Here is a 72089-nt window from a genome sequence, read left to right as displayed (position 1 = left end):
CATCCCAGTCATAGACTGCCTGGCTCTCGATATCTCATTATATGAGAAATTTAAAAATTTAGTCAGATTTTTATAACTAGAAGTTCAACACAATTTTTTACAGGCCAAGAAATTATGGAGGAAACAGCCTACCATGGCATCCAATATGTACTGAGTAAGTGGATGAAATAATCAATTAGTGAGTAAGCTAGGGAGGGAGGGGGAAGGAAGGAAGGAAAGGAAAGGAGGAAAGAAGGGGAACAAAGGAAGGAAGGAGAAAAAGGGGAAGGAAGAGAGAGAGGGGAACAAAGGGGCAATCTGTGATGGCCCAAGAGAGTGGCTGTGATCCAGAAGTCCGTTGAGGGTTTGAAATGAGGAATCTTTTTGGCAAATTCAAGTCCAGACCCTCTCCATGCCTCCCCCTTAGATCACCCTCTTGGGAGAAGGTAGGGGTATCATTTTGTCAGTGCGACCCCCCCCCCCAGGTTCTGGTGGCTGACTCCCTCAGACTCAGGTAAACATGGAGCTGGACTCAGACCAGAAAGGCCTGGCCCCCAGGTTTATATCTGCTGCAGAGAGAACCTCAGAGGTCTCCTTCCCTGTCTGAGCTAGTTTCTCCACCTGGACCCTCTAAGGCAGACCCTCTGAAGGGTCTACACAGCTGTGACTCACCCAGTAAGATGTGTTCAAACTTGCCCCAGAGACTTTCCTGTGATAACTGTAACCGCTATGTTCTGGGTAGGCACGTCTTCTCCTTTATTCCTCAGGATGGCACAGAAAGCTTAATGTTACCAATATTATAACAGACACAGTAATGGAGGCTCATACACAGACTACACCTTCCCGGGGCCGCACAGCCAAAGGAGGGCAGAGCCAGCCTTTGGACCCTCGTGGGTCTGACACCAAAGCTGCACTGTCAACATCTGCACTTCATTCCCCTTCCAGACCTTTCTTTCTCTTCACCGCCCCCCCCCCGAGTTGAGACCCCAACAAGTGGAAGAAGCTGGGGGAAATTGAGGGTGCTCTGTTCCCCATCACACCTCCGGCCCCTGTCCTCAGCCTCTTCCCATCTCTGGCTCCAGCGCAGCAGAGAAGTAGCCAGCCAGATGCACAGCCCAACCCGGTGCCTCTAGGGGAAGACAAAAACAAAACGATAGGGCTTCCCTGGTGGCGCAGTGGTTGAGAGCCCGCCTGCCGATGCAGGGGACACGGGTTCGTGCCCCGGTCCGGGAAGATCCCACATGCCGTGGAGCGGCTGGGCCCGTGAGCCATGGCCGCTGAGCCTGCGCGTCCGGAGCCTGTGCTCCGCAACGGGAGAGGCCACAGCAGTGAGAGGCCCGCGTACCACAAAAGAAAAAAAAAACGATAATAACTGGGATCCCAGTGAATGCATGGGCAACAATTTTAGCCAATTAACATTCCTTTGGGGTTTGGGGCATCCCCTGCTTCAGCAGCACCTCGTAAATGTCAGGAGGGGCTTGGGAGCCACCTGGGTTTCTCTGAGGCCTGGCTGAGGCTGGCACCTTGAGCCAGGCCTGCCCAAGTGGCTTCTCCCTGGGAGGAGAGGGGTGAGCACAGCCTTCCAGGGACTGCAGGGAAACCAGAGTGAGTGCCCTGCCGGGGAGTGCTAATCACCCTCACAGGGGCAGGAGAGATTTATGGCAATAACAGGAGAGCCTGTCTAATCACGGCCTGGATTGTGTTAAACCACCCCCCCAACTTCCCTCCCTGGACATAAGCCCACTGGGACAATGGGCCAGTCCTGGCCTAGCTCAGACTGCAATGACAAGTCCAAGGATGAACCACGGTTGCTTCCAGATATGATCATTTAGGTGAGAGGTGACTTAGGAGTGTGAAAGCTTGATGAGATCTCTAAGGGAGGTGGAGACAGAGGTCCAGGTAGGGGCCAGACCAAAGCGAGGTCCCACAGCAAGGAACCGCCAAGCTGGGGTCTGAAGCAACCTGAAGGCTCCCTGTGCAGTGCTTTTCCCACTCCTCCAGGAAACCCCACAGATGACTTGCTACCGCTCTCTGTCCCCATACTGGGGGATGCTGGGATTATGGTCAGCCAGGCCTGGGATCAGAGGGCAGAGAAGCTAGCCACCTGCTCCACTTCTCAGAAGGGCAGATATTCTAGCCTGGGGGTGAGGGAGGGAGTGGAGGAGAACAAACAGTCAATATAAAAGCTGTTGAGGACCAGAAGCCGCTAGAGGACAGAGGTAGAGTCTGATCTTACGTTGTACTCCCCACTCCACCCCACCCCGCCTCCGACACACACCCATAGACTCAGCACGGAGCTGGGCACATGGGAAATGTGGAAAATAAACGCATGCTGACATGTCTGTTCTCTCTGGCTAAGAGAGACGACGCCCCACCATGCCTGGGGGGGTGGAGTTCGGTGTCTCTGCTGTCCCTGCACATCTCCTTTGGAGAATCTTGGGAAGTGGAGGGATTTCTCCGAGCCGGTGTGTTTGAGGCGCCAGGATCGCTGTGACCTCCGTCGCTCTTGGGGCTGACGGCACCTGCTGCACCAGCTCTGGAGCGCGCGCGGGTGTGACCGGGCCGCGCTAATAAATCCCGCCAGGAGGGGGCGTTAAACACCAAGACCCAGTGCTGGGGCCAGGATCCTTGAGATTCGCTCACCTTTGGGCATCTAACCCGCCACGAGCGGACCTTGGCTCGCGCATCTGCTGACGGTCCCACGGCTCTTCCGTCTGCGCTACCCGGGGTCAGTGGGTGTGACTGTGGGTGTGGGCTCCCCAGAGTTTGTGTATGTGGGTGAACAAGGTGAACGCACCCCGAAGACTCCTAGTCCCGAGCCTTGAGAAAGAGATGACGCATGTGAAAAGGTGGTGTGGTGGGAGGAGGGCTGGTAGAGAGTGATGGAATACCCGGGAAGGCTGCTGTCTACTTGATGAACCTCCCATCGATAACCGTGCAATGGTACACTTCTCGTCCGTGTTTCTCTGTCTCCCCCTAGTGGAAATCAAGGGAGCTTTACAACCTTTTTAACAAGGAAGATATTCCTTTTTTGTTTTCCTTTTCTGTCCCTCCCTCCTTCCCTTCCTTCCTCATCATTGCTTTATTTTTAAGTTTTATATGTCTGTCTTTTTTCCCCCTCCTTGACTTTTATTTAAAAATTTTTAAAATTAATTAATTTATTTTTTTTGCTGTGTTTGGTCTTCGTGTCTGTGCAAGGGCTTTCCCTGGTTGTGGGGAGCGGGGGCCACTCTTGATCGTGGTGCGCGGGCCTCTCACTATCTCGGCCTCTCTTGTTGCGGAGCACAGGCTCCAGACGCGCAGGCTCAGTAGTTGTGGCTCACGGGCCCAGTTGCTCCGCGGCATGTGGGATCTTCCCAGACCACGGCTCGAACCCGTGTCCCCTGCATTGGCAGGCCGATTTTCAACCACTGCGCCACCAGAGAAGCCCCCCTCCTTTACTTTTAAAAGAAATAGAGTATGAGACAACGAATAAAATACTAAAATTTGTCTGGTTCCTGGCAGAGTTCCAAGTCATAATAAAACCGAGCTACTGAAAAATATAAACTCATAACTCCATATGTGTACATGCACATATATATGAATGTAAATGGCCCGAAAAGTTTGGGGAAAGATCTGAAAGGATGCACACCCAACACGATGACTTCTGGGGAGAGAGAGAGGCAAAGAGATTTTAGCTTTACCTACAGTGTTTGCATTATTAGATGTGAATGCACTATGTGAAATTAAAAATTAATAAAAGTCGCTTTTTTAGTATACTAATTTATGCTGCTTGAAAAAATTACAGTATTCACTCTGGTTAAGTAAAGTGCTAGTTATGAAGTAATATATATGGTATAATTCCATTTCTTAAAATAATGTGTGTGCACACACAAAAAAGGGCTGGGAAAATAAAAATAGTTACTTCTGAGTGATAGGGTTAAGTCAATCTTTATTATTTATTCAATAACTATGTCAATACTATAGGTCTATATTATCATTTTTAATAGTCTATGGACATGTAATTTATTTAAGCAATTCCTTATTGATGGACATATAAGCAGCTTCCAATATCTTCCTATTACAAATGATGTTGTGATAAACATCTTTCATTACATAAGGATAAATTCTGGAAGGGCAAGCTCTGGGTCAGAGCATGGCACGTGACATTTTGATATATATCTCACCAAACTGCTGCCCCCAAAAGTTTGACTCATTCTCAATTCCTACACCACAAGCCCCACACGCTTAGCAGTGTAGACAATGTGTGTTTTCCCACTTAACCTCCAGCACTGAAAATTGTCATTCCAAATATTTCCAGCCTGGTAGGTATAAAAGGCTCTCTCATTTTATTTTAAAATTTATTTTATTTATTTATTTTTGGCTGCATTGGGTCTTCGTTGCTGTGCTTGGACTTTCTCTAGTTGTGGTGAGCGGGGGCTACTCTTCCTTGCGGTACGTGGGCTTCTCATTGTGGTGGCTTCTCTTTGTTGTGGAGCACGGGCTCTAGGCACATGGGCTTCAATAGTTGTGGCACACGGGCTCAGTAGTTGTGGCTTGCAGGCTCTAGAGCACAGGCTCAGTAGTTGTGGCGCACCGGCTTACTTGCCCCGAGGCATGTGGGATCTTCCTGGACCAGGGCTCGAACCTGTGTCCCCTGCATTGGCAGGCGGATTCTTAGCCACTGTACCACTAGGGAAGCCCGGCTGTCTCATTTTAAATTGTGTTTTTTTCATGACTTAAGTGGTGAAATAGGAAGACACGTTTTCCTTATGCTTTGCCTTCTCTTAATATGCGTTCCAGGGATGGTACTGTCTTAATTATATATAGTGTTTATACTGAGTGTTGCTATTTGATAGAAGTGTCCCTTCTAGATCTTCCAGTTTCATTAGTTTATTGACTATTGTTTACACTTCCATGTAACTCTAGAATAAGTGTATTTGGCTGCCTCGTGTGAAACAACAGGAATAATAAGTCCTACCCTGCCCACCCTCTCAATGCTATTGTGAGAACCCAATCGAACAATGTATGCAAAAGTGTTTGTTTTATAGGCTGTAAGAATAATTAACAGCAACAACAGCTTATTTTCAGCTTTTGCTGGAAGCCAGGCTCAGCGCTAAGCGCACATATGCATTACCTCACTCAGGTCACACCACAGCCCTACGAGGTCTGTACTGGTGCTAGTCCCATTTTACAGGTGAGGAAACTGAGCCTGAAGGAGGCTGAGTGACCTGCCCAGTGTCCCAGACCTGGAATGACAGTCGGGGTCCCAAACCAGGCTGACTGACTCTAGAGTTCACTTCCTCTACCCACAGCACAAGGCAAGGGCTGCAAAGACAACAACCACAAAACAAGCGTTGAAAACCAGGACCTTGACTCCTAATAGATGAAGTAGCCACGTGCGTCTGTGCACAGCTCTACAGGCAGCTGAGTGTTCTATGACGAGGGCCAGCTGCAGGCTCCATCCTGACAAGCTTGGGCAGGTCCCTTGACCTCGCTAAGCTTTAGTTTCTCGAGGACAAAGTGGGGTTAATGGTATTGGCCACCGTGTGCTGGAGATGAAGTGAGATAATGCCTGTAAAAGTGTTAACACAATGCTTGGCATGCAGGAAGAAGGATTTCCTTTAAAAAAAATCTGTCACCATCTTAACCATATTTATTTGTTTGTTTTTATTCATTTTTAAAAATTGGGGTAACATTGGTTAAAAATAGGAAATGCTTCACACTTTTGCACAGGGGCCGGCCGTGCTGCTCTTCTTGGTATCATTCCAATTTTAGTGTATGTGCCACCCAAGCAAGCACAGGAGCAAGGATGGTAAAATGTGGCCTTTTCTCCTTCCAGCTGTGACACCACAGACTATCGCTGCGTGACTTGGCCCTATCGGCCAACCTTTCGGTTGCTGGGTTTGCTTTTTTTGTAAGCAGGGATGATGGCAGCGCCGACCTTGCGATTTTGTGTGTGGGTTTATGGAGAGTGGGTCCTCCTGGATGTGGGAAATGCTGGACAATGTGGCCATGCCATACCCAGTGATGTCACTGGTCAGGTGCTCTGCTGGAGGCTGCAGAGGGAAACCCCGAGGGGTTCCTCAGGAAGAGAAGGCATAAATAAGGGGGTATGTACGCTGTTCAAAGGGCCAGCTGGGAAAGCAGCAGCCCTTGCTGCAGAGGGACCACCCCCGGGGTGGGGTTGCTGAGCTGTGGAGGGCTGGCAATGAACCAAGCAGGTTTGGCCAAGCAGAGGGGAGGGAAGAAGCTCTGAGGCTGACCTGGCTGCTCTCTCTAGGGTCCCCTGCCTCCCCCGACCCGGCCCGTCTGGCTCAGGTAGGTAACCCTGACTGCCGCCTGCTGCAATGCCACCTCCACCCCTCTTGGGAGGGATGGGGATGGCTGGTGGCCTCGGCTGAGTAACAAAGAGCACCAGCTTCAGAATCGCATCCCCCTCCTCAGGATTGACTCCTGGTCTGGGAGCCTGGCCAAATGACCCCAGGCCAGACGCTCCCGGCTTGGTGACCCCTTGCTGCTTTCCCTTTGAACCTCCCTGGGCCTCGTCTGGGTCCATTTCCCCACAGCCACACTGCGGCGCTCCTTGCATGTTGCTTAACCTCTCTGGATCTGTTTACTCAGTGCGAAAATGGGAAATGGAACCTTTTTACTCCTGCCGGGGACTGTGGAGACTATGGGTTTAGCTGTTAGATGTGGAAGGGATTAATGTCAAAGAAACCACCCTGCGGATATTAACCTCCTTTCTTTTTTTTTTTTTTTTTTTTTTTTTTTTTTTTTTTTTTTTTTTTTTTGCGGTACGCGGGCCTCTCACTGCTGTGGCCTCTCCCGTTGCGGAGCGCAGGCTCCGGACGCGCAGGCTCAGCGGCCATGGCTCACAGGCCCAGCCGCTCCGCGGCACGTGGGATCCTCCTGGACCGGGGCACGAACCCGTGTCCCCTGCATCGGCAGGCAGGTTCTCAACCACTGCGCCACCAGGGAAGCCCTAACCTCCTTTCTTGCCATGCAGCCTTAGACCCACCTGTTCCTTAGCCTTACAGAGCGCTGCTTCTTCTCTGAGACTTTGGGGGCACTTCTGCATGAGGTGTTTCATTGCCGTGTTCATTCATTCGGCCAGTGTATTTTGGGGTGCTGGGTGCTTTGGGAGCCCAGCCGTGCTCAGGCAGACCCCATCTCCTCCTCTCTGCTTCCCCCAAGCTGGCGGGCAGTCCCTCTCCAGGCGGGAGGTTCCCAGTGCTAAGCCAAGCACCAGAGCACCGCAGAGTGAGAAAACTCAGGACCAGGTAGCACATTTCTCACAGAGCTACATTTATCTAACCACAAGCAAATTGTAAAAAGTTCTTTTTTTCAAAAAAATTTTTAATGGGATGGTAACCAGAGGGTGTAGTTGATTTTCTAAATGTTCTTCGTTGGCGAAATGAAAAGCTGGCAACTCTGATGTGGCAGGAAGGTTCTAGAATGGCTCCCTGGGATCCCCTCTTCCTACTATGTAAGCCCTTGTATCATCTCCTGCCTTGGAGGATAGGCTGGGCCAGGTGACTCACTTCTAAGACGAGAATACAGCAACAGTTCACTTCCATGATTAGGTGGCACAAGACGGTGACTTCCATCTGGCTGGGTGACTCTGCTCATGTCTTCTTGCCTTGTATGCACACTTTGATGAAGCAAACTGCAACTTCGGAGAGACTGACAGTGTGGCCAGGAACTGCGGGTGGCCTCTGGCCAGCAGCTAAAAGGAAGTCAGTCTAGCAGTTACTGAGGAGGAGCCCTGCCAGCAGCCACATGGGCGTGGAAGCAGACAGCTCACCAGTGGAGCCTTGAGATTACTACAGCCCGGCTGCAGGGCCCGGACTAGGGTGAGACAACTGGGGCATGTAGGGGCAAATGGGTTTTAGGGCACTTCCTGATGAAGCAATAGATAACCAATACAGCTGAGTATTTTTTTAATGTTGCTGACCTGTGGGGTCCAAACTTCAGGTGCCTCTGGTGGTAAAAACAGGTCCTTACAACCTCTTCTCAGATAAGCATGTAAGATGGTATCTTAAGGGTGGTGAGGCAGCCCCAGGGCAGACCTGGATTCTAACTCAGCCCTTTCTTGCTTAGCTAAGCAGCTTTAGGCAAGTTACTTTGACTCCTCTAGGCCTCCAGATCCTCAGCCATGAAATGGGTATAATATTGCTTTCCTGGGACTTCCCTCGTGGTACAGTGGTTAAGAATCTGCCTGCCAAGGCAGGGGACACAGGTTCGAACCCTAGTCTGGGAAGATCACACATGCCGCGGAGCAACTAAGCCCATGTGCCACAACTACTGGAGCCTGCGCGCTTAGAGCCCATGCTCCACAACAAGAGAAGCCACCACAATGAGAAGCACGAGTACCGCGCAGAAGAGTAGCCCCCGCTCGTCGCAACTAGAGAAAGCCCACGTGCAGCAATGAAGACCCAACGCAGCCAAAAATAAATAAGTTAATTTTTAAAAATACTGCTTTCCTAAATAAGATAATGGGCGTAAATACCAATAATTACCATTTCCAGAACTTTCTTTGGTGTCAGGGCCAGTGTTAAATACTTTACATGCATTGTAGCATTTTATCCGCACAAACATATAAGGTAAGTTGTTATTACCAGCGTTCTTGAGATGAGAAAACTGAGACTCATAGAGGCCTGGGACACTCCAAGGCACAGGACTTGTGTGTTTCTTTTTTTTTTTTTTTTGACTTGTGTGTTTCTGACGCTTTGTAGACCCTGGGTAAATTGTGACTTGAATGAAAGGGAGGAAGAGAGAAGGCAAGCATTCCAATGGCTGCTTTCTCACTTGTGACCACTAGGTGGCAGCAAAGACAGGCAGACCGAGCATCCACCACTTAAGGCTTATGTGAAAATTTGATTCCTGAAAACAAATTTGTTTAGCTGAAAATTGACTCCTACCTTATTTCCCTAACTATGTATGGAATGCTTGTTATGTGCTAAATGATTTACAGTAATTAGTTGTATCAATGCTCGTCACAGCCCTATGAGGTCTGTTATTACTAACTTACAAAATAGGAAACTGAGGCTGAGTTAAGTCACTTCCCAAGGTCACACAGATAGAAAATGGCAAGAGTTAAGTTAGTCATTTGGTGTGACTCCTGCCAGAACTTTCCCATGCCAGTATACCTGAGTTGCTATTTACCTTTATCAAGAAGGAGAGAATAGTTTTGTTTATGTGTGTGTTTTCAGAATTCTGTTCATACCTATTATTCTTCAACATCCTTTTTCATCTGTGAAAAACAATGAATCTTGGAAACATTTCCAAGGGAGTCCCGAGCCTTCTGACATCTGTATTGTATTCCATAGTGTGGCTGGATCACAAAATGTCTAGGTAATCAACCCTCTGTGGATAGTCATTTGAAATCTTCCAGTATTGCTATGCTCCTACCAAAAAAGAAAAAGAGCTTCTGCAAACATCTGTGAACAGATGCCTCTGTGGTAGGATTTGTGTCCCGCCGATTCCCAGGAGTATGACCCTGGGTTGTGAGTTGTGTATGTGGCTGTGTGTGGATAGAGACGCTAATTACCCACAGGCAAGCTGTGCCTGTTTCATTCCCGCCTGCAGAGAATGTGAATGCCATCCTTGGGGTGATCAGTGTTCATGCTTCTGCCAGTTTAAAATAAGAAACTTCTGCTAATGATTTTGGTAACAGAAGCAGCTACCTTCACCTTCCCCCTTCCTTGCAGGTGAGTGGTCAGAGGTTGGGTGACCAAGAGTGTCCTGGTGGGGAGAGATAAGAGAAGAAAAGGGCTTCAGTCCCCTCCCAGGCAGAGGCTCCAGCTGAGTGGACACCCCCTGTGTATGCACAGGGCACATTGACAAGGTGCCACTTTTTAGGTTTCAATGTACAAGTCCCATCACAACCGGACTAGAAAGCCCTAGGCTTTTGTTGACACCATAGGGCAGCAGGGAGGGAAGGAGGTAGGATTTGAGAACAGCTGGAAAATACCTCAAGGGAGGAAGGGGACAGGCAGGACTTGTAGGCCCCACCCTGTGATTTCGAGACTCTCAGAGGGACGGTCTCTTCAGCCTCCTTACAGTAGAGGGGGGGCTTCCAGAACATGGCGCTATTGCTCAAATGAGACTTCTGTGTCAAGTCCCCGCCCCTCCCCTGACAGCATCAGCTTCCTCCTTCCTCTCCGCACCCTATCAGCTAAGAGCAGTGATTTCCCCCATTTTACAGATGAGGAAACTGAGGCTCGGGGAGGTGGATGCACCCCGTGGCATACATGGGGTGGTGGGCAGTACAGGGCGGTCCTAGCCTCAGGAACACCGGGCTCAGTGGCCGTGAGGGTGCTCCTGGACCAGCAGCAGAACTGGCAGGGACTCTCCCAGGGAGGGAGAGCTGAGTGTCATTCTCCCTCCACCCTCTCCTGGGGCTGCCCGCCCCTCCCCGGTGCACACGTTATCTGTGTCCTGGGCGCACAGCTGCATACTCTCACCAGCTGAGCCCCTCCCTGGAAGGCAGTATCTGACCTTTTGACATGTAAACAAGCCTTGGCCTGGCCCGGGGTGACCCGGCCTGTCCCTGGGGCCTGCAGACGTGGGCATGACCAGGCAGGCATGTGCACATGGGCTCAGGGTCACGTGGCCTTTGGGCTTCCCCTTATCACTCAGAGTTGATCCTGGGGGCCCAAGGGCATTGTGTCCCTCCTGATGTGGCCAATACATTGGGGGCTTTCAAGGATGTTTTCAGGGCCCAGGTTACTTCCTGAAAGAGGACCAGCTTGGAACCAAAGAATCCCAAGGAAACTCGAGGCTCAGAGAGGGGATGATGTGTATCGAGGGCCACACAGCAGACCAAGTCAGGGCCACAGACATAGACCAGGCTGGTCACACCTTCTCTGGGTCTTAGCAGCCTTGTTCTGTCTAGTGGGGAGAGGTCCATCAACATCCCTGGCTCACACCCCACCTCCCTGCTGCAGACCCAGGCCCAAATGGGTCTCATCACCCACCCCTCGCAGCTCCTGTTATCTCCAGGGCCCTGGAGGCTGCTGATTCCTGGGTCTGGGCCCACCCTCCCTGGCTGCACCAGATGGGTGGGACTGTAGGGGCTGCTCGGGCCTGATATGGGCTCGCTCCGTGGGCCCTGGCTTTATCAGTGGGGCCTTGGGGCTCTGGGCAGGCATGTGGCCCGTCTGGAGGAGCAAGCAGTGAGGAGGGGATGCCCAGGTGAGATACAGGACAGGGACTTTTTTTAGTAATTAAAAAAAAAAAATCTATATCGCTTTCTCTTCAGATATGTGACAACAAATTTAGCAGAGCAGAAGTAGATGGTATTGAAAGCGAAAGTGCCTATAAATCTGTTTCCTACACATAATCCCAGGCCGTGTTTGGGGTTGTCTCTCCAGATTTTTTTGTACACACAGACTAACCTTGGCAATTATTTACAGCATTGGAGTCAATCCTGTAAATAGGTTCCAACCGTGTGGCTTCTTGGCTTCATACGTGTTACTTCATCTCTGTGAACCTCAGTTTTCTTCTCATCTGTAAAACCTTGCATGGATGTTGTCAATATTACACAAAGTAATGCCCGTGAGGCGTGCAGCCCGGGCCCAGCCCCCAGAGAGCTCTCAGCAACCATCAGTGTCACCTGAATTGCTACATAACTGCCTTTATTTTTCATTTGACAACACAACATGGACATCTTCCCATACTGGTGCCAAAGATGTAGCCCACGCCTTTTGACAAATTCAAAGTCTCCTTGTCTGTGTGAGTCATTTATTTTTTAACCGATTTTATTGTGGTATAATTTACATACAGTAAAATGCACCCATTTTAAGAGTACAGTCCAATGAGTTTCAAAAATTATACCATCATCAAGATCTAGAACATTTCTTTAAAAAAAAGAAAAAAAAAGGGACTCCCCTGGCGATCCAGTGGTTAAGACTCTGCACTTCCAATGCAGGGGGTGCAGGGAACTAAGACCCCGCATGCCGCGTGGTACAGCCAAAAAAAAAAAAAAAAAACATTTCTATCACCCCCAGAATTCCCTCATGCTCCTTTGCAACCAACCTCTTGTCCCCATATCCAGCCCCAGATAACCACTAAACTAGTTCCTGTCCCTACAGTTAGATTTCCCTTTTCCAGAATTTCATTTGAATGGATTATACAGCAGGCACTTTTTGGGCCAAGGCTTCCTCACTGAGATTCACCTGTGTTGTTGTGTTCTGAGCTCACTGCTTTTCATTGCAGCAGTGTTCCACCACTTGGATGTGCCGGTTTGGGTTTCCCTTCACCTGTTAATGGATATTTGGATTATTTCCCTTTGAGGCTATTAATCTCTTATTTTTAAAGCTGCAATGAGGAAGGACATTAAGATTGTTTCCAGGTGTTTACTGTTACCTTATAAATGATACCGCAAGGAGCAGCCATACACGTCTCTATGGTCATTATTGCCAGGGGAACGTCATGAAGCTAGAGGTTTAATACGTAGAAAAATTTTTTTTAAATAGACCTCTTTGTTCCAGCTGGAGACCCAGAGGCCCAGACACGGCAGACAATGTGCCTAAAATCAACCTGTGGATCAATTTCTATGCAGAGGCCAGAACCTACCTCTGCCTTTACCCACCACTCCCCAGGACTTTGCACAAAGCAGGGTGGGCACTCTATAAGGAACAGCCCCAGAGTATCCCCTCATGGTGTTCAGGACCTCAACGATGACAATGATGATGGTGGTGATGGCATCACAGTGTTAACTGCCGGTACTGAATGCTAGGCAGTGTCCTAAGTGCTTTGCATGGGTCAGCTCATTTTAATCCACACAATACCCAATTGAAGGAGGTGAAATTATTATTCCCGTTCTATAGATAAAGACACTGAGGCACAGAGAGGTTAAGCATCTTGCATGAGGTCACATTCCGGAAAGCGGCAGAGTTGAGACTTGGCACCAGGCAGGGGAGCTCCAGAGCCACGACCCTCAAAGGCACATTGGTTTTGAGTCCCTGCTGAGCAAGGAAGGTGACATATGTCACCATGGTACAACCTGAGTCAGGCGCCAGGCGGCCTGGGCCTTCTGTCCCCCACTTGCAGTATGATGTGGGTGGTCCCTTTCCGTCTCTGGGACTCAGGTTCTTCCTCTACAAAAAGGGAAAGGGGGCAGTTGGGCAAGATGGCTCTCAGGATCCTTTGGCAATGTGGTTCTAGACTATTTTCTAGAGTTGGGAGGACAGACGAGGGAGCTAGAGCTCGTGGCTTCACTCCCTGAAGGAGGTCAGGAGAAGCAGGTGGTACGGGGGCTTTTCTGGGCTGGAAACTGGAGGCCTGATTCCAGTCCCCAGTGGCCAGGATGGTGAACTGAGCAAGAGATTTGGCCCCTGTCCCCTGGGGCAGGCAAGGGTGGCCCTCCTGTCACAGCATATTTCACTGCTGGCTTGGGCACCTGAAATCCATGGAGTCAGCATCAGGGGATGCCCAGCACTTGAGAGCACCACATTCCTAGTCTCGAGCCCCTCCTTCGTGCCCCAGGCCACCCATCTCAGTCCCCTGGCCCCTGCCTTCAGGACCCATGCTATAGGTGGGTCCTAAAGGCAGGCACCTTTAGCCCTCTCTCCAGCTTCAGTGAAACTGTGTGTACAACCCTGTTCTCAAATTTATAGCAACTGAAAGATGTATACACTATATGTAACATTTATTGAGTACTGTAATAATTTATGTGACTTAATATTTAATCTTCCGAATGACCCTATGATGTAAATATCTACTATCACATTTTACAGAAGGAGTATCTGATACTCAGAGAAGTTGAGTGCTTTGCCACAAGTCACACAGCATGTACAGGGCAGAGCCAGGACATGGGTCCAGGCAGACCATTCCTGAGCACATGCTCTTAACCACCACACTACATCTCCCTCCCCACTTAATGGCATCCCAGAACCTCTGGCTTCTTCCTGATACCATCCCTCCTACAACATCTGTCTGTCAGCCAGGGTCTGGAGTACAGTTTTGCTGTTAAAGACACAGTTCCCCAGAATTGATGGTCTTGGGTTCAAATTCTGACACTACTGTTCACCGGCTAGGTGTCTTTTTTTTTTTTTTGCGGTACGTGGGCCTCTCACTGTTGTGGCCTCTCCCGTTGCGGAGCACAGGCTCCGGACGCGCAGGCTCAGCAGCCATGGCTCATGGGCCCAGCCTCTCCGCGGCATGTGGAGTCTTCCAGGACCGGGGCACGAACCCGCGTCTTCTGCATCGGCAGGCGGACTCTCAACCACTGCACCACCTGACAACCTCACTGAGCCTCACCTTGGGCCTCTATAAAATAGGAATGACAACCAGATCCACCTCATAGAGTTGTTGTGAAGATTAAATCAAGCGTGCAGAGCAGTGGTTCACAAAGTATGGTCTAGGGACCCCTGAAGACCCTTGCAGAGGATCCATGAGGTGAAAACTGTTTTCATTGTAAGACTAAGACCTTTTTGACTCTCTTTCTCTCATGAGTGTACCGTGGAGTTTTCCAGAGGCTATGTGTCATGTTATTTCATAGCAGATTGAACACAGATGCAGATGGGAGAATCCAGCTGCCCTCTGTTAAGCCAGACATTAAAGAGATTTGGAAAAATGTAAAACAGTGCTACTCTTCACCCTAATTATTTTCTAAAATATGATTATTTCTCATAATATAGATTTATGTTAGAGTGCTTATCATTATTTTTACATCATTTAATATTTATTACATGTCTCAATTTCTATTTCTGATACAGTAAACGTTGATAGACATAACCACCACAAACAAAAATCTTTGGGGTTCAGTAATTTTTAAGAGTATAAAGAGGGTCTTGATACCAAAAAGTTTGAGAACGACTATGTGACTGCAAGGCACTGGCTGTGTTTGTGGAAGGAGGCGCCCTTGACCTTGGACGCACTAACATGCATCATTTTCTGTCTCCAGGGCCGAGTGTCCGCTCCTCTGCCTGCCCTGCTGGAGATCATTGCTGAACTGCAGGTGTCTGAACACTGGCCAAGAGAGACATGGTTCCACAAAGGTTGGTTGCTCTGTGACCCTGGACTAGACCTTGAGACACTTTCAGCTTCTCCTTTCTCCACATGAAGGACAGGCATGGTCAGCCAAGCAAGTTTCTCAGGTACCTTAAACTGGTGGATCAAGTGTGAACAGTAAGTCCTAAACCTGCCAGCCTCGAGGATGGAGCTTGAGAACACCAGTGGGAACGCACCATCTGCCCTCAGCTTGGAGAGGTGAGATTCCCTATAGCAGGGTCAAGAGACAGGATGTGACTGTGGAGAAAGCTCTGCACGGGGGTCACCTGGTTGCAGTTTCCAACCCCTGCAAACTCTGGTGCAGGACCTGCAGCCTCACGGCACCTCAGTGATGGCATCTGTGAAATGGGAAGGTTGAACCCTTGCAGCTGATGTTCCCTTGGAAAGCCCTAGGCATGCAGGCCTCCTTTCCCTTGGTCTCCTCACGTAGAAGGCAGCAGGGTGCAGAGGTGAGGACACGAACAGGAGGAAGAGCTGAATTGGGAGCTGCATGGCCTAATCCAGGCTCTGCCAACTTCCCGGGTGACCTCAGGCAAGTCCCTGCCTCTCTCTGAGCCTCGACTCCCAGGCATTTAAAATAGGCACAGCCTGGGGCTTCCCTGGTGGCGCAGTGGTTGAGAATCCGCCTGCCGATGCAGGAGACACGGGTTCGTGCCCTGGTCCGGGAAGATCCCACATGCCGCGGAGCAACTAAGCCCGTGAGCCATGGCCGCTGAGCCTGCGTGTCCGGAGCCTGTGCTCCGCAACGGGAGAGGCCACAACAGTGAGAGCCCCGCATACCGCAAAAAAAATAATAATAATAATAAAAATAGGCACAGCCTGATCGAGCTCAGAGTTGGCTTCTTCTACCCTGTAAATCTGATGGCTGGTTGGAGATTTGGCAGACACTGGACTCTCAAGGCCTCAATCCCAGCTGAAATGACCTCCCCCAACATCCTTGTCCTTCTCCAGAGGGCCAGGCTGTTCCCCAGTCACTCAACAAACCTTTATTCAGCACCCACTGTCACCAAGCCACAGGGCTGACTGGAGCCCAGATATTTTCACTTCTTTGTATTCCATTCTACTTAATCAGTATTCCAGGAACATTCACTTGGGGCCCAGGGCTGGGCTAGAGATAAGAGAAATGAAAAGTGTGGTCTTTGTCTTATAATGAGCCTGGGACCTCACTAGGAGAGGCATTGTTCACATTCATTCATTCAATAAATATTTATTGAGCACCTACTCTGCACCAGGTCCTGTGCTATGAAGAAAGCAGACACAGGCCCTGCCCTCATGGAAATTATAGTTTAGCAGAGGAAGCAGACACTAAATAGCTAAACACACAAGTAAGGTATTATTATACATTCTGATGATTTCCATTAAAAAAAATGGAATTAGATGGAATAGTAGGAAAGATATTTCAGGGAGATTATGAACAGCTGTTATTAACACAGACCTTGAGGACAGTGGCATCAGCATGTAAGTTTATTTTCTTCTCATAATGAGAAGTCTGGAGGTAGGGGCTGCCGGTGTTGGTTCAGCAGTTCAGGAATGGGGGCCTTGGTTGTACCTCATGTTCCCAAGATGGTTACTGGAGTGTCAGCCTTCATGTGTGTATTCCAGACAGAAAGCAGGAAGGATGGAAGAGCAAAAGGGCACACCTAGGTTCTCTATCCCCTTTTAAGAAGCCTTCTCAGAAATCCACACAACCTCTGCTTATATCTCATTGGCCAGAATATGGTCACATAGCACACCTGGCTGGAAAGGAGGCTGGTAAATGAAGAATTGAGCTGGGCATCCTGAATGAATTAAGAATTCTGTAAGAATTAAAGAGAGACAGGATACTGAGTGGGTCTATTAGTTTCCTGTTGTCACTGTAACAGAGGACCCCAGGCTTGGTGGCTGAAAACAAATGACATTTATTCTTTCACAGTTCTGGAGGCCAGAAGTCCAAAATCAGTATCACTGAAATTAAGATATTAGCAGGGCTGCACTCCCCCTGGAGGTTCTAGAGGAGAATCCATTCCTTGCTTCTCCCAGCTTCTGGTGGCTTGTAGCCACATCACTCCAGTCTTCAAGGCCAGCATCTTCAAATTTCTCTCTGCTTCATCTTTGCATCACCTTCTCTTTGTATGCGTGTCAAATCTCCCCTCTGCGTCTCTCTTATAAGGATATATAGGATCGCATTTAGGGCTCTCCCCGATAATCCAGAATAATCTCCCCATCTCGAAGTCCTTAATTTAATCAATCTGCAACTGTTACCCTTTTTCTGAATAAGATAATATTCATAAGTTCCAGGGATTAGGCCCTGATTTCTTTGGTGGCCGTTTCTTAGCCTACCATATAGTAGGTGACATCAGTTTCTATTCCCAGGGACTACATTTAAACTAAGGAGTCAGAGAAGTCCTCTCCAAAGAAGAGATATTGCACCTGAGATAGAAAGGATGCATGGGAGTTAGCCTGGGAAAATGTGGGGGAAGAATGTCTTAGAGAGAGAGGGAAAAGCATGTGCGAAGCCTGAGGTGATAAAGCGTTTGCCATATGGCAGTGGAGCCGGAGGGCAGCAGAGAGACATGACCCGGGGCCCAGGAGCCCGGCAGCCGTCACAGGGATTTTTGTCTCTATTCTACTTTTAAGAGATCACTCAAGCAGCTGTATGGAGACTAAGGCTGTTGCCATAATCCAGGTGAGAAAGGGTGGCAGCTTGGCCAGGGCCATAGCTGGGAGTTGGGTCAGAGAGGGCAAAGGGCTTGGTGAGAGATTGTATAGGATGGAGCTGCAGCCTTGATACTGGACCAGAAGGATCCAAGGCTTTCTCAAAAAAAAAAAAAAAAAAAAATTCCTGAGTTTCTATAGTTGAAAGAGACCTTAGAAACCATTTTCCAGTTGGGGAAACTGTATCCCAGAGAGGGACCTAGACTCTCCCCCGCCACGGGGAAAGAAGAGCAAAGCAGGGACATAAATTCATTCAACCATGCAAAGAGGAAGAGGCCAGAGAGTGGGCCCATGAAGCCCTGAGAGTTTTCCTGCAGGAGGTGGAAGTTTGATCAGATCTGGATAGAAAGAGGGAAGGGACAAGGGGGCCTTGTGATAGAGCTTCATTTCTTCTGGGTTTCAAGTCTTGCCTTTTCCTTCCAGCTTGGGAGCACTTTGGGCAGGGGATGTATTTGAGTCTATTTACCAAACCCAGGGGTTGTATGCAGGACAGGGTAGTGTGCAGGTCACAGTGGAGAGCCGGTGACCTTGGACAAACCATTCTGTTTCTGAGCCTGTTGCCCCATCCATGAAATGGGGTAACAACAGAGCCTACAAGACAGGATTGTTCTGAGGATTTGGTGAGGTAAAGAATTAAATCTAGGGCCTCCCTGGTGGCCCAGTGGTTGAGAGTCCGCCTGCCGATGCAGGGGACACGGGTTTGTGCCCCGGTCCGGGAAGATCCCACATGCCGCGGAGCGGCTGGGCCCGTGAGCCATGGCCGCTGAGCCTGCGCATCTAGAGCCTGTGCTCCGCAACGGGAGAGGCCACAACAGTGAAAGGCCCGCGTACCGCAAAAAGAAAAAAAGAGAGAGAGAAGAAAAAAAAAGAATTAAATCTAGGGGTGGATTTACAGAGAAGCTAATGAAGCTTAAACTTCAGGGCCCCTCACTTGCCCTGCCACTTCCCCTGGAAGGGGCCCTGGAAATGTGTCCACACGATGATCAAAGGATGTATGGCCAAAAACATAAGACAAAATATAAGAGAGCTGTGTCAAACAGTTAATTCATAAAGTGTTACTTTATTTCTCTGAATTTTGTGATGTTTATGGAATTGGTAGTTGTTTTTTTTTTCAGACGTGCTTTGCTGCTTGAGGGATCTTACTTCCCCGACCAGGGATTGAACCCGGGCCAATCGGCAGCGAAAGCACCAAGTTCTAACCACTGGGCCACCAGATAACTCCTAGTAGTTTTTTACAATTTGCTATTTGCTGTGCTTTCTTTTCACGTGCTAAGTAAACATTTGTGTTGTGCTAATTTTGTATTTATAATTTTGGATTCTGTACTCTTTTTCCTAAAGAAGCCTGCTAAGATCATGTGAGCTTCACCAAACCTGTGCCTGTTGGCTCGGTGGCACTCACTGTCCTAATCTGCCCATTGGTGGGCTGAGTAGGGCATGTTGCTAGCAGACCCGCCTGGTTTGGAGCATGTAGGTGAGCAAAGAGCAGGTGCCAGGGACCCTTTCTCTCACCACCTTCAGACCCTCTCCCCAAGAGTGAGCTCCATGAAGGCAGGGATCTCTTCTTACCCCTCACAAGACCTGCTCCATTCACCACAGCACCTGGCACGTGGCAGGCCTTCGGTCCAAAGGAGGTGAACGAGCGAACACATGACAGATGAATGAAGGGTGCTGCTGCGCGGCTCCTGGGCGGGGCTGACCCTGGACCAAGGACCAGGGGGCTGATTCAGAGGGATGAGGGGATGAGACAGCTGTGGCCTTGGCCTTGGCTAAGGAGAAGAAAAAGTTCTACCCCCATCACCAAGCCACAAAAACGCCTCTCCAAGAAGGGTCACTACCCTCCTGACCACATGCCACTGGGACCTGAGCAAGAGCTCCTTTGTGCCCTGACCTTGGGCTGAACTTCAAACTCTGAGCAGGCCATCCGCTGGTTCTCAGGGCACAGGGTGCGCAGAGAGCAAATTGCTCGGGAACTGATGCGGGAACTGACATAGATTATTTAACCTTTCTGGACATCAGGTTCTAGGAGATGTGTAACTCTGAGCAAGTTACTTTACCTTTCTGAACCTCAGCTTCCACATCTGTGAAAGGGAGCAGTAAACATATGTACCTCATAGGGTTGTGGTGAGGATTAAGTGGGATAGCCCTGTAAAGCATTTAGCACAAGTACATAGTAAGGGCTCAATAAATATCATTTAGTATTATTATTCTTTCTACTTATTATTCCCAAATGCCAGTCTGAGAAGTTTTCTTTGATTCAGGGTGAAATGAGAAAAATAAATTATGGATGCAAAGCTCAATTTATTAATATCTCAATTTTCTTCTATTTATATTTTTTCTAAATCCCCATTAATATATTAATTTTACAATAAGAAAAAAGGGGCAAAAGTCATATATAACTTAGAAATACCATACACACGATAAACATATATATATATATACATATATATATATATATGACAGCAATTTTTTCTCTGGGTGGTGAAAATAGGGGTGAGTAGCTTATTCTGTTCATGATAAATTTTCCAAATGTTTTGTAATGGGTATGTGTTTCTTTTACTAGATAAGTTATTGGAAAACGAGAAGAAAATTTTATTCAGCTCTCTATTCTGAGAGTGTGTCCTTCCCACTAATTTCACGTTAAAAATGTTCCTTCTTTTTATGAAATTGTGGTCAGAATAAATAATTCCATTTTCTTAAAATCCATTGTGGGCAAAATTTAAAATGGACATCCCTATCCCCCATTTTTTTTCCTGAAATTTGACTGGTCTGTGATAACCACCCACTATTCTAGATCAATGACCTTATTTGAAAGATGAGGAAACTGAGACCTAAAGCAAGCTTTTCCCTTTTTTATTCTAAAAACGTAAGAAATGCAAACAATAATATCACAGGCATCCAAGTCTTCCTACTCAGAATTGACAGCTATTAAAAGTTTATTATATGTGTTTATCCTGTGTGTTTATTTTAAATTACAAATAGAGTTGAAGCCCCACTTGTCTCCTTCATTCTCTGGCTCAGCCCCTCCCCCCCGCTCCCCAACCCCCAAACCCCACGACCACTATCATATGCAGCACATGCATCAAAGACCAATATGTGTAGTAGTGTTCAGTGTATGTGTTTCAAAGTTACATAAATGGTACCAGGCTGCACATATCATTCTGCCACTTGCTTTTTTTTCCCACTCAACATCATGTTTTCAAGGTACATCTGTACAAATATAAACACTCTTTATCATTTCTCTTTAGTATTTATATAAATACTAAAGTTCTATATACCTGTCTGGTATGACCATTTCACTTTGAAGTACATTTAGGTTGTTTCCAGATGACTTTCCAAGGTCACACAGGAGTCAAATGCCCTTTCCACTGCCGAAGAGCACAGACGCACAGTCACTCCATGGCTGATACAGTTCAGACTACAGAGCTCCACCCGTAGTCACCCCGGTCCATCTCCCTGGACCCACACTTCACTGTTCTCCTTATCTCCTGGAGCCCCAGAGATTCAGGGCCAACTTAGCTTCACAGTGTGAGTAAAGAGGGTTGCGAAGTAAGGGTCTTTCTTCCAGGACAGAAGGCCAAAGACACACTTGGGTGCTTCTGGCCTGGACTCAGTTGTTCCAAAACATGGTTCTGATCATCAGACTCCTTCTAAATGGTCAGCAGAAGAAAAGGCCTGTGGTGGTCGTCAGTGCTGTTCACCAAATATTCTCGTTCTCCCTGCTCAGGGCACACAGTAGAGTGTACATCTCTGCAGAGTTATGCATGCCTATGTGACGTGCTTTGTCAAAAAAAAAAAAAGTGAGAGGAAGTAAGCAGTCATTTCCAGGTGGAAGCTTTAAGAGCCAGTGTGCAAATGACTGCATTCTCTCTTGCCTCCTGGAATGGCTAGTGGCAGTATTCAGGTTGGTGGCTGCTCTATCAGCTTAGGGCCTGGAGTAAGGACAACACAAAACAGAGCCCCTGGGCTTCCCTGGTGGTGCAGTGGTTAAGAATCCACCTGCCAACGCAGGGGGCATGGGTTCGAGCCCTGGTCCGGGAAGATCCCACGTGCCGCAGAGCAACTAAGCCTGTGCGCCACAACTACTGAGCCCGCGTGCCTAGAGCCCGTGCTCTGCAACAAGAGAAGCCTGTATGTCTACCACCCCAGTGAGAAGCCCGTGCACTGCAATGAAGAGTAGCCCCCGATAGCCGGCAACTAGAGAAAGCCCACGCACAGCATCAAAGACCCAACACAGCCAAAAATAAATAAAAATAAATAAATTGAAAAAAAAACAAACAGAGCCCGTCACAGCCCCACAATGGGTGTCTTAAGCCGCTGTCTTGGGGTTGTTTGCCACTGCAGCATATAACGTGGCCAATCCTGTCTGTTACAGGGCCGCGTCTGGGGAGCCCCTGTTGCTGTGAGCCTGTCCTTTTGTTAAACGTGTGTTTGCAGACTCCAAGCCCTCTGATTTCCCAGGAACGTGCTGCAGAGGAAACACAGGTACTCCTTGGGGGCCCTATTGGAATAAGGAACTTCAGCAGTGAGAAAGCAAGGGATTCTCAATCCTTATAAAAGGCACTCTGTTAGACAACAGAATGATAGCCTGAAAGTGTCATTTCCTAGCTGACGTCCTTGGGCTGGTGGAGGATTGAACAAGGTACATACGTCAGATACCTGACACAGCCCCTGGTACGTGCTGAGCTCTGGGCAAATGCCTGGGCAGCAGAGATGCTCAGTGAAGCCTCATTGTTAATAGCAAAAAATTAGAAACTAAGTATCTAACAATAGGGAAATAGTTTAATTATGCAGTGTCCATGTACTACTAAGCAGCCAAAAAGAGGGGAAAGGGGAAGGAGATAAAACCGTGTATTGTCCATAATTACAGACTATCAGGTGAAAAACACAAGTTATCCAACAGTTTGGTTGGAGACAGACAGACTTGGGTTTGAGTCTCAGCTCTCATAGCTGTGTGTCTTAACTGCTCTAAGCTTCAGACACTGACAATATTAGGAGCTCCATAAATGTGAGCTATTATCAGTACTTTACTGTTATCACTATTAGTAACAGACCTACGGGTGAACATTGGCAGAGTACCTGACTCCTTTTATCATCGCTCTGTCATCCAGTCTTTCATCGCCCCAATGACCCTGTGAAGTTGATCTTAATCCATTTTATACGTAAAGACACGGAGGCTCAGAGAAGTTAAGCCAACTGCCCAGTCCCCAAATCATTAATAGGGGAGTCAGGATCTGAATCCAGTTCTGCCCGGTTACAAGGTTCATACTCCTTAAACACTGCACCCTGCTGGCATCCGGAGCAGATAACAAACTTTCAGTGTCATGGGATCATAGCTCTTTATTTCTGATGGAGTCAACCTGGGACACTGCTGGAGCCACACCCCCAAGGGGACCCCACAGGCAGGTCCAGAGAAAATGAAGCCATTGGATGAACAGCTCTCAACTTTTTGGTGTTCGCAGCCCAGTTTGAATACTGGATTTGATTTGAAATCCGGAGTCTTCCATACTGTAGGAAACAAATGGGCCATGATGACCACTATGATAGCCTGCCTCCAAGATGGCCCCATGATCTTCACCTCCTGGTATTCACGTCCTTGTGTAGTGCCCTCCCACACTGAGAAGGGCTGACCTGTGTAAGCAACAGGTTATTCAGGAAACAATGTTGTGTGACTTCTGAAGCTAGGTATAAAAGAACATTGCTTCCATCTTTCTGTCCCTTGCTCTGGGAAAAGCCTACCTCCATGGTGTGAGGACACTCAAGCAGCCCTATGGAGAGGTCCACATGGCAAAGAACTGAGGCCTCCCGCCAACAGCCATGTGAATGCACCATCTTGGAAGCAGATCCCCCAGTTCCAGTCAAGCCTTCAGATGACTTCAGACCTGGCTGACATCTAGACTGCAACTTCATGAGAGACTCCAAGCCACAGCCTACACAGCTAAATCATTCCTGCATTCCTGATCCACAGGAACTACAAAATAAGTATTTGTTTTAAGCCACTCAGCTTTGGGGTAATTTGCTACATAGCAATAAATACACCATCATAGTACAATGAAAAACAATGCCTTGAATATCTTGAAAAGAAAACAAAACAGTTACCAGATGACTCTGTCCCCTTTGGCACATGTGTCAGAAGAACTAACCCTTCCACAAAGGCCATCCTGTCTTATATACTCACCTGGCCTAGTTCTCACAGCTTCTGGTAAACACACCATCTTTCTTTGGCACCAGCTTTAAAATGGGCCTCCCATCTGTCCTGTGACTTGTAGCAAGTTAACACCTTTCTGTACCTTTCTACAATCCAATTCAAACAAAAAGCACTGGAACAATATACACCATGGCTTGTAACAAAAATAAACTTTATGCACTAGTAAAAGCTTGGCAACTCCTCTTAGAGGTCACGAGACCACAGCCCACTATGTTAGGTGATTTCATCAAAAGCTGAAAAAGGAAACTTCACACATTTTGAGCCAAACCCCTCCTTCTGTTCAGACCCCTCACTGCCTTCTTCTCTGGGCCTTTCAAATTCCCGGGGGCCCCTCAGCTGGAGAGGAGCCCTTCCTTCCTACGGTAAAATCTGCTTTCAGGGGAGAAGCTCAGGGCAGTGAGGCTTTGCAGTAACAACACTTTGGTTCTGGTTCATTTTAGCTCTGCCACCTTGGGTAAGTCACTTATCATTGTACCTGAACTTCCTCTTCCCTGCTGAGGCTAACAACAGCACCTTCCTGTAGAGCTGCTGAAGGGATCAAATGAGAAAAGAATTGTGCAGGGCTTAGCACAGTGCCTTGCAACTAGTAACTGCTCATGTGCATTTCATTGTTAATGAAGAATAACAACAGTAATGGTAGCTGTTATTTATTAACGGCTTACTACAGGCCTAGCATCTTTTAGTGTACTACTATCTCATTTCATCCTGCCAGATTGGGCTTCTTAAGATCCCTGTTTTCAAAATGAGGAAGCTAAGGCACAGAAAGATGAAGTACCTTGCTCAAGATCACATAGGTTCAGGCGATGAGGCATCAGAGCCCTCACCCTTGACCACTTGTCTCTGCAGCCTCCCAAGAGGATTGGATATAGGACCCTGTAAATATCAGCAATACTGCAGGGATTGGAGACTAGGAGAGATGGTGCAGCAAAGGAACACATAGCTAAGAGGCAAAGAGAGTTTCCTGAGTGGCAGAGTCAGGCATGACTCTGTGGAAGTGGAAGGCCTCTGCAGGTGTTATCACCTGTGTCTTGTCTGTAACTGGAGTCCGGGCCTGGACATGTGATAGTCCTGCTGATGGCTCTGCCTCGCCCCTCCTGAGCACCTGCTCTGGCCACAACATAGCAAGTGCTCATGAAAATTGGGTTCTGCTGGTGGAAAAAGTCAGGCTGTTTTATTTGCAAAGATGAAATAGCATAAATACGAGAGCATCACCTGGGATCAGCTTTGGCCCAACTCTGTAGCCCTGAATCCTTCTCACTGAACCAGGAAGGCAAACCTACAGAACCAGCATCGTCTACAGCTTGGGGCCCTCTTCCTCCTGGCTCTGACCCAGGGAATCCCTGTGACTCAGATGATAATAATAATAAGAGCTGTGGAGGTGCTGAGCCCTGTGCTCTCTGTGACTGGGGCTCAGAGAGGTTGAGTTGTTGGATGAGGTGGCCCAGGTAGTTAACATTCTGTTTGACTGTGACAGAGGCCAGGGGCTTCCTGCGTGCAAGTGAGGATCACTGTGAAAGGAGAGGGACTGCTGAAGCCACCGGACAGGGTGCAGATGGTGCAGCCCCTCAGAAAACATTTATCCAGGGAGGAAGGATAGTCTAGCGCACTGGTTCTCAATCGGGGGGGGGGCGGGGGGGGGGGTCATCTTATCCCCAGGGGACATTTGGAAATACCTACAGACATTTTGGTTGTCACAACTGGAATGGGAGGTGCTACTGGCATCTAGTGTTCAGAGACCAAGAATGATGCTGAACATCCTACAGTGCACAGGGCAGCTCCATAGCACTGAACTATCAACTCTCTGGCCCCAAGTGTCAGTAGTGCCGAGGTTGTGAGACCCTGCCTGGTCCAGCAGCTGAGAGGGCACGCAGCCCCTGGAGTTGGAGGCACCCTTACTAACTGTGTAACCAGAACAGGCACTTCACCTACTCAGTGGCCCCCTCTGTAACACTGGGGATACTAAGCTGAGCCAATGCCTGTTCACAGCTTTTGGGGGACAGGCACACAGTAAGTGTTCCATAAGGTTGCTTTTTTTTTTTTTTTATTGGAGTATAGTTGATTTACAATGTTGTGCTAGTTTCAGGTGTACAGCAAAGTGATTCAGTTATATATATTCATATATTCATTCTTTTGCAGATTTTTTCTCATGTAGGTTATCACAGAATATTGAGTTCCCTGTGCTATACAATAGGTCCTTGTTGGTTATCTATCTTATACATAGTAGTGTGTGTATGTTAATCCCAAACTCCTGATTTAGCCCCCTGGCCCACGTTTCCCCTTTGGTAACCATAAGTTTATTTCGATATCTGTTAAGTCTGTTTCTGTTTTGTAAATAAGTTCATTTGTATCATTTTTTAAAAATTAGATTCCACATATGAGTGATATCATATGATATTTGGTTTTCTCTGTCTGACTTCACTAAGGATGATAATCTCTAGGTCCAAACATCTTGCTGCCATTGGCATTATTTCATTCTTTTTTATGGCTGAGTAATATTCTATTGTATATATGTCCCGTATCTTCTTTACCCATTTCTCTGTCAGTGACATTTACGTGGCTTCCATGTCTTGGCTATTGCAAATAGTACTGCAATGAACATTGGGGTGCATATATCTTTTTGAATTATGGTTTTCTACAGATATATGCCCAGGAGTGGGACTGTTGGGTCATATGGTAATTCTATTTTTAGTTTTTTTAAAAAAATTAATTAATTTATTTATTTTTGGCTATGTTGGGTCTTTGTAACTGCGTGTTGGCTTTTCCCCAGTTGCAGTGAGCAGGGGCTACTCTTTGTTTCTGTGAGCGGGCTTCTCATTGCAGTGGCTTCTCTTGTTGTAGAGCACGGGCTCTAGGCGTGCGGGCTTCAGTAGTTGTGGCATATGAGGCTCTAGAGCCCAGGCTCAGTAGTTGTGGTGCACGGGCTTAGTTGCTCTGCAGCATGTGGGATCTTCCCAGACCAGGGCTCGAACCCATGTCCCCTGCGTTGGCAGGCAGGTTCTTAACCACTGTGCCACCAGAAAAGCCCCTATTTTTAGTTTTTTAAGGAACCTCCATATGGTTCTTCATAGTCGTTGTACCAATTTACATCCCCACCAACAGTGTAGGAGAGTTCCCTTTTCTCCACACCCTCTCCAGCATTTATTGTTTGTAGACATTTTTTTCTATTTTATAAATTTATTTATTTTAGTTATTTATTTTTGGCTGTGTTGGGTCTTTGTTGCTGTGCACAGGGTTTCCCTAGTTGCCGTGAGCGGGGGCTACTCTGTTGCGGTGCGCGGGCTTCTTACTGCGGTGGCTTCTCTTGTTGCGGAGCATGGGCTCTAGGCTCATGGGCTCCAGTAGTTGCAGCACGCAGGCTCAGTAGTTGTGGCTCTCAGGCTCTAGAGCACAGGCTCAGTAGTTGTAGCACACAGGGTTTAGTTGCTCTGCAGCATGTGGGATTATCCTGGACCAGGGATCAAACCCTTATTCCCTGCATTGGCAGGCAGGTTCTCAACCATTGCGCCACCAGGGAAGCCCTATTGTCTGTAGACTTTTTGATGATGGCTATTCAGACCAGGGTGAGGTGAAATCTCATTGTTGTTTCGAGTTGCATTTCTCTGATAATTAGTGACATTGAGCATCTTTTCATGTGCTTTTTGGCCATCTGTATGTCTTCTTTAGAGAAATGTCTATTTATATAATGTTGCTATTGTTAATGACCGAGGGCATGCCTCTGCAGAAGAGCACTGACAAGGCAGACAGCGAGGAGGCCACAAGAGAAGCAGACTTGAGAGGGTGGAGGAAGGCAGAGGAGGCCCTGATGACCTGGAGGACAACTGTTCTGGCATTCAAGGTCACCATGTCTTGCTTCAGCCTACATTGCTCACCCTGCCTCCCACTGCTCTGGATGGTCACTGGGCCAGGACACCCAGGGCTTCTCCTACTTCCACAGTCCCCACCCTCTGAGGACCTCCTCCTCCAAGAGGCACCTTGACCAGCCCAACCCTTAAGAATCACCTGGCCCTTATCACAGACTGAATCAATAGGCTGGCTATAGAGATATGCAGACTCATTACAGTCATATCCACTCAGACTTGGAAAAACACACCTGTTCTCATCTAAACACACAAGTAACCTCAAGGCACACCCAAGCCCTGGTCACAGACTCACAAATGTATTCCCATACACTCATGAACACACATACACAACCATAACGCAATCTCACCAAGGCACACAGAGTCGCATACACACACACACACACACACACACACACACACACAACACTGGCACACAATAGCAATACATACCCAAGTACACGCTGTCACACTCACAAAGCCACAAATTCATGTCCATACATATATTTACATGCAAACTCAGGAAAGCCCATAGATCTCATATATATACACACTTGTTTAACATTTAGGCATATAAAAATATCCATACATATACACAGAGACACGTTCTGAGTACACATACTCACATGCAGCTATCAATGTGCTTATATCTATAAGCATACATATGCATACATCATTCAAGATACACATACAGGACTTCCCTGGTGGTGCAGTGGTTGAGCATCCGCCTGCCAGTGCAGGGGACACCAGTTCAAGCCCTGGTCCGGGAAGATCCCACATGCCTCGGAGCAACTAAGCCCATGTGCCACAACTACTGAGCCTGCGCTCTAGACCCTGCCAGCCACAACTAGTGAGTCCATGAGCCACAACTACTGAAACCTGTGCGCCTAGAGCCCGTGCTCTGCAACAAGAGAAGCCACCGTAATGAGAAGCCCACACACTGCAACAGAGTAGCCCCCGCTCACTGCAACTAGAGAAAGCCTGTGCACAGCAACGAAGACCCAACGCAGCCATAAATAAATAAATTAATTAATTTAAAAAAAAGATACACATACAGACTCCTATACATCCTCCCAAACACACACACAAAGACATTACAACAAAAAGAAAACCTGTCCTCTCTATGCACATAGATATGCTCCTGTAGCACATTTCATTCATTCATCAATTCATTCATTTATTTATTTATTTTTTGCGGTACGCGGGCCTCTCACTGTGTGGGCCCCTCCCGTTGCGGAGCACAGGCTCGGCAGCCATGGCTCACAGGCCCAGCCGCTCCGCAGCATGTGGGATCTTCCCGGACCCGGGCACGAACCCACGTCCTCTGCATCGGCAGGTGGACTCCCAACCACTGCGCCACCAGGGAAGCCCCCATTTATATTTTTTTTAATTGCTAAGGAAACTTCCTTGGGCTACCTTCCAAATTCAACCTTGCATTATAGCTACTGTGTAGCCGAGCAGAATGTGCCAGTAGATCATTTCTCCCTTTAAATTTCCACTTGTGGGTAGGCGATGTGGATTTTCTCTCTGCCTTGCAAGACCCGGGTTAGCAGGGCCCCGGATCCCTCATCTCCGTCCCTTTCTAACTGCCCAGTGCTTCAAGGCCTCCACAGGGAGGGAGGTGATCACTAAGGGTCCGTGTCTAAAGGTGCCTTTCCCAGCACTAATCCAACCGCGGCTGGGGTGGGTCCGCGGGTGTGGCTAGGAAGCGCGTGTCAACAAGGACACTCCGGGATGGGGGATGAGTGCCGGAAGCTCAAGACCTTCCTTTCGGTCCCTACCCGCCCCCCCCCCCCCCCCCCCCACTCCGCTCTTCTCTGGCCGGCCAGCACCCACCCAGCCCTAAGTCAACAGGCGGCGAGCGGGAGGACGCGGGGGCTGGGCTTTCGGCCTCCCCTCCCCCTCCCTTCCTCCGCCTCCCTCCCTCCGCCTCCCTCCCTTTCCCCTCTATCCTCCTTCCTTCTCGCTCTCCTCCCTCCTCCGTTGGCCCGGCCACGCCCGCCCCTTCTCCTCCCCCGCCTCCTTCCCCTCGCCTCCCTCATGGCTCAGGCTGCCCGAGGCTGAGTCATCGCCGCAGACGCTGCCTGGAGAGCTGGCGAGCAGGTAGGGAGGTTGTGAAGAAAGCGACCCTGTGCGACCCGTGACCGCCACCACGAACAAGACTGAGTCCCGGCACATGGCCGTCTCCCCGAGAGGCCTGCGAAGAGGCACGGACAGGGCCCAGGACCGCGATGGGGAGGAGCGACGGGCCCCGGAGGGCGCTGATTCCGCCTCCCTTACAGCAGCATTTTGAAGAGCTGCACGTAGGATGGAATCTAAGCGTAACATTAGGTGGCATCCAGGCCAGGCATCGCAAACTGGCGGCCCACGGGCAGGTTTGGCCTGCACCTGATCTTTATTTGGCCCACACAGTGTTGTTTAAGTTTTAGCCAGATGCCAGTATTTAAACACCATAGGATATTTCATAGGGGGGGAATCTGATTCCCAAGTCTTGAAAAATTAGAATATATGTCAACACTGGGCCAGTATTTCCCATGACAACAGTAGCGTCCTGCTGAGTGGGGCTGCCTTCTTTAGTCAAGGCACTGCGTCCTCTAATTCACCACAGTCCCCACTACTCCTTCCTATTTCACCTAGGCCATTGAACTTCCTTTTTGTTACCTGCAAAGCCCCTGATTTAGCGATTCCTAATCTAGTCCATCCTACTCATTTCTCAGATGGGAATGAGGAAATGGAGGTGGGAGTTTCCCAGTCACACAACATGTGGCCTTAATGCAGAAGGAGACTCCAGCTTTCCCTCACCTACCAATCTTCACCAAACCATTTTGCTTCCTTTGGAATGCAGGCTAAGGAAAGGAATTGGCTTGTGAAAAGTGGGTCCCGGGAAATGATCTGGAGATCAGGGTGGACACCAAATAGAAGATTTTTTGGAACAGTGATTAACCAGAGAAGGGTACAACAACTTCAGATTTCTTTCTATATAAGGGCAGATCTGTACTAAGGAAATGAGCAGAAGTGGAGTGTACGGCACCCTGACACTGGAGGTGATGGTAGCCTCTCAGGATCTTTCCCTTGGAGTTGGAATGGAATACAGAACTAGGGTAAGTGGATGGATGGCACAGTTGGCAATTCTGGCAAATTTGGTTATAAGAAGTTGTTTTCAAGTCACTGGAAACTTGGCCTTTGAGACACTAGACAGTTGTATAAGGGTTGCAAAGACAATATGCCAGTTTGCTTGGATTATTCTCTGGTGTAGTGCTTCTCAGTCTGGAGTATGCACATGATTTTTGTAAGAGGAGAATTTGTGATTCAGTAGGGCGGTGATGGAACTGAAGCTCCTACATTTCTGACAAGCTTCCAGGTGATGCCAATGCTACAAGCTCCCAGACCCCTTCTTGAGTAGCCAGGCTCTGAACTGCTTGTGCCTTCTGTTTATTTGCAAAGGGTCTTTGTTACAAGGCAGCCAAGAGGAAGGGCTCAGAATCAGAGAGCTGGAATCCCAGCCCACCTTTTAATAGCCAGGTGACCTTGGGCAGGCTGCTTATCCTTGCTGTGCCTCCATTTTGTCATCTGCTCAATTGGAATCAACGAATACTTACTTGCTTAGGAAGATAGGGAAGGAAGAGTGAACCGGACATGTGGCCTCACCACAGTGTGTGGCTCATGGTAGGAGCTCTGGAAAGGTAGTTTGTGTTATCATGCTCTCTATGGGATTGCCCATGGGCAGTGACACCCATAAGCAGCATGGTCAGGGAGGGGGAAATATGAGATGTTTCAGGCTGAGGATCGAACCCCTTAATGTGGCCTTACAGGCCATGTGTGGTATGGTCACTACCCAGCCCACCCTTGCCGCACTCTCTGTCTATCCACGCTTCAGCCACACTGGCTGCTTATTATCAGTAGATCCTTCATCTATGGTACTTTCTCTCCTCAGAGGCCTCGTACGTGGTGCTCCTCATGCTTTAGCTGCCTGGCCCCTTCTTACCTTCAGTCTCAGCTCCTATTCACTTCCTCAGCGATGCCTTCCTTGGTCCCTAAAGTCTTTAAAGGAAGGATTTAGAGGGTGTGTTCTGGTAGAAAGGGAGTCCAGGGGACATCTCTTGAGGGTATGTATACATATATATATATAAAGAGAGAGAGAGATCACTGTTGTTTTTTTTTTTTTTTTTGAGATCACTGTTTTTAATAGAGTCTGTGTTTATTTAGAGCAGCTTTTTGGGGAGGAGGTGGTCGGAGGGGAGGAGGAACTAAACACTGCCCCCGTTAGACTACAAAATGCTTTTTTGCAAATTAGAAACAGGCACAGCTTTGGGAATTCCCTGGTTGCCTAGTGGTTAGGATTCCCGGCTTTCACTACCGTGGCCTGGGTTCAGTCCCTGATAGGGCAACTGAGATCCTGTGAGCTGTGTGTCACAGCCAAAAAAGAAGAAAGAAAAGGGCACAGTTTGGGCAGGACTGGATCTCTGCTCTCGCCTGCCCTCTCCACCTGTTACCTTTGTGCAGTATACAAACTGTGCAGCCTTAGAGCTAATGCTTCCCTGAGCAGCCTCGTGGTGACCAGCTTAATCTTCCTGCCTGGATTAAGTTCCTTTTAGAAACTCTCTTCACCTCCATAAAACTCATCACACATTGGAATTAGGTATCTTGAGAATGATTAATTAAAAAAATCCAGTCCCCTGTACTAGACTCTATATTCCATCAAGGCAGAGACTATCCATCTTGCTCTAGGCTGTATCCCCAGTGCCTAGCCTGGTGCCTATAACAAAGCAGGTGCTCCATGATTATTTGCTGAATATAGTTGACTCTTGAACAACACAGGTTTGAACTGCGTGGGTCCACTTATACCTGAATTTTTTTCAAGAAATACTACTATAGTACTAAATGAGCCACAGTAGGTAGAATCTGAGGATGCAGAACTGCAGATAAAGAGGGCAGGTATAAAGTTATATGCAGATTTTCCATTATAGGGATGGTCAGTGCCCCTAAATCCCGTGTTGCTCGAGGGTCAGCTGTATTTTAGGAGCTCATTATCTACCAAGAGAGATAGGACTCATCAGAATAACCATGGCATGAGATGGGGACTAAATGTTGCAGCCCCAGGGAGGGAGGTGTCACTGCTAGCTGAGTTCATCTGGGAATGCTCACAAAAGAGGTGGTGTTTCGGCTGAGCCTAACAGAATAGGTGGAGTTCATGAGACCCACATGAGTGCGAGGGTGTTCTTGGCAGTGGGAACAGCAAAAGCAAAGGTATGGAGGGAGAAAAGTTCATTGTGTTCCTTTGACAGGTCACAAATTGTGATCAGCAGACTGGCCAAATGTGTTTTGTGAATTAGCTGCTAATATTGAAAAATAAGATTTCACATATAGATCCAGATTTCTCAATTCTCTTGAAAAATGGAAAGATCCCAACAGGCAGCAATTGATTGACATCAAGAAGTGATAGTCCCTGGGCTTCCCTGGTGGCACAGTGGTTAAGAATTCGCCTGCCAATGCAGGGGACCCGGGTTTGATCTCTGGTCGGGGAAGATCCCACATGCCGCGGAGCAACTAAGCCTGTGTGCCACAACTACTGAGCCTGCGCTCTTGAGCCTGCGAGCCACAACTACTGAGCCCATGTGCCACAACTACTGAGCTTGCGCTCTAGAGCCCGTGAGCCACAGCTACTGAGCCAGTGTGCCACAACTACTGAGCCTGTGCTCTAGAGCCCGTGCTACACAAGAGGAGCAACCGCAATGAGAAGCCCGTGCACTGCAACGAAGAGTAGCCCCCGCTCTCCGCAATTAGAGAAAGCCTGCGCATAGCAACGAAGACCCAATGCAGCCAAAAATAAATAAATAAATAAATAAATAAATAAAATTAAAAAAAAAAAAAGTGACAGTCCCTTTAGAAGGCCTATGCTTTTGCTCCCGTTTTCCATAGTACACACCTTTCCCCGTGGCATTGTTTTTTAAAAAAATATATACGTATTATTTTTTAAATTTTTATTTATTTTTGGCTTCATTGGGTCTTCGTTGCTGCGTGCAGGCTTTCTCTAGTTGTGGCGAGCGGGAGCTACTCTTCGTTGCGGTGTGCAGGCTTCTCATTGTGGTGGCTTCTCTTGTTGCAGAGCATAGGCTCTAGGCGTGTGGGCTTCAGTAGTTGTGGCACACGGGCTCAGTAGTTGTGGCTCATGGGCTCTAGAGCGCAGGCTCAGTAGTTGTGGCACACCGGCTTAGTTGCTCTGCGGCATGTGGGATCTTCCCAGGCCAGGGATCAAACCCATGCCCTTGGCAGGTGGATTCTTAACCACTACGCCACACCACCAGAGAAGTCCCCCCATTGCATTCCTATACCCAGCTCTCTTTGCTCATTATTGTCCCTTCCTGGCCTGGCTGTGCAGCTGACTAGCAGACGATTTGAATGACTTAATGGGAGTTGTAAGGACAGGGGGTTCCCATCTTACAAGTCCTTAAATGCCAGACTAAGGAAGTTGGCTAGTACCCACCCTAAAGGAAACGAGGAGCCATTGAAGGTTTTTGAGCTTCTAGGTTCAGTAAGGCTGTGATGGACTTGAAGAAGATTCTCATGGACTGTGAAAAGAGGCACAATAACCCAGAGCAGGGGCACGAATGCCAATCTTTTTTTTTTTTTAACTGGTGAATAACAGGCCTTCTCATCTAATGAGGTAAGCTGGTAACTGCAGGGATTTCAAGGGTCTTCAGCTCCACAGAGCACAGCCAGACCCAAGTTCAAAAGGAGGACCCTCAGGCAAGGAGGCTGGTGAAGTTCTGGAAACTGAAGGAGTGGGGAGCTCTGCATGAGGCTTTCAATGAGGAAAAAAAAATATGGACTGACTCATAGTTGGGGGACAGGTACTTCCAAAAGGCAGAATTTTAATCTTAAAGGTTTCTAATGACTCACACGTAGATGACATCCAGCTTGCTTTTGCTTAGCCTTGAACATTTGCAAATACATTATTTTGCTTTAAAAATAATTGTACTTCTGTTTATAAAAATAATATATCCTCATTAGGAAAAAATGGAAAATGTAGAAAAATGAAATGAAGATAATAATCACCAGTAATCCTACCACCATTGTTAACATGTTGGTGGATTTCCTTGGTTATTTTTTCAGTGTATTTATGCTTTTTTAAACAAAGTTGGGGTCACATTTCATATGTAACTGATTGCCCTTTTTTGACTAATACTATGAATCTTTCACCATGAGAATGTATTAATGCTTCTTACAAAACTTTTAAATAAGGTAAAATTCAGAAAAGAAAAACACTATATATTAGCATTTTTCTGGTTTATGAAATATGCTTTGAAAAAACATTTTGCCTCTTTGTTTCTTCCCATTCTCAAAGTGTAGTCAGGAATCTGACTTTTTTCATCATGCAAAACAGATACTATCACCCTTATTTTACTGAAGAAAATGAGTCACAGAGATGAAATCATTTACCGCAAATTGATTAGGCAGCAGCTAGTCCAGGGTAAGACTACAACCCCCAGGCCTTCTGAGTCTGGCTTAGTGCTGTGAGAGGAGGGGGGGATACACAGACTGCTCTTCCCCGCTGCCATTACATTTAGTTTAGAGAATGCCAGCTGTGCTTTATTTTTTTAAAATAATTAACTTATTTATTTTAAGTTTTTTTCTTTTTTCTTTTCTTCTTTTTGGCTGCATTGGGTCTTCCTTGCTGTGAGTTGGCTTTCTCTGGTTGCGGTGTGCAGACTTCTCATTGCGGTGGCTTCTCTTGTTGCGGAGCGTGGGCTCTAGGTGGGCAGGCTTCAGTAGCTGTGGCGTGTGGGCTCAGCGTTTGTGGCGCGTGGGCTCTAGAGCACAGGCTCAGTAGTTGTGGCACAGGCTTAGTTGCTTCGTGTTATGTGGGATCTTCCCGGACCAGAGATCGAACCCATGTCCCCTGCATTGACAGGTGGATTCTTGACCACTGTGCCACCAGGAAAGTCCCTTTATTTTTTTAAAAAAATATTTATTTATTTATTTATTTGGTTGTGCTGGGTCTTAGTTGCGGCTCACCGGCTCCTTAGTTCTGGCATGCCTACTCTTAGTTGAGGCATGTGGGCTTCTTAGTTGCAGCATGCATGTGGGATCTAGTTCCCTGACCAGGGATCAAACTCGGGCCTCCTGCATAGGGAGAGCAGAGTCTTAACCACTGCATCACCAGGGAAGTCCCCAGCTGTGCTTTACATTCTTGGAATCAAGGAGGCTTTAAACTTAGCACAGTTAATCCGAGTATACTTCATGGAAGAGGCCGATTTTATGCAGCATCTGGAAGGTTTGTCCAATAAATAGATAAGTCAGTGGCAGGCACCCAAGCCTACTGATTCCCAAGTGAATAGTAATACCGGGCTTTATCTTGTGGCAAGCCTTACTAAGCCCTTGAACACTGCTTATGCTATTTAATCCTCACACCCAACTGTGTGAAGCTCTGCTATTTTCATTGATTTAAAAATGAAGAAACATGGGGACTTCCCTGGCAGTCCAGTGGTTAAGACTCTGCACTCCCACTGCAGGGGGCACTGGTTCGATCCCTGGTGGGAAACTAAGATCCCATAGGCAACATGGCCAGAAAATAAATAAATAAAAATTAAAATAATAATAATAATAATGATGAAACAAGCACAGAGCGGGGAGGTCTCACAGCTAGTGAGTACCAGGGCAGAGGTTTGAACGCAGGTATCCTGGCCCCAGAGCAGTTACCGCATTCCATCCACACACCCTCCCTGCCTGAAGGTTGAAGGTTGAGCAGCAAGGCCCAGGCTTTGTACCACTGCAGTAACTGACAGCTCACTGGTTGTGCTCAAGGGACCGAGGGACGTCCAGGCAGTGCCGGGGATGCTGCGCTGTTTTGGGGACTGTGAGACAACAGCCAGCCGGGGAGGGCGCCCGGAGCCCCCCGAGAGGATTCCCAAAGTGGGAAAATATAAATAAAAAATGAAAATATAAATTAAAAATTCCCCGGAGCATTAGGCATCCCGCGGCCATTCCTCAGTGACCGTTTCTTGATTCTTCTTTCGATTCCGAAATAAACTCCAGCCTGAAAGGATAGAATCCAGCGGACAACTTGCGTTCTAGTCCTGCCTCTGCCGCTGTCTGATTGTGTGATCTTGGGCCAGTTACTTTCCCTCTCTGGGTCTCGGGGATTAAAGGTGGTCCTTTCACCTGGGTCTTTGCAGTTCACGTTCCAGCGCGCTGTGGCCAACAACATGCTGGGACTTAGGGATGACTCAGTGGAAACTGGAGCTCTTCGCCATGTGCAGGGGTCCGTGGTTGCTGCGCCCACCTTGCTCTTGCTCTGCACCCCAGCGCTTGCGTGTGCAGGAAGGCTCTCGGGTGTACTGGGGAGAACCCAGCCCAGCCGCCATCCCTGGCCAGTGCACTTGGCAGTGAGGACATGCACAAGGTCGGAGGCACTTGAATTCCTTCCTAAGATCCCTGTTCCCCAGGGCCCAAGTCCCCTGAAGGGGCGCCCGGCCTTGCGTCTACTAGCTCACACCAGCAGCTCCACTGTGCCTTCGCCGGGCAGAGCCGGTGATTCTCAGGCACAGCCAGGCCTGCCCCTGCGAGGAAACCTTCGCTGGCTCCCCACTGCCCCAGGAATGACATCCAGACTCCTCAGAATGTCAGGGAAGGCCTGCTTCCACCTACCCCAAGCTGCCTCTCCAACTCTTTTGCCCTGTCACCTTAATGTAGAGCTTTGTGGTTTTAAAAGTAGGGGCACCTGGATTCAAATCCCCCGAGTCAGCCTGTTCCTGGCTTTAGGATCTTTAGGCAAGTTACCACACATCACTAAACCTTGATTTCCACACCATTAAAATGGGGGTGGTAGCACCCATTCCATAGGACTGTGTGAGAAATTAAATGAATCACTTAGCATGGTTCCTAGAACATGGTAAACTCTAATAGGCCTTAAGTGCCTGTCCTTATTAGTATAACAATTCTCAGCCTCATTTGGCTACCATCTCCTACTTCCTGAAGCTCAGCACTCTTTCCCAACACTGTCTTCATACCTTGGAAGCCCTTCCCTGTCCCTCTTCTCCACCCAGCAGGCTCCTACACGCTCTTTCAAGCCCTATTCAGAAGCATTGCCTGTGAAGACATTTCCTTCCTTCCCACTTCCTTCCTCCTCTCTCTGCCTGTCACCGCTTATCCCAGGGGCCATGCTTAGTGTCACCTATAGTGGAACAACCAGCATTATACACCTCTCGGTAGGATGCAGTAGACTACACAACTCCATCTGATTTTGCTCCTGCCCAAAATATTGAGCCTGAACCTAATCAGGTCTTTAGAGCTGGCTTCAGTTTACAAGAATTTCAGGGGATAGAGGAACCCATTATGTAACCCACAGAGAAGCAATCAGGCAAGTCCAGAATGTGGGACAGTTTATAAGGCAACTGATGTGATTTCTTAAAAGTCAACACCGTGAAAACAAAACAAAAGCAAAGGCACTGGAGGAGGAGGTTCTAGATTCAAAGAGATCCTAGAGTCTAACAAGTAAATGTAAGATGTGATTCTTTTTTTTTTTTCTACCATATATCCAACTCAAACTTTATCTATTTAAATGTTACATTTGCCTCCCACTAATAAATCTTTACTTCACTCAAACTTGAACAATAAATCTTCCATACTGAAGTATCTTCCTTGCCTAACTAATTCAAAGGAAAAACACAAAATGATTAGTAAAGAAAAATGTAGGGATTAACACACCCTTTTAATTTGTTTTAAATATTTTTAAGGTTTAAAAATTATTTAAAGTTTTAAATTTCTAGTAAGAAAACATTATCTGTATGAATACCCTAATGGCAAACCACTGTAAAATGTTTCAGCTGCATTTGGAGCAGAGGGGTAGGGTTCCTCTTCAAAGCACCCCAGCTCTCTTCAGAGGTACACTGGTTTGTATTATTGCGACATCCATTAGGTGGTCTAAGCTGCTTTTTCTTCAGCAGGGGCTTTATTTGTCAGAAGGGCATTATGCTTGACCTCCAAATTTGGCCGACACTTTGCTGATGAGATTCATAACCTTTGGGTTGCTCGGATATGTTGACATACTTGCCGGGTTCTGAGCCACATCCTGGAAGGGCACCATAACTTCTGGATCCTGCATGGCTGCAAGAACCTCTGGATCACTAAGAATTTCATTGAGCCCAGGCATTCCTGCCATTCCAGGCATGCCCCCTCCCATTCCAGGCATTCCTCCAGGAAAATTACCAGGCATTCGGCCAGGAAAGCCACCTGGAAAAGAGCCATACTGAGCTCCTGATGGTCGTCTGCCTTCTTCCTCCCTCTGGGCGCTCTCATGTTCTTCCCGAGCCTTCTTGACCCTTTCTGTTCTTTCTTTGATCTCTCGCTGTTCACGTTTTCTCTCATACTTTCTCCAATGTTCAGCAGTTTTCTGGGCCCTTGGTTGAACTTCGTTCGGCATTGCACTAGCATCTTCATTATAATCCAGCTTACGGGCAAGGGCGAGGTCATGGGCAGCTTCTTCCGAATGGCCCCAAAGTCTGTGCGTTTTCCCTCGCCCTTTGTATGGCTGAGCTGAATCAGGATTTATTTCAATAGCTCTGTCACAGTCTCGGATGGCAGCATTTGGCGTCTGTAATTTGTTGAAGACACTTGCTCTCTTGGCATACAGAATGGCCAAATGAGGATTTAGCTTGATGGCATCTGCGAACAAGTCAATGGCTTTCTGTAGTTCACCATCATTTAGGGCATCAATGGCAGCCACTTTTTTATCATTTGCCTGATCCATCATCTCCTCAGTTCTCTCTGCATTTTCATCTCCCATTTCTTGAGGGGCATCAGTGTCTGGTTCAGTCACACCTTCATTGCCAATTTCTAGATCACTCTCCTCACTTGATGGTTCGTCTGTCTTTATGTTTTCCTCCGCCTTCTTACTATCTGTTTTTTCTTCCTTGGTATTTTCTCCCAATTTAGTTTTATGAGTAGCAGGTGGTATTTTACCCCCCATGCTCTCCACCCACGCCCTCAGGAAGCGCATTTCCTCGGTGTGTAGAACGCTTGGGTCCTGCTTGCACTTTTTCACGAAGGCTCGAAGCTCGCTCACTTTGCGGGGGGTCCATGGTCCGGAGGCGGCGGGAGGCAGCAGGAGGCGGCGGGCCGCGGCGGGGGCTGTGGTCTGATCCCAAGCCCGGGCGCTAGCTCAGCGTGACCGCGTAAAGGGCAGATGTGATTCTTGATTGTATCTTGGCTTGTTTTCTTTTTTAAAAAGCCATAAAGACCAAGTTTTTAGACAGTGGGGGAGATCTGACTATGAACTGCATATTAGATGATATAAGGAAATTATTTTGTGAGGTGTGGTAAGTGTATTGTGGTTATGGAGGAGAATCCTTATTTTTTGGAAATGCATGCTTAAGCGTTTAGGGCTGAAGTGTTAGAATATCTGCACTAAACTTTAAAATAGTTCAGCCACAAATTTAACATATAGTAAGATGAAGTAAATATGGTAAAATGTTGACAGTTGCTGCATCTATGTGATTATATGTAGGTATTCATTTTATAATTCTTCCTACTTTCCAGTATGTTTCAACATTTTCAGAATAAGAAGGTCTTTTTATTTATTTATTTAAAGTTTTCCTTCTCCAGGGCTCCCACAACAAGTTTTTAGACCTTTATTAAAGAACAAATCACAATATACGGAGGCAATGTATGGCAGTAAGTCTTGCCATTTAGATTACAGATTATGAACTCCTGGCAGTAGGATCCAAAGTCTGGATCAACTGTATTTCTCACAGTGCCAAGTTCATAATAAATACTCAATAAACATTTGTTCAATGAATGAAGACTTTACTCGTGCTCCAGTGCATTGTCCATCAATAAACTTACTTGGTAATCTCCAGAATGATAATGACAAAATTTAATCAAGCACATACTATGTGCCAGGCTTGGTGCTAAGTCCCTAACATGCATTATCTCATGTAACCCTCACAGCAGTCAGAAAAATATTGATCCCATGTTACACGTGAGAAAACTGATACACAGAAAGGTGAAGAAACTTGCCCCTGAGATCACTCAGTAATGGCAGAAGCATGTGGTTCTAACCATTACACTGTGTTGCCTTGTCCCTCTCTGGCACCATCCTGTTGGCACAGGTAATTATGTAGGTACATGTTTTAGTACCTACATCTGCTGAACTAGGAGCCCTTCACAGGCAGAGGAAAGACATCTGCTGAACTAGGAGCCCTTCAAAGGCAGAGGAAAGAAAACATGTCTACACAAAAACTTGTATACAAATATTAACAATAGCATTATTCAGAATAGTCAAGGAATGAAAACAGCCCAAATGTACATCAACTTGATGAATGGATAAAAAAAAAGGTGGCATATCCACACAATGGAGTATTATTCAGCCCTAAGAAGGAATGAGGTACTGATACAATCTACAACATGCATACATTTCGAACACATTACACTAAGTGAAAGAAGCCCATCTCGGGGACTTCCCTGGTGGCCCAGTGATAAAGAATCCGCCTTCCAATGCAAGGGATGCGTCTTTGATACCTGGTCAGGGAACTAAGATCCCTAAGTTGCCGCGGGGCAACTAAACCCGCACACCACAACTACTGAGCCTGCACACCCTCGAGTCCACACGCCACAACTAGAGAGAGAAAACCCGCAAGACCACAACTAGAGAGAAGCCCAAGCGCCACAATGAAGACACCGCACTCTGTAATGAAAGATCCTGTGCGCCTCAGTGAAGATCCTGCGTGCTGCAATTAAGACCCAACGCAGCCAAAATAAATAAATATTTTTTAAAAAGAAGCCCATCTCAAAAGAGCACATAATATATGATTCCATTTAAATGAAATGTCCAGAATAAGCAAATCCATAGAGATAGAAAGTAGAGTAGTGGTTGATTGGGGCTAAGGGGTTGGAGGATTGGGAGGTGATAGCTAAAGGGTCCAAGAATTATTTTTGAGGTGATAAAAATATTCTATGATTGATTGTGATGAAGGTTGCACACTCTTAGTATATCAAAAACAATTGAATTTACAATTTAAATGGATGAATTGTATTGTGTGAGAATTGTATCTCAGTAAAGCTGGAAAAAAAAGCAGAGGAAATATCTTATGCACCAGTGAATCTGCCAAGCTAGTTGAGTGAAAAAAGAAAGAAAGAAAGAATGAATGGCTGTTTCCATTGCAAATGACAAAAATCTACCATATTTCCGAAGTCTAAAGTGAATTTTCTTGACAGCCTTACAGGCACACTCACTCTTAGCTCCCAGGAACTCAATTATATACTAAGAAACCTGATAATTCAATAAATTATTCCTGAGGTTGCCAGTGCTACTCCAGAAGAAAAGAGAAATGTGCAGATGATTTCTTTCAGATACAAACTGTGGGATTGCTGAACAAGGAGATGCCAGGATGTTCTGTCTGGGAAGGGTCCTGGAGATCTCACTGTGATCTGTTTCTACTTGGCAAGCCTAGATTCATTTATTTGGGCTCATCTGACTATTCCTGTGTTTTTTTCTCCTTGCTCTGGTCATTCAGAAGGACAGTTGTAAATGAAAGCTCCAGGATAAAATACTTTATGAGGTTCTGTGGAAATAACTTAATAGGGAAGGACTCAAACACTTCAGTGGTGTCCATCAGCTGGCAGGGAAGTTGCTTGTTCAAAATGTTGGTTCTGGGCCTCATCCCTGGAAGATTCAGGTTCAGTGCAACTAGGGTGGGGCCATAGAAACTGTGTTTTAAATAAAGCATCTGTGGTGTCCTTGATACAGGGCATGCCTGGCCATATGAGAAACACTGACCTAAATAAAGCATAGACAGGAGGAACTGAAATGTGTACATTGTCTCAGGCAGAAAAATGGGTTTGCTTAGGGATCTTAGAGATCATGGAATTTAAAGGTTTTCATGCTGTGCCCCCTGGAACTCCTTAGGACTCCATGGAGCACTTGGAGGGGCTGTTGAGTTGGTGGAGGTACAGAGGTGCAGGTAGGTCTACCTCAGCACATGCCCCTTTTAACAGCTCTATTTCCTTTTTTTTTTTCTAAACTAAGATATTGAGTTCTATTGCTTGAAAACCATTAACTATGCCCTGTCCCTCATATGCAAGTGGAAAAACTGAGGACTAGAGAGGAAAATATTTTCCCAAGGTAGCAGAGTGACAGCACACGGATAGCAGAACCAGGGCTGCTACCAGGGCTTCACTTCCAGCCCAGGGCCCTTCCCACTAGGGAATGCCAATTTGGACACATCCCTTCATCTCAGGGTGGCTTTCCCTCTCTGCCTACAGCAAATCCCACACAAGACAGCAGGGCCTAGACTAGGATAAGAGGAATGAGGTATCCTGCCTCCAGCACAAAATTTAGCGGGGTGCCCCCAAATTCAGAAATCAAGACAAATAATATTTTAATGCAATATATTAAAAATCAAAATTAATGCCAAAAAAATTCATGATGAACAAAATACCAAAATTTTACGTAACAGTAAAATCAGTAGTTGTGATTTTTCCTTTTGCCCCAAGCTTCAATATGGCTCTCTACAGCACTATTACTTATCCTGCTTTCATTTAAAGTTTTGGTATTTTATTCATCACGGATTTGGGGCGTTAATTTTGATTTTTAAAATATTATATTTGAACTTCTCTGGTTAAGAAGTTAACCAGGGAAGGGGACACGGGTTCGAGCCCTGGTCCGGGAAGATCCCACATGCTGCGGATCAACTAATCCCGTGCGCCACAGCTACTGAGCCTGCGCTCTAGAGCCCGCGAACCACAACTACTGAAGCCCACGTGCCTAGAGCCCGTACTCCGCAACAAGAGAAGCCACCGCGATGAGAAGCTCCCGCACAGCAACGAAGAGTAGCCCCCGCTCGCCGCAACTAGAGAAAACCTGTGTGCAGCAATGAAGACCCAATACAGCCAAAAATAAATAAATAAATAGATAGATAGATTTATTTTTTTAATAATAAAATATTGTATTCAAGTATTATTTTTCTAGGTTACTGAGTTTTTTTGTGTTTTGCTTAACTTGGTGCCTGAGGCAGGTGCCTCATTTGCCTCACCCTAATCTTGGCCCTATAGAACAGGTCTTTTGGCAGATTGCTGAGTAAATGCCCCATTGTCCTCTGGGAATCCCTCCAGATCCTATCACTTTATTTGTCTGATGGAACTGATGTTTGTTTGGTCTCACTGTGACATTGCTCTTGCCACTTGACCTGCAGAGAGGTTTGTAATCTGCAGGGGATGTTTGTTTTGCTGACCCAGCAACATTCTCCCCTCTCTGGCAACAGTAATTGTTAAGTTGCTCGGGTTCATTCCCTCCCCATCTGTGCAGCTGACTCCAGCCCATAGCCTAGACGTCGGCATGTGACTCAGCTCTGCCAATCAGAGGCTTGCATCCACTGGCCACAATGATTGGGTCAGGAGTGGTCATGTGACTCAGTTACAGCCAATGAGAACTCTGGAGGTCTGGTCTGAACTTCGGGAAAGGGAGACTTTCTCTTTTCTGTGGTAGTTGAGGACAGGATGTAAGCGACCTTGGGCAGCCTCTCTGAGACACAGAAGACTGCAGTGTGGACAGCAGCAGATAGAGGCAAGGAAGAAACATCCTGATGATATTGCTTGAGCTCCTGGATCCAGCTGTGCTCAAGGCAATTCTACACTCTGGAGTTAAGGGAAGTGTGGGCCAACTTTTGCCCAAGTCAGTTTGAGTAGTGTCTCTGTAAGGAGTAGTGTCTCTGTCACACAGCTGATTCACTCCTTCCCTGCAGTCTGTCCAGGTTGTCCCTGGGAGATGCCTTGGAGAAGCCCAGCCCCAGACTTCCATCCTGAAGATCTTCATCCAGGTGATGGCATCCTTCATCCAAGAGCAGCCTTAGAAGGCAGAGTATTGGTAACAACAACAACTCTAGATACCATTACTGAGCAGTAGTGCCACTGTCAGGTCCTATGGTAAATATTTACACACCTATATACTCATTTTCTCCTATAACAACTCTACGAAGTAGATTCCATTACTAACTCCAGACTGAAATCTGGTTCATCCATCCCCAGGCCAAATGTCCCAAATCACCAACTAGAGGCAAAGGGAAGGCCCCGGTTAACCAGCAAATGAGCCTGTTTCCCACTCCATTGTGCTCTTTCATAAATGGATAGACTTTCTAGGAGGCAGACTAAGAACATCTGAGCCTGGGTATTAACAAACCCGTATCCACACACTTTCCCATAGCACTGTCAGCATCTTGAAGTAAAAAACCTTAGGCCAGCTTCCTTTGACCTGGGAGTGAAGCTCAGTGCCTCAGGAAGCACAGGCCTCCAAAATTAGTGGTGGCCTATATGGGAAAAGAATCTAAAAAAGAATGACTATATGTACATGTATAACTGAATCACTTTGCCGTACACCTGAAACTAACACAACATTGTAAATCAACTATACTCCAGTAAAATAAAAACAAAACAGAACAAACAAAAAATTAGTGGGTGGGTCGACTCACTGACCGTGGCGGTCTTTGCCATCTTTGCTCATTTATTTATTCAACAAACATTGATTGAGTGTCAGCTATATGCCAGATCCCGTTCTCAGCCCTGAGGATACAAATGTTGAACAAAACTGGGGGCAGTCTCTGCCTCCAGGGAGCTGACAGTCTTGTCAAGGAGGCATGTATTAAACAAATAATTGCACGTGCAATTATTTAATTACAAGTATGGTAAGCAATGAGAAGGAAAAGTTTAGGCTGATATGAGAATGTGTGATACAAGCATCTTAAACCCATTGGCGGACTAACTAAGCAACTTTATTCATTTGACAGGTGTTTTTGGATTGACTGCTCCGTGCTAGGCACTGTGTTTGCTGCTGAGTGCTGGACAGAGAGAGGAACAAGGCTCAGCCCCTGCCCGCAAAGATCTCGCCATGCACAACAAATACACCATCTGACCAGCTGTCCCAGTTGCAGCCTGTGAGCAGCTGCAAGTTTACAGCTTTGACATCCACTTGAAAGAACAATGCCATGCCTGCTTCCACAGGTGAACCAAATATATTTGACTGGTTCCATTGGCCTCATATTGGTCTTACTATGTCTTTCTCTGACCTTCAATGACTTTCGCTCTCTAGGGTTGGAAAAATTGGGACAAATGGTCACTGAGCTTATTGAGAATGTTTTATGATGCTCTGTAAAAATAGGGTCTTGGATGAAAAATACACATGGTCTCATTGGGAGAAGAAGGCATCAGGAAAGGGAAGGGATTGGGGATTGAAACTCCCTGGGCCTTGTGGCTCCAGCCTGCTGAGAACAGGAGATTGGCTTTGATGGCAGGCCTTTGGTGATATTTCTGGCTGCCCGGCCCCAAGGGTACGAACTGGAGTGTGTTCCCAGCTCACCACGGGGAACTTTCTGGATGGCTTTATTATTCAGAGCATATGATGCTTTGGCTCCAGTAGCCGGAGACAGTCAGCGATTCTACAGAGCTGGGTTCTCAGCAGCAGAGGTGAGCATGTGGGTGGTTTCAGACACAGGAGGTTTAGCTCAGTCCTTCTTAGAGCCAGCCTACCGCAAAGCAGCCAGAATCACTTAGCCCCCTGGGCCCTAATCCAGGCCTGAAATGTGACAGTGTGCGGAGAAATGGGAAGGGAGTGGCCTCTGACTGTATCCCCCCTGAACTGAAGCACTTAGAGGGTGGGGAATGCAGCTGATTCTTTTTTGTATCTCCCAAGCCTGATGCCTTGGGACAGGTGTCTTGTATCTCATATGTTGAGGGCTTACTATATGCTAGGCATTAGTTCATTTAATCCTCACAACAACCCCATGTGATAAATTCTGCTATTATTCTCATTTTATAGGTAGCTGAGGCTCAGGGTAGTGGAGGAGGATCCACACAGATTACAGAGCTGTGCTACCCTGTCATGTCTCAGCATGGCCCTGAGAGAGCAGACAGTCAGCAGAGTGGGAGGGTGGTGAGGATTCTCTTACATGTGGCTGCTTGGGGTGGGGCCTGGAATAGAAAGCAGCTAACTCCTGGGACAGGCCTTCAACTTGATACAGAGTCTTCACCATCCTGGCTCTAAGAAGTATGGCATTAGCTATTTGGAGAATAACAGAATGTAGCATTTTGTCGCTTCACTAAGGCCTTACTTTATATCAATAATAATACAAGTACAGAACCAATCCATTAAGGTCTTATTTCTTTTCAGTCACTGAGTCAAGGGCTTTATGTATATCATTTCATTTAATCCTCACATCAAGCCATGAATAGGTATTATTATCCTTCTGAGGAGAGAGACATTAAATAACTTGGCCAAGGTCATAGCTAGCGAATTACAGAGCCAGGATTCAACTTAAGAATGTGTGGCTCCAAGATCTCCTGATTCTCTGAGCATCAGAGACCTGGCTCAATTCCTGGTTCCTCCATGAACCAACTGTGTGCCCTTGGCAAGTCGATTAACTTTTCTGGGCCTCATTTTCCACATCTGTGAAATGGGTAGGTTGAGCTAGCTGATGTGTTAGGCCCACTCCGTCTCTGATATCTCGACTTTGAACCCCTTGAGGGATATCACTTATGTATCCCCAGTACCTAGCAGAGGGCCTGGCCCAGAGTGGGTCTGGGTCAACATCTGTTGAGCCAAATCTATCCTGATGGGGCCCCAGCTCTTAGCTCCACAAGTAGTTGCCATTTCCAAATCTCTGCATTTCATAACCTCCCCCATCCAAAGATACCATAATTTTTATCCATTTTGATTGTTTTCCATTTTTCCTATTAAAAAAAAAATATGTTCCTGGCCCAGGGAGGCGGGGCCCGCCGCCAGGGGGATCCGTCCGCCGTCATGGCAAAGCGGAAGCCTGCCACGCGGTCAGCCTGCCACACGGTCATTCTGCCGGCAGGCACTGCACAAATCCATGGGGAGAAAAGTCCAAGCAGTGAGGCCTCCGCTGCACCAGCCATCCTCCTCTCCCAGGCCTGGGCCCTAGTTGGCCCTCCCGCCTCCACTGCCCCACCCTGCACAAGGGGGCTTGCGAATGGTCAGGCAGCCGCCGGGACGCCTTCCTTCCTCTCCGGGCAAGATGGCTGGGGGCGAGGCTGGTGTGACTTTAGGGCAGCCGCACCTTTCTCGGCAAGATCTCAATACTTTGGATGTTACCAAGTTGACGCCACTTTCACATGAAGTTATCAGCAGACAGGCCACAATTAATATAGGTACAAGTGGTCATGTAGCTCATGGGCAATCAACGGTTGTAAAAGCTATTTCTGGAGTTCACACTGTCAGGTTCAAAAATGAAGTAGAAAGAAACATTACAATCAAACTTGGCTAAGCTAATGCTAAGATTTATAAACTTGACGACGCAAGTTGTCCTCGGCCAGAATGTTATAGATCCTGTGGAAGTAGTACACCTGATGAGTTTCCTACAGATATTCCAGGGACCAAAGGGAACTTAAAATTAGTCAGACATGTTTCCTTTGTTGACTGTCCTGGCCATGATATTTTGATGGCTGTTATGCTGAACGGTGCCGCAGTGATGGATGCAGCTCTTCTGTTGGTAGCTGGTAACGAGTCTTGTCCTCAGCCTCGACTTTCGAACACCTGGCTGCTATAGAAATCATGAAACTGAAGCATATTTTGATTCTACAAAATAAAATTGATTAGGTAAAAGAAAGCCAGGCTAAAGAACAGTATGAACAGACCCTTGCATTTGTACAAGATACCGTAGCAGACGGAGCTCCTATTACTCCAGTTTCTGCTAAAATACAATCCTGAAGTTGTCTGCAAGTATCTAGTAAAGAAAATTCCAGTACCCCCCAGAGACTTTACTTCAGAACCCCGACTTATTGTTGTTGGATCCTTTGATGTCAAACAAACCTGGCTGTGAGGTTGATGACCTTAAGGGTGTTGTAGCTGGTGGTAGTATTCTAAAAGGAGTATTAAAGGTGGGCCAGGAGATAGAAGTCAGACCTGGTATTGTTTCCAAAGATAGTGAAGGAAAGCTCACGTGTAAACCCATCTTTTCCAAAATTGTATCGCTTTTCACAGAGCATAATGATCTTCACTGTGCTGCTCCAGGAGGTCTTATTGGAGTGGGAACAGAAACTGACCCCACTTTGTTCCGGGCTGACAGAATGGTGGGGCAGGTGCTTGGTGCAGTTGGAGCTTTACCTGAGGTCTTCACAGAATTGGAAATTTCCTGTTTCCTGCTTAGACGGCTTCTAGGTGCACGCACTGAAGGAGACAAGAAAGCAGCAAAAGTGCAAAACCTGTCTAAGAATGAAGTGCTTATGGTGAACATAGGATCCCTGGCGACAGGAGGAAGAGTTAGTGCGGTCAAGGCTGATTTGTGCAAAATCGTTTTGACTAATTGTGTGCACAGAAGTAGGAGAAAAAATTGCCCTTAGCCAAAGAGTTGAGAAACACTGGCATTTAATTGGTTGGGGTCAAATAAGAAGAGGAGTGACAATCAAGCCAACAGTAGATGATGACTGAAGAATTAAATAACAGATTTGGATGAAGTTGGAATTTCTCTTAACAACCTAGGGGTATATTTTCAAAGCAATAGTGAGGAATTAATTTCACAGCTCATTACCTTAGGAGTAGCTGTAAGGTTATTCTCATTTTTTAGAGATGAAAAGTTAACCTCTAAAATAGGGTCTACAATAAATGTAAAAATTGGCAAAATGTTGAATTGAATCTACATTTTACCAGAAACTAATCATTCCCAAATAATGTCTAATTTATACATCAGTGCAGGTTTGAAAGGAAACTGCTACAACCAGCCTTTGCTGTAGCACACATACCACTGAATCTGTTTGAAATAAAATTTTTCTTCTAAAAAAGTAAAAATAGTTCCTGTATGTCTCACTCTTTTTACTTTCCTGCATGTCTCTTAATGGACTAAAGTATCACTTAGTGTATATCGAGATGTGGAATTTGGGGGTCATGGGGTGAACACAAATCCCTCGCAAAAGCTGTTGTAGGAATTTACATTCCCACCATCTGTAAGAGCTACCCTTTCCCCATATCCTTCCAAAACTGAAGTTTGTCAGATTTTTAAAATTTTGTCAGTTGGCTGAGTGTGAAGTGGCATAAATATATTTTAACTTTTCATAGTGGAAATTTTCAAGTATTTACACAATAGTAGAAAGAATAGTATAATGAACTTCTACTGTACCTATCATCCACCTTCAACAATTAATAACTCCTTATCAATTTTGTTCCCTTTATATTCTACCACCCATTATTTTTAACTGAATCCCAAATATCATACCATTTCATCTGTAAATATTTCAGCAACATCTCTAAAAGATAAGACCTCCCCTTTTTAAACACAACCACAATACATCATCAAACAGTACCAAATGTCAACAATTCCTTAATATTAAATATTCGAGTCTGTTCACATTTCTCCAATTACACTATTTTTTTTAATATTTGTTTGAATTGGGATTCAGACAAGGTCCATACATTTTTATTATTTTTTGGCCACACTGTGTGGCATGTGGGATCTTAGTTTCCCGACCAGGGATCGAACGCGCGCCGCCTGCGGTGGAAGTGCGGAGTCTTAACCACTATAACACCGGGCAAGTCCCAAGGTCCATACATTGTATTTGGTTAATATTTACTAAGTTTCTTTTAATGTATACATTAAGTCTCTGTCTCTCTTTTGTAGTATCTTGACGTTTATTTGTTAAAGAAATCAGATTGATCTTCCTGTTAGATGTCTTCCTAGTTTAGCTTTTGCTAAATGCATCCCTGGGGTGTCATTTCATGTGTTCTGCAGTCCCTGTATTTCCTGTAAGCTGGTAGTCAGGTCAAGAACAGGGGTTAACAAACTATAGCCCATGGGTCAAATCTATTTTTTTTTTTTTTTTTTTTTTTGCAGTATGCGGGCCTCTCACTGTTGTGGCCTCTCCCGTTGCGGAGCACAGGCTCCGGACGCACAGGCTCAGCGGCCATGGCTCACGGGCTTAGTTGCTCCGCGGCATGTGGGATCTTCCCGGACCAGGGCACGAACCCGTGTCCCCTGCATCGGCAGGCGGATTCTCAACCACTGCGCCACCAGGGAAGCCCTCCCCTACTCTTTTTTATAAACAGAGTTTTGTTGGAACGCAGCCATGCCCATTTGTTTAGTTATTGTCTGTGCCTGGTATTTGTACTATTCAACAGCAGAACTGAATAGTTGCAACAGAGACTAGAGCTGTATAACCTGTAAAGTTTAAAATATTTGTTACCTGGCCCTTTAGAGAGAACGTTTGTCCACCCCTGCGTCTAAAGTCTTCATCAGACTCCTGCTTGATTTTGGAGGCATGATTTCTTCATAGGAGGTGGTATTGATTCCATCAAAAGGCCCATTATGTCAAGTTGTCTCTGTTTTTGTAATATTTTCAGTTAGATCAACTAATTCATAACAAGTGATGATATCCCAAGTCAATCCTTCTTCATTCCTTTTTCATTTTATTTGTTGGAATGATTATGTAAAGAGCAGCTTCCTCTCCTTTACTGTTTGGTTGCCTGAGACACAGTTCTTACAGCAAAGACAGAACAAGTGCTTAATTGTTTCCCTTTATTTACTAGTTTTCAAAATAATGAATTGATTTCTTAATATCTTCTGAAGATGATCACTGAGGTTTGTTGTTCATTTTTAATATATCATTGTGGACTCATGGATTAAAATATATTTGATGTTTTTTTAACTAATTGCAGTTATTTTCTTTACCGATGCTCAAATTGTCCTGACTTTGGCCAATGCGAGACTCTTCGGTTGCCTGCTGAGTCTCTTTGCCATAACTAGCTTCCTTGATTTTTGGCATTAAAAGATAGTCTAAGTACATATTGTGCATTTTCTGTCCTGAAGCTGGTATCAGCTATTTATTTATTTGTTTGTTTGTTTATTGAGCAGCCTGGTTCCTTTTAGTGTGAAATGGTATTTAGAGACTACAGTCTGGACACTGAAGCTGCTTTCTAAAGTGTCGCTCGTTGTTTCTAGACCTGAAAACAGTAGGCAGAGCTAGGGAATATGTGTCTGTTTTCAGGTCATCTGCATCAAAAATTCACACTGAAACTTCCATTTTAAACCCAGAATTATAAGATTTTTTCACTTAACCCCTTTCATCCTTCATATGTATCTCCTTTCTCTGGAACCAAGTCCTGGTTCTCAACACCAGCAGCACCAGAAATCATTTGCTTCATCCCACACTACCTAGCTGACAGTCCCAGAATAACAATTCCGGTGCTGCCGCTAACAATACGATGACTGAAAACCGGCAGCCCTTTATAAACATCAGAGTGAAAAATTCTGAAAATGAAACAGGAGAGGACCTCAGCAGGAAGGGTCTGTGCTGACCCCATGTAACTGTGTGGCAGTGTGCATTACTGCTGGAATTTTGAATACTGTATTCTGTTGGTCAGGATTTTGTTCTTCAGTGTGATCGACTCTTAAAATCATAGTTTTTACCCTTTTCAGTGTCTAGAGAATGGAGAAACAGGAGGTTATAGCAGTGTAGGCTGGTGAGGTGATTGTTGGGTTGGTAACCCAAGTATGCTGGTAAGCTCCAGGCTTCAGTTTCCCTCCCTAATACATGAGGATAAAGAGAAGAAGGAGATATTTGCAGGAGGGGCTTTGGGGCAAGTCAAGTCATCCCTCTGAATCATTTCCTTATCTATTAAAAAAGGGGGGCAGGGATTGGACTTTACTCTCGCCACAGCAGTTTTCTTTCTGTTCTCCGAACACACCTGCTCAGGGCCTTTGCACTTGCAGTTTCCTGTGTCTGGAACACTCTCTATCCAGCTCTTCCAATGATCGGTTCCTTGTCATTACTCAAGTCTCACCTTCAATATCGCCTCCTCAGAGAGAGCCTCTCTGACCACATAATGTACAATAGCAACAGCCATTACTTGATCGTATCGCCTATTTCCTTTCTTCGGGGGACTGTTACCTATCTGATCTGTTTACTTGTTTAGGTCTAGCTCCCCTCTTTCTAGAATGCAAGCTCAATAGGAGTAGGATCCTTGACTTCCTTGTTCACTGATGTATCCCTAGGCCCTAAAACAGGCCAGGCAGGCACAAAATAGTTGCTGAATAGTGGTGCCTATTGAATGAATGAATTCCTGGTAAATGAATAGATGGCTTAGAGAATCTCCAAAGTCCTTTTTAGTTCTCAGTGTGAGTGTAATACAATATACAATACAGTGAGTGTGAACTTACACACAAGCATGACTGTGCCATTTTACAGATGTGGAAACTGAGGCAGTGAGTGACTTGCCAAAGGTTTCACAGAGAAGGCAGTGGTGTGGTCTAGAGCACTGTATGGGAAGTCAAAAGCAGGGGATTCAGGTTTGGGTCCTCATACCATCCTACTCCATCAACCTTCCTTTGAATAGCCAGGCAAACTCAGCAAGCCCTTTACCTCTCCCAGTATGGTTTTTCCATCTGAAAGAGAAGGCATACTGTTAACTCTGGTCTAGGGTGACTGTGAGATAATGAAGCTTCCTAAACTGAACAGTACTAAGCATTTTGCAGAATGTTTTGCCCTTTCTTTACTCCCATTTAATTCCTGGAGTTGGGGGCTGGGGAGGGGAAGGAAGCCCAGAACCAGGGCTGTGGAGGAGGGGTGGACCAGCTGGTTGCCACAGTTTGTTTGCTCCCTGGTCTGCCCCTAGCCTAGCAGCTCTCACCTGCTCAGGTAAAGAGGTAGGGGGAGCCTTGCTCAGCCAATGAACTGCTGTCCTTCTCTTAAAGGCACCCAGCAGCTGGCAGGAAAACCAGCCCTGCGATCTGGAGAGCTCCCAGGCAGATGCCAGGAGGCAGCTGTGCGAGCTAGATGTAGCGAAGCCCTCTATGGCCACGCTGTGACCCCAGGCCTGGTCACTCCACGTCCTGGAGGGTGCTTTCTTCAGGGAGGCCTCCACCACCTTGCCCAGAGCAGGCTTTCCAGGAGCCTCGCACGCCTAGCTGCCTCGGCAGACACCTGGGGAGGAAAGACAGCGTGGCCTTGGCAGCTGCCGGCCAGGAAGGAGCCCACAGGTGCCAGGGAGAAGCTATTTCCCTATCCTGATCCCCTTCAGCAACCCTGGTGAGTCCTGATGCTCTGGTCTTCTCGAACCTCATCACAAAAGGGTGGGGTGGGAAGATGCCTCTCCTGAGGGGCAGAAACCTTGGGTGCCAGTGCCAGCCCTGCTGTGTAACCTTGAGCAAGTTACTCCAGCTCTCCGAACCTCACATGTCCCATCTGGGAAAATGAGGAGCTCACACTTCCACGTCAGCTTGCCCCTTGTATTATTTTCGCCTGTTCACACTCCTTGTTTTGAAAGATTTTTGTCTGCCAAGCTGTACCTGTTACATAAGTCGTTAATTGGTTTTCCCCCTTGTATGTTAATTGGGGCCCCATCACAATCAATCAGTGTTTTCTGGTCAGCAGGAACAAACCGCGGCATTACCACTGAGCTGATGTGAGTTTAACCATAGCAAAGAAATGTGGTGTTTTAGTCTGTGAGATCTTATCTAGAAGCAATATTTGATTTTCATTTGGCCTCTTGAAATAGGAGAAATAGGGCATGGCAAGTAGTTCCAGAGAATGGGGACCCTAGGTGAGAAGCCTCTAGATCTAGCTTGCATGATGTGTGAGGGTACCAGGCAGAAATACTGACTTCACACCCCAAGCCCAGCTTTGATCTCTACAGTGCTGCCTGCCACATGGGATGCATTCTTTTTTTTTTTTTTTTTTGCGGTACGCGGGCCTCTCACTGTTGTGGCCTCTCCCGTTGTGGAGCACAGGCCGGACACGCAGGCTCAGCGGCCACGGCTCACGGGCCCAGCCGCTCTGCGGCATGTGGGATCTTCCTGGACCGGGGCACGAACCTGCGTCCCCTGCATCGGCAGGCGGACTCTCAACCACTGCGCCACCAGGGAAGCCCTGGGATGCATTCTTGAAAGTGGGATCCTTTGGCCTGAAAACTTCCTGTGTGGGGTTGGACTGTTCCCAGTTGTCCGCACACTGGGTTCATTCCCCAGCTCTGAGTGAGGCTGGGGAACCCTGGGTTGGGGAACTGAGGTCTCCCTCAGGCCTCTGCTGGTGGGTAGCTCGGGGTGTGGGGGGTGGGGGTGGGGGAGGTGATGGGAACAAGCTACTGTGAGCGCAGGGCCTGAAAGCCAGGAGTGTATGGTGGATGCAGCTTGTGCTGGGAATCAGGAAACAGGGCTAATCTGCACTGACTAGCTCTGTGACCTCAGGCTAGTCTCCTAACCTCTTTGAACCTCAGTTTTCCCAGCTGTAAAATGGGGATTATAATCTTGCCAATGTTCACCTACCAGGATTATTCTTAGAGCCAAATAATGTTGTGTATTTCATGGAAGCTTAAATTTCACAGTCTTTAAAATACATCCAAAATTCAGAGAGTAAAAGAACCGCAAACATGCATTTTAGAATCGATGCAATAGAGTAATGGATGTTTTGTAAAATGTGACCTCCATGATAAAGAATTATTTCAGTGATGAGGGAATGGTGACTGCATGTTGTGTCTTTTCCTTTTTAAAAGTACCGTTTATTGGGAGTCTTTGAAACGTAGACTCATAAACAAAAAGCAGGGCAGAACAGCTCATTGAGTGATGGTATTTTCTAATGACTTCTGGAACTGAAACCCAGGCCTGGAATGTGGCCCTAGTACGTGAGGCAGTGTGATATGTGGTTAGAGCATGCACTTTGGAGTTAGGCAATGTTGGGTTCAAATGCAGGCTGGGAGACTTACTGGTGACCTTGGGTGTAAGTCACTGTGCTTTTCTATGCTTCAGTCTCTTCTAAATTCTAAAATGGCATGGGGGGAATGTCACAAGTCCTGGCTGACATCGTTGTTGATAAATTGGGGTTTAACTTAGGATAGGGACTCAGCACCCACATATGTGTTCCACTAGAGATGCCCAGATCCAGAGGGCTCTTGACCCTTGGAGATTCAAGTGGGCCAGATAAACTGATTCAGGGCAAGACACTGCAGTCAGTTTCCCCATCTGGGGCCCCTCACACCCTTGTCACTTTCTGGGGCCGAAGGAGACTCCAGGGAGATGCTGGAGAAGCAAGTGCTTGGAACCAGTAAATTCCCGCAAGTGCATGGGGCTATTGCTGCTTCTTGCTTTGGGGGCCCAGCCAAGGTCCTAGCCCCTTCTGTTTGGTCATTTGAGCCTCCTCACCCTGTTATCCCCTCTCCTGCAGCTCCCTGCTGAGCACATCAATCACAGGGAATGAAGTTCAGGGGTCGTGACAGTGTCTCCCCTCCCAGCGAGGCTGCAGGAGGATGAGGTGGAGTGAGAGCTGGGATAGAAGCTTCCCAGGAAAGGGAAAGGGAGCCCCTCTCGTTTAGGTTTTGGGCAGACGGTGTGTGAGAGTGTGCGTGTGTGTGCACATGAGCTAACAAAATTCAAGTTGAAAAATTCTAGGAGTGTGAAGGCCCCCAAGAGGTCATGTTAGCCAGCCCCCTGCTCTGGGCAGGAGTCTCTTCTAACTAACACAAGAAGGTTGCAGCTGTACCCCAGGGAAACCTTCTAAACATCTTTCCTTGGTAACTAGCCATGGCATCTCAAAATCCTCCCCAGGGTGCGTGCAGGCTGTGTGTGTGCATGTTTGAGGGCCTTGGGTGTCTGAGTTAGAGTTCCATGGGCACTGAGCACTCAGACCTTGCAGAAAAATAAGTATGAGGTGGAGGGACTGCAGTGCAGTGAGGGGTTTGAGGTTTTCTCCAATCACCATGAAGTTCAGAGGCACTTTGGAGGAGCTACATTTATGGGTTGTCTTTTATGAGCTAATGATTGTGCTAGGTGTTTTAAACTCATTACCTCATTTAATCCTCACAGTAGCCCCTTCTATTATTCCCATTCCCATTTTACAGATGAGAATACTGAGGCTCAGAGAGGCTGCAAATCTTTTTTTTTTTTTTTTTTTTTAGTTTTGGCTGTGTCGGGTCTTAGTTGCGGCGCACGGGCTCCTCGTTGCGGCACGTGGGCTTCTCTCTACATGTGGTATGCAGGATCAGTAGTTGTGGCATGCAGGCTCTCTAGCTGTGGCCTGCATGCTCAGTAGCTGTGGTGCACAGGCTTAGTTGCCCCGCGGCATGTGGGATCTTAGTTCTCCTACCAGGGATGGAACCTGCATCCCCTGCATTGGAAGGCGAATTATTAACCACTGGACCACCAGGGAAGTCCCGAGGGTACAAATCTTGAATAAGCTTGCTCAGCTAACAAGTGGCAGAACTGTGATTCAGATCTTTATACGTCTACATCCAGAGCCTGGTCTCTTACCCATTCCACTGGTAGTTGCAAATCAGGCCAAATACTAAAGTTCCCAGGTGCATTTTGTTTGGCTTACACAGTGTTTTGTTTTGTTTTAACATTTAAAAAATTTAGATGCAAATATTTGAAAATGCAGCTATTTAACATAAAAATGTAGGTTCTGATTTCTCTTTAAAGATCAGAAGGAAGACATGGCACTGTTGGTCCACATTCTCATAGCCAGCAATCAACTAGAACTGATCATCAGCAGCTGCCTTTAAACAGGGCATGTGACCTCTAGTCTGCCACAGTCCTCACCACTCCCTACTCTTCCATCCAATCCACTTTCCCGTTTATGGTACCAGCCTGGCCCCACGGGCCTGTGGATCTCTGGCTTCTGGTCCTAGCACTTGAGCTGGCTATGACTTCAAATAAGTAATGGCATCTGTCTGGGCTGTAGCTGTAACCTGGGCTAGGTAACACTCTGAAATAACATCCTAAGTGGCTTTCTGTGCTGCTCGGGGGAAAAGCCCTAAGTCTCCAGCACATCCACATTTTGGTCACCTGGCTGTGCAGGATCTGAGTCTGTGTACATTACGCCAGGAGTGGCTGGTGTTATTTGCTCTTTGTCACCATCATTCCACTGCACTACATGTGTGATGTCCCTGGTGACAGGACATTTGGCGACAGGTAGGGCCTGGTGGCATCAATCCTGGTGTGGTGCCCATTCCTAACACTTTGATCAAAGAGTCTGACTTCCATGTGCCTGAGTGTCTTCTTCTGACCCCCCCATTTTCACTCTAGGGTGCGTGAGAGAAAATCTACAGCCCAGCTGAGAATGTTCTCTCTTTCTCTGTGAAACACACACACACATGCACACATGTAAACACACACACACATACACACACATACATATGGTTCAGAAATAGCCATGCTTTATAGGTCTTCCCATCTATCTAGTGTCTTGTTCACGTTTCTGAGATCAGATCTTTAGAGCCATGGAATAGTAGAGATGGAAATGTGTAGATCATCTAGTCCAATAATAGCAAATATATTTTACTTCGTTTGCTGATTCCTATCACTCGGTAGAACATTGAAAAGGCTTCTGAAGCTACATACGAGCATGGAATGGTCATATACTGAGATCTGTCAGCAATATCTACTGTGGGCATGACAAGGGGTTGTAGCAGTACTTATGCCAGAAATTATACAGATATGAAAAGTGGGCTGGGAAGGGGAGATGACTTACCCGAAATACTCAGCAAGACAAGGAAAAGTCAGATCCAGAAGCAGGATCTCTCTTGACCTGCAAGCCACTATTGCTTCCACTATATTAGCTCAGAGAAGGAAACTGAGAATAGGAGGGAAAATGACAGAAGCAAGCCGAGGACCCAGGAGCCCTGGCTCCCCCAAGAAGCCTGGCTGGGGTTGGAGCTAAGGAATTTAGTTCTGTCCCACTAGACTGAGCCCTGCCAGATGACCTGTTGGCTCCTGCTTCACTTCTTAGTGTCCCTTTGCTCCTGCCCCAGTTTCCTGTCTCATTTTCCTCAGGCTCAGAGAGTGCATGTCGCCTCCTGGGATCCTGAGTCCTACATATGCCCTCTTTTGGGAACAAGCTCCCCAGCCCCCTCTGTTCTGGAAGAGAAGTCCTAGGACACAGGTTCTTAACCTTATTGATGGCATGGATTCCTCTGGCAATCTGGTGAAGCCTACAGACCCCTTCTCAGAGTGTTTTTAAATGCATAAAATAAAACACATAGGACTACAAAGGAAGCCAATCATACTGAAATATAGTTAACAAGATAGTTTTAAAATTGTTTATGGTATAATATGTACTTCATTAATACATTTTAAATGAGATTGGGCAGCAGATATGATAACCATTGTGATTTTAGAGTAATAATGAGCATAAAAGATCTATGACAACTGTAATGTGATAGAAAAATATCTGTGATTTCTCTTGGTTTCACAGTCACAGGAACCATCAGAATTACTGCGGTCATTGCCTACGTTCAAATGGAACAAAGTACTTAACTTGAGTTAGAGGTTAGTGAAAATAAAGATGGAAGTTTTCCCATGCAAACTCAGAGACACCCTGAATTCTGTCTGTGGTCCCGGGCTGAGACTCCCTTGCTCTAGGATGTTCAATTGGGAGTCTGCTAGTCCAGTGGTTTGCAAACTGTGGGCCGTGGAACGCTGGGGATTTGGGGAGTGTCTCAGAGGCTGCCAAAGTATGGAGAAAAGGAGGACCACTGTCCAACTAGACAAACAGCCTCTGAATCCACCACCTCTGCTTTGCCTGAGCAGGTTTTTTATTTGAGTTCATTTTTGTGGTTCATATGAGACCCCTTTGTAAAAAGGGTTCACTTGTTCCTTCCTGAATGTCAAAAACCTTCACTTAGCCCTGCCTGCCTCTTCCTGTGACAGAAAGTAAAGCCAAGGCCTAGAGCAGTGAAGGGTGCTGGAGGCACATGGCGTGTGGTGGCAGGGTCGGGCTGTGGAGTCCAAGGATGTGGTGGGAAACAGCTGGGTGGGGGTGAACTTCCTGCTGCCTCTGCAAACTATTTCAAGGAAGCAGTCGGCTGGGGCCAGGTGCAGGATCAAGAGTCAGAGACCTTAATTCGGGGCCCTAGATCTGACCCAACCTGGAGCTTCTTGGAGACAATAATATATGGATGTTGAGAGGACAAAATGGAAAGTTTTTTGTTTTTTTTTTTGTTTTTTTTTACTGAAGTACAGTTGCTGTTATGTGTTACAGGTGTACAATATAGTGATTCACAATTTTTAAAGATTATACTCCATTTGTAGTTATTATAAAATATTGGCTATATTCCCTGTGTTGTACAATATATCCTTGTAGCTTATTTCATACCTCTTTGTAAGAGGTAAGTTTGTACCTCTTACCTGCCCATTCCCCTCTCTCCACTGGTAACCACTGGTTTGTTCTCTATGTCTGTGAATCTGCTTCTTTTTTTTTCTCTTTTTTAAACGTAGATTTTATTTATTTATTTTTGGCTGCGTTGGGTCTTTGTTGCTGTATGCGGGCTTTCTCTAGTTGCGGCGAGCAGGGGCTACTCTTCATTGTGGTGCGCCGGCTTCTCATTGCAGTGGCTTCTCTTGTCACAGAGCACGGGCTCTAGGCGCGCAGGCTTCCATGGTTGTGGCTCAAGGGCTTCAGTAGTTGTGGCTCGCGGGCTCTAGAGTGCAGGCTCAGTAATTGTGGCGCACAGGCTTAGTTGCTCCGCGGCATGTGGGATCTTCCTGGACCAGGGCTCGAACCCACATCCCTTGCACTGGCAGGCGGATTCTTAACCACTGCGCCACCAGGGAAGTCCTCTTTTTTGTTATATTCACTAGTTTGTTGTATTTTTTACATTCCACATATAAGTGATATCATACAGTATTTGCAAAATGAGAAAGTTTTAAGAAACACAAAGACCTATTGAAAGGATTTTAATACATTTGTCTCTAAGACTGAGACCTTTTTCTCAACTCTCCCTTGGGGTCTTTCTCCCAACACCAACGAACCCTCTCTCCCACACAGTACAACCCCAGTCACCGAGCACACTGATACAGTCAGATTTGTGGCTGAACAGCCAATCGGCCGGTCACCTCGTCTGCCAGTTGACCTCCTCAGTTCCTCCTCTTTGTTGTCCCTGCTGCTGTGTCATGGTCTCTGGCCTGCATTTCTCTAACAGCCCCCAGTCTCTCTCTCTGCTCCAGTCTGCCTTCCATGGAGCCCAGACATTCTGACCATAAGTTTTGACCATGTCCTTCTGCTTCAAGGCCTGTGATGTCTCCTCACTGCACACAAGGTCAAGTCCTGCCTCCAGAGCATGGCAACCCAGACTCTTCAGGATCTGCCTGCAGCCTCCCCCGCTCTCCCTTTGCTAGCATCCCCACCTCCTCTTGCAGGGGAACTGCTGCACTGTTTCTGGAGGCTTCCCTGCCTTCTGCCTGAGCCCAGACACTAGTGCAAGCCCTGGGAGCTGTAGGAAGACTCGAGGATTCGGGAAACTAGAGGCTGACGTGATGGGCAGGGGAGGGGAATGTGCAGAGGACTCCAAGGAGTTCTGCTGATAGGGGCAGGGGACGCATGTGGCTCTGTCCTCTGTCTGGGCCAGACAGGTTATTTTCAGAGACCAGCCAGTAACAGTGCAGAGAGTTGGGAGCACCTTGCCCAGTCAGGGAGAGTCGACCATTTGCTAAGCTTATCCAAACCAGAGGCAAAAACCAGGTCACCAGGAGCAGAATACAGCTGAGCAATGGGGAATTCATAGAATCCCTGATTCTTAGAATGTCAGAGCTAGAAGGGACCCTGTGGTGTTTCCTCTAGTCTAACTCCTTTCTGCTTCAGACAGAAAGGTTAAGCCCAGAAATGGGGAATGACTTGCCCAGGGCCACACGAGTTTGAGGCAGAGCCTGGACTGGAGCTGATGTCTGCTTTTCTTCCCAGTCTCCATCTCCTCGGCTCTGGCCTCTGAACTTCTACCAGGAAACTGAATAACTGGCCCAGGACTGATTTACCAACAGTGGCTTAATGTGTCACTTCTAGGCAATGCAATGCTGGCTCTTACCAGGGGTTGTCAACACCTTAACCCAAAGGTCCCCAGAGACAGGTTCCAAGTGTGCTGAGATATAGCACCCTCAGGTCCCAGGTGGAGCCCAACGGACTGTCTCTGTTGGGACAGTCACCTGCAGGCCTCAAACAGGCTCATTAGGTTAGCCCAGTGGGTATCCAAATGTTATCATGTACTGTGATGGGAAAAGTCAGGAAGCACTCTGTCTTCACTCCAAGGCACAAGTACTTTTAGGGGTAGTGTGGGCGAAGGTGGGGAGAGGGGGAGTCTGAAGACACAGGTTCTAGTTCTAGCTGTACTGTTTCCTTCTAACTTGTATATTCTGGGTGGGGTAGGGGGGGATAATAGGAGAAAAGAATAAGAGGTACTTTTCATTGTGCCTCACTTAATCTTTCAAAGAGTTCTTTAAGTAGGTATTATTATCAGCTCCATTATACAGATGAGGAAACCGAGTCAGGAAAATAAAGGGAATTAGCCAAGATACCACAACTAGGGAGAGGTGGAGCTTAGATTTGAGTCTGAGTCTGTCTCTCTCTGGATTCTGTGCTCTTAACTGCTCTGCCATATGGACATGTTTGGGGACTAGTGGCAGAGAAAGATTTGGGGCCTTTCAATCCTAGTTCCCTGACATCAGGGCTGCTGAGTCTCCAACTATCCCAGTCTGCTAGGAAAGGAGAGGCTCAGTCTGCGAAAGGGGACGCTTTTCGCAGGAGGGAAGCAGGCAGTAGGGTCCTGAAGATCCTGAAGAAGTAAAGACTACCCCGACCCTTGCCTTCATGGGTGTGAGATTATCAGCAGGACTTGGGGTGGGTGTTTTGCATGAAGAAAACCATGATCCTGCAGTAGAGTCCCCACACCCGGGGGAGGGAAAGGTAGTAAGACATCATTGGGTGCCGCACTGCCTCTGAAATTCATGGAAATAAGGCACCTTGTTCACCATGCCGACCCTCCGTTAAAAAATAACCCTATTTATAGATCCAGTGATTCAGCCAAGTACCTTATTATACACATCGGCTCACTTTCATCTTCTCAGCAGTGCTATCTTGAGTGTTTCCTGTTATCATCATTGCCACTTTACCAGATGAGGAGTCTAAAGCTCCAAAAGCTCATGGAACTTTTCCAAGGCCACACAGTTGGTAAATGACAGAACTGGGATTTAAACTCAGGTCTCCTTGACACCCAAGCCCATGAGGCTCTTGACCATTATATTGTAGTGCAATATGACATAGTGGGGAAAAGCCCTGTTCTGGTTCTGGAGTCAAGCCCCAGGTAGGCCAGTGACTTCTTAATGGACTTTAGTCAGGGAACCTTTGGGCAAGTCTTCTCTAGGCCCAATATCTAGGATTATAGAAAGGTAATTCTAATTCTGCCTACAGTTTAAAATTATGAAATTGAAAGCAACTTACAAACTGTTATCCATTTATTCAAATAGTGTCTCTTAAGAACTTAAAGCAAGTGAGGATTTGGCACTGCAAAGAAGAATAAGGCATGGTTCCAGCCCACTGAAAAATATAACATAAATGTTAGGTGAACAAGAGTCTTTTATTTCTAATAATTATGGTAGCTTATTGAAGATCTACCCTCTCACTGGAAATTGTTAAAATAGCTGAATACAATAAATGTGTCTATGTATGTGTATTTGAAGACATTGGAGAACTACCAAAACAAGAATGACCTGAGGGGCAAAGATTCCAGAGGTAAGGGAAATGTAGAGAGGTAAGACCCATATCCAGCTGCCACTTTGCCCTTCAGTATGCTGTTTCTCAAGAGATGGCTAAGAATTTGAGCAGAGCATCTGGAGGTGTTATGAAGCTGGGGTATAAAAATTGGATTTCAAGGTCTACCAAACAGGAGTGTCCCTAATAAACACTCCCAGTTTCCAAATGTAACCCCCAAAGGGCTACACCCTAGGAGTAGAAGTGAATTAGAAATTGACCAGCCCCAACAGAACTGAAGACTAACATCTAATCAGTTAAATCTCCTTTGTATGACTTAGGTTTAAATGCCTGCCAGAAGCAAAACTAAAAATCTCTCTGAAGGAAGATAATACCATCAAGGGCCTCAAATTTTCCTATAATTTTTTTCATACGCAATATTTAGCATTCAATCATAATTTACCTGACATCTCAGTAGACAAGACCAAATGGTTGAAAACCAAGAGGAAAAAATAGACAATCAAAATAGGCCCACAAAAGATCCAGATATTGGCATTATAAGACATGGACTTTAGGGGGCTTCCCTGGTGGCGCAGTGGTTGAGAGTCCGCCTGCCAATGTGGGGGACATGGACTTTAAAACATGTGATTAAGGGGAATTCCCTGGTGGTCCAGTGGTTAAAAATCTGCCTTCCAATGTAAGGCACTTGGGTTCCTTGGTTGGGGAAATAAGATCCTGCATGCTGCAGGGCAACTAAGACTTTCTGCCGCAACTACTGAGCCTGCGCGCTCTATAGCCCGTGCGCCACAACTAGAGAGCCCACGTGCCGCAACTACTGAGCCTGTGTGCTCTGGAGCCAGCGCACCACAACTAGAGAGAAGCTTGCATGCCACAACGAAGAGCCTTCATGCTGCAACAAAAGATCCTGCATTGCTGCAATGGAGATCCTGTGTGCCGCAACTAAGACCCAGCGTAGCCAAATAAATAAATAAATATTTAAATAAATAAATAAATAAAACGTGATTAATATGTTTAAGACATTATATGAGAAGATGGAGAATTTCAGCAGAGAACTAGAATATATCAAGGAGAATCAAATGGAAATTCTAAGCCTGAAATACAGTAACTGAAATTAAGAACTCAAAAGATGTATGTAAGATTACAGTATATAGTACAGCTAAAGATGAAATTAGTGAACTGAAAAACAGGTCAGTAGAAAATATTTAAACTACAGCACATGTAATACAAGTCATATGGAACTTGGTGAAAATGTCTAAATACAAATAATTGAAGTCCCATTGGGAGGGAGGCAGAGAGAAGGAGAGAGGGAAAAGAAGAAGAAAGAGGAGGAGGAAGAGGAAGAGAAGGAGTAGAAGAAGAAGAAGGAAGAAAAGGATGAAGGAAGAAAGGAGAAGGAGAATGGGGAGGTAGAGGGGGAGGGGAGAGACTTGAAGAGAAATGAAGTGATACCAGAAGCAGTATTTGATGGTCGATGATTTTCCAAAGCCAGTGAAATACATTAAGCCACAGATTTGAGAATCACTTTCAACCCCAAGCAAAACAAATATGGAGAAACTGAACTAGGGCCTACTATGTTATAACTTCTAAAAACCAAAGGTAAGGGGGAAATTTTTGAAGGCAGCAGCAATAATATTAACAGGTTCTCAACAGAAGTTATGAAAACCTGAAGGCAATAGAAAGATATCTTCAAAGTGACAAGTGAGTATCAATATTGTGTGAGTATAGATGAATGGTTCTTAAGTTTTAATATGAGTATGAATCAACTAGGCTGAGATAGGGAGAGGAGTGTTAACATTTTAGATTCTCATATTCTGCTCCAGATATTTGAATATAGCAGCTCTAGAGTAGAGTCAAGGAATCTGCTTTCAGGAAGTATTCTGCTGCTTCTGATGCAGTGGGTCTGTGGTAGTTGTTAGCAGTGATGGGAACAACAGTTCCTCCCATTCCTGTACCCATGCCCATTTGCAGTATGACTTTGCCACAAGAGATAGAGTTTATTTTTTCGCCTTTGAAGCTGGGTTTGCTGTATGGCTCACTTTAACTAATAGATATCAGTTGAAGTGGTATTATGGGACGTCTGAGCCTTGGCCTCAAGAGGCCTTGGATTTTCAGCATTAACCCTTTTGGAGTCCAGCTGCCATGTAAAAAAAAATTTGAGCCTATCCTGCTGGAGACATATGGGGAGCAAGGCACAGCCAGTAGCCAGCACCAATCACCAGATAGATGAGTGAGGCATGGATCTATCTGGGTCCAACCAGGACAGAGAAACTACACAGTATTTGAACAGGGAAAGTTTAATATAAATAATTATTTGTCATAACAGGAGGTTTGGAGAAACAAGGAACTCACTAATAAGAAGTAAAGAGAACTCTAAAGAATATAGGAATAGCAGATATAAGGAGCAGCAACTATCCCTAGAGCTGACATAGAGCACCTGAGGAAGAGCCTCCCCCTTTGCCCCAGGGCTGAGATCCAGATCTCATTGGAGAGGACATGGCTGTGCCCACTGAATGGTAGAGAAGTCACTGTGGTACCATGTCACGCCAGTGGACTTGGTAGAAACCATCCTCTGAAAATTGCTGGAAATGTGCCATCTCAGTTACCAAGAAAACCATTCATAGAGAAATGTCTCACCAGAGACCCTTTGCTACAAAAATCACATGACAAGAGCTCCCCGGGAAGCCTCTGGCTGCTGTGAACTGCAGGAGCCTGATGCTGGAGAAGCCATGTTTCGGAGGAGCTGGGCATGGGAGGCCCACATGCGGTGCAGGAGCCTGGTGAGCCTGCACACTGAAACCAGGAAGCAAAAAACCTTTCTTACTTTAATGTCTCTCCAGTTCCCTCTACTGACAAAATTAAGCAGCATGCCAAGAAAAGGATATTTAAAGGGGCCAGACTAATTTTCCTAGAGCAGGCAAAAAGGGTGAACAGCAAGGCCATTTGGAGTACCCATCCCGGGTCAGTCTCCATGACTATAATTGCATGAGCGACCCAGATGATGCTAGCAGCACTCTCTAGCTGAACCCAGACCAAACTGCCAACTCTCAGAATTATGTGCAAATGAATGTAGTTGTTTTTAAGCCCCAAGTTTTTTTTGTTTTTTTAAATAAATAAGTAAATAAATTTATTTATTCTATTTTTGGTTGCGTTGGGTCTTCGTTGCTGCAAGTGGGCTTTTTCTAGTTGTGGCGAGCGGGGGCTACTCTTCATTGTGGTGCGTGGGCCTCTCATTGTGGTGTTTCCTCTTGTTATGGAGTACGGGCTCTAGGTGCATGGTCTTCAGTAGTTGTGGCTCACAGGCTCCGTAGTTGTGGCGCACGGGCCTAGTTGCTCTGCGGCATGTGGGATCTTCCCAGACCAGGGCTCAGATCTGTGTCTCCTGCATTGGCAAGTGGATTCTTAACCACTGTGCCACCAGGGAAGTCCCAAGCCCTAAGTTTTGAGATAGTTTGTTTATGCAAAATATTGTGATACCAACGTCGTGAGTAATCTGGAAGGTTTTCTGTTTCCCACTCTTGGGTCTGTACAGTGCCCTCTGCCCACAGTGACGTTCCTGGCCCTGTCTGCCTAATGAATGTGTTTTCCTGCAACTACTTAATTAATTAATGTTTTATTGACTTACAGCATATATGTAGAAAAGTACACAAGTCATAAACCTACAACTTGATACATTTCCACCCGTTGATTATGCTTTGTAAACTACAGTCACATGCCTGCCCCCATGCTCCATTCCAGTCACTAGCCATGCCCCCAAGGATAAGCACTGTTCTGACTTCTTATACCATGGTAAGCTTTGCCTGGTTTTGCACTTAATGTCAATAGATCATACAGTGCGTTCTCTTTTGTGTCTGGCTTCTTTTGCTCAAAATTATCTCTCTGAGATTCCTCCACATTGCTTTGTGTAGCTATAGTTTATATTCATCACTGTATAGTTTTCAATTTTGTGAATATACTACAGTTTATTTATCTCTCCTATGGGTGGATATTCAGGTTGTTTCCAGTTTGGCCCTATTACGAAAAGTACCACTGGCACGTGCCTTTTGGTGAACATATGTATGTATGTACTTCTGTTGGTTATTCTTAGGAGTAGAATTATTGGGTTATGGAGCACTCTCACAGTATATTAAAACTTTTTAAAAATCAAAATATTGGGCTTCCCTGGTGGCGCAGTGGTTGGGAATCCGCCTGCCGATGCAGGGGACACGGGTTCGTGCCCTGGTCTGGGGGGATCCCACGTGCCGCGGAGCGGCTAGGCCTGTGAGCCATGGCCGCTGGGCCTGCGCGTCCGGAGCCTGTGCTCCCCAACGGGAGAGGCCACAACAGTGAGAGGCCCGCATACCGAAAAAAAAAAAAAATATATATATATATATATATATATATAAAGTGGTATGCGTAGATTAACAACAACCATATGAAAGGAGGGAAAAAAATAAATACCTATGCATGGAGTAAAAAAGATATTAGAAGAGAAAAATAAAACAAAATGCTGACATGGTTTATAAAGGAAATAGGGGTGATTTTTTCCTTTTGACATACTTTCCCAGTAGTTGTATAATGACCATGTACTCTTTTATAATCAAAAGAAACACTTAATCCTACTGATCTCCAAAGTTTTGCTCAAATGCCATCTCCTTCCAAGTAGCCTTCCAAATAACATAGCCAGATCACCATAGCCAGCCAGTGTCTTACTTCATTTTTACACTTTCTAGGGCAAAACCACATTGCAGCAGAACACAGTACCTTACCTAGAGAAGGTGCTGTCAAAATGTCTGATCCTTTCCCTATAGTCATATAAATTTCAGCAGCAGCTCACATTTCTCAAAAGAGTACCCAATTTGCCAGTAAGAAGGCAGGGATCCGAACCCAGATTACCATCTCCATTTTCAATTTGAAAGCACTTGACACTGGAAGGGTTAAGCAATAGGCCCACTGTCACTCAGCAAATCTTTGGAAGAGGCATTCTAAACAGCTCATTCAGGAAAGAGAAATCTGGTGCAAAGCATATAATCCAAGTATATTTTGAACAGAGCGAAGAGCAGGGGAAGAGATGAAGAAAAAAAACAAACATTTGGAAACTTCAGCTATGTAACTTTGAGCAAGTTAATTTACCTCTCTGAACTTCAGTTCCCTGTCTGTCACATTGGAGGGATGACAGTGGACTAATTTCCTGCATGGCAAATAGGGTTCAACTCTGATTAGGTGGTGGTGGCTGCCTAGAGTGCTGTGTTAAGAAAGATTCTGAGGACAAGGCCAGGCTTAGTGGGGAAGGGTGCTATGGTTGATTAATAATTCCTGCCAAGAGCAGGGGATTGGAAATTGTTATTATGTTTATTAGAAATTTATTTGTCTTTCCTGGACATATTCCTCTTCAAGATGCTTTCCAGCCCTGTGTTCAGAGTTCCTGGGTTTAGATCTTTTCGTGTTTGGTGGGCATAATATTCTTCCCATAGGCAATTCTCTTAAATTCAAGGGGAAGGAGTTTTAATTATCTTCTGAAACTATAGACTTTGTCTCCAGCAATGTATGTGATATATATTTAAGTTATCTTTAAGACTCTCAGAGATCCTTAGAGATGAAGATGTCTGGATACAAAGTGTTAATTACATAATTGTAATCTTTCTTTCGAGATAAATCATATTATGGCATTTGCCACATTTGACAGCCTTTCCTGTTGCACATTCCCCTCCCCTCCAGTTGAAGTTGGTCCCAGGAAGTGAGTGTGTATCCCTATTGGTATAGCGGGCAGTGGAGTCAGTATATAGGTGAAGAAGGGGAATGTCCTGGGTACGGTACCAGGGTCCCAGACTGCTCTGAGTCCCCAAGATTGCTTCATTAGTTCTGTCGGGACTCACCTGGAATGTTACATGGCTTGGGATTTCTGGAGGGAGGTTGATCTTTGCGTTATCTTTGAAACAAATATCCTATAACCTGTGGGAGAGTGAGAGGTATTGTTTGAACAATCTAAGTAACACATAAATTATATGTTTGTGGCTGACAAGGCACTCATAAACTGGATGACAGATAAGCACATCATGCGGGTCTAGCAGAATAGTCAGGCTGTCAATAACACAGACTTTGGAATCAGACTGCTGTGAGATTGAACATACCTCTGACATTTATAAATGAATTTGCACCAGCCACTTAAACTCTGTTTTCTCATCTGCAGAATGGGTTTAATAATAGTGCCTACTTCACAGGGTTATTGTGTGACATAACTCATGAAAAGCACAAGTGTCTGGCACAGATTAAGCTTGCCCTACGTAGGAAATATTACTATTAATATTATTATCTTAAAAGTAATTATTAGCAGTGATTTCTAACTATATATGAAATAAAACTCAAAAATGCAAATTCAGGGACTTGTCTGGTAGCGCAGTGGTTCAGAATCCGCCTGCCAATGCAGGGGACATGGGTTCGAGCCCTAGTCCGGAAAGATCCCACATGCCGCGGAGCAACTAAACCCGCGTGCCACACCTACTGAGCCTGTGCTCTAGAGCCCGTGAGCCACAACTACTGAGCCCACGTGCCACAACTAATGAAGCCTGCGTGCCTAGAGCCCATGTTCCACAACAAGAGAAGCCACCACAACGAAGAGTAGCCCCGGCTCACCGCAACTAGAGAAAGCCTGCGCACATCAACAAAGACCCAACGCAGCCAAAAAAATTAATTAGTTAATTAATTTTAAAAAAATACGAATTTAACTTCTGTAAACTTTGTGGACATCAAGACAGGGGCTGGAATGGGGTGAAGTTTTTTTTTGTTTGTTTTAATAAGTTAACAGAATGCTCTGTTTAAAAATGTTAGAAAATACAGATTGGCCAAAAGAACAAAATCAGTACTCAGAAATAACCACTGTTTATCTTTTGGTGTATGTCCTAATGATGATGACATACATGTATTAAAACAAAAAAGGATATTTGACACAAACAGTATCACACTGAACAAGCAGTTTTATAGCCAGCTGTTTTTCAATGAGTAAAGGGAGGTCTACAGGCAAATGTACTGGGTTTTTGTTTGTCTGGTTTTTTTCTTATTGTAATAAAAGCGACCTAACATAACATTTTCCATTTTAAAGTGTACAGCTCAATAGTGTTAAGTATATTCACATTGTTGTAAAACAGATCTCCAGAGCTTTTCATCTTGCAAATCTGAAACTCTGAACCCACTAAACAATTCCCCTTTCCCCCTTCCCCCAGCCCCTGGCAACCACCATTCTACTTTCTGTTTCTGTGAGTTTGATTATTTTAGATGCCCCATATAAGTGGAATCATACAGTATCTGTTGTTTTGTGATTGGCTTATTTCACTTAGCATAATGTCCTCAAGCTTCACTCATGTTGTAGCATGTGGCAAACTTTCCTTCCATTTTAAGGCTGGATGGTATTCCATTGTATGTATGGACCACATTTGTTTATCCATTCCTCCACTGATGGACTTTGTTGTTGTTTCTACCTCTTGGCTATTATGAATAATGCCACTATGAATATGGGTATGCAAATAGCTCTACAAGACCCTGCTTTCCATTCCTTTGGATATATACCCAAAAGTGGGATTGCTGGATCATATAGCAGTTCTTTTTTTTTTAATATTTATTTGATTGCACTGGGTCTTAGTTGTGGCGGGCAGGCTCCTTAGTTGAGGCTCACTGGCTCCTTAGTTGCAGCACGTGGGCTCCTTAGTTGCGGCATGCAGGCTCCTTAGTTATGGCATGCGAACTCTTCGTTGTGGCGTGCACGTGGGATGTAGTTCCCTGACTAGGTATCGAACCTGGGCCCCCTGCATTGGGAGTGCAGAGTCTTAACCACTGCGCCACCAGGGAAGTTCCCCTATAGTAGTTCTATTTTTAATTTTTTGAGGCAGCTACATACTGTTTTCCATAGTGGTTGCATCATTTTACAGTCTCATCAACAGTGTACAAGGGTTCCTATTTCTCCACATCCTCTCCAAAACTTACTTTCTTTTTCTTTTATTTTCTTTGCGGTACGCGGGCCTCTCACTGCTGTGGCCTCTCCCGTTGCGGAGCACAGGCTCCGGACGCGCAGGCTCAGCGGCCATGGCTCACGGGCCCAGCCGCTCCGCGGCATATGGGATCCTCCCAGACCGGGGCACGAACCCATGTTCCCTGCATCGGCAGGTGGACTCTCAACCACTGCGCCACCAGGGAAGCCCTTCTTTTTCTTTTTTGATAGTAGCCATCCTAATGGGTATGAGGTGAACATATATATTGTTTTAACACAATCCTAGGGGAAATGCTTAAAATCCTCAAAAGAGCAAATCCTTTTGATACTGAGAAATGTGGAAGCTTCCTTTTTATGTATAAATGACTAACAACCTTTCTGAAGCTTATAAAATTAAATCTTATCAAACATATTCTGCTTTGTGGATGAGCCTCCCATCACTCCAAATTTTAGGGTGTTTACTTATCGAAGGACAGTTACTAGTTTTGTGATGTTGCAGCAGGTCAGCCCTTGATGCTTGCTTTCTGCTTCTCAAAATCTGAACTTCTTCCCAATGTCTCTCTCTTTGATCTCCTCCAAGCCTTTAATCTCCTCCTCCTTCTCTGGTTCCCATCCCTGCCCTCTCCTCTTGAATGAGGTGTTTTCCATTGTTCCAACTTTCCAGCCTGGTTCCAACCCCTTCCCCTCAGCCCTCCCTGGCAGAGGCCCTGAAATTCCCCTACTTCACTCACACCCTGGGTCCCAGGAACCCTCAGATCTTTGTCTCTGGCTTCAGGCCCTTGGTTAACCTGATCCAGGAGCCTGCTGGGCGGTGGGGCGGGCGGAGGGGGGGGTCTGCATGTGCGTGCGTGCGAGCGGCTGTGTGTGTGTATCTAAGGTGAGATACTCCAAGCTGTCATTCCCTTTGCAGACTTGGTTCCCACATATGCATCTCACCACACTGAATATCACCCTATTG

General features: G+C 46.4%; 2 pseudogenes; one reads left to right on the top strand and one right to left on the bottom strand.

Annotated features, from left to right (window-relative positions):
- Positions 1-38601: 38601 nt before the first annotated feature.
- On the bottom strand, positions 38602-39782 carry LOC131756123 (hsc70-interacting protein pseudogene; annotated as a pseudogene).
- A 7935-nt stretch (positions 39783-47717) lies between these two features.
- Positions 47718-49176, top strand: LOC131756116 (eukaryotic translation initiation factor 2 subunit 3 pseudogene; annotated as a pseudogene).
- The last annotated feature ends 22913 nt before the right edge of the window (positions 49177-72089 follow it).

This window comes from Kogia breviceps, chromosome 4, assembly GCF_026419965.1.
Source record: "Kogia breviceps isolate mKogBre1 chromosome 4, mKogBre1 haplotype 1, whole genome shotgun sequence".
Lineage (NCBI taxonomy): Eukaryota > Metazoa > Chordata > Mammalia > Artiodactyla > Physeteridae > Kogia > Kogia breviceps.
This window is presented reverse-complemented; position numbering and strand designations above follow the sequence as displayed.